General features: G+C 40.4%; 4 protein-coding genes and 1 pseudogene across 7 annotated transcripts in view; 2 read left to right on the top strand and 3 right to left on the bottom strand.

The window, feature by feature from the left end:
• LOC142850245 (membrane-spanning 4-domains subfamily A member 6B-like) overlaps positions 1-3005 on the top strand; it is a 10982-nt gene extending 7977 nt beyond the window's left edge. Inside the window, exons 6-7 of the mRNA XM_075973548.1 lie at positions 1490-1591; positions 2453-3005. Coding sequence (XP_075829663.1) covers positions 1490-1591; positions 2453-2536 — 186 coding nt within the window. The 3' untranslated portion in view covers positions 2537-3005. The remainder of the gene's footprint in view (positions 1-1489; positions 1592-2452) is intronic.
• Positions 3006-11954: 8949 nt separating this feature from the next.
• LOC142850243 (membrane-spanning 4-domains subfamily A member 6B-like) lies at positions 11955-23206 on the bottom strand. The gene is made up of 7 exons (XM_075973546.1): positions 23029-23206; positions 20846-21008; positions 19553-19687; positions 16898-16954; positions 14323-14520; positions 13329-13430; positions 11955-12523 (listed from the first exon to the last, which is right to left on the bottom strand). The coding sequence occupies exons 2-7, from the start codon at positions 20990-20992 to the stop codon at positions 12428-12430; spliced, it is 735 nt and encodes a 244-aa protein (XP_075829661.1). The 5' UTR covers positions 20993-21008; positions 23029-23206; the 3' UTR covers positions 11955-12427.
• Positions 18360-18951, top strand: LOC142850244 (large ribosomal subunit protein eL20 pseudogene; annotated as a pseudogene).
• Positions 23207-28953: 5747 nt separating the features above from the next.
• Positions 28954-42869, bottom strand: LOC142850241 (membrane-spanning 4-domains subfamily A member 4D-like). Of its 3 annotated transcripts, XM_075973544.1 has the most exons (8): positions 42777-42860; positions 41851-41928; positions 39547-39706; positions 37629-37751; positions 35591-35647; positions 33043-33159; positions 31024-31125; positions 28954-29370 (listed from the first exon to the last, which is right to left on the bottom strand). In XM_075973544.1, the coding sequence occupies exons 3-8, from the start codon at positions 39688-39690 to the stop codon at positions 29242-29244; spliced, it is 672 nt and encodes a 223-aa protein (XP_075829659.1). In that variant the 5' UTR covers positions 39691-39706; positions 41851-41928; positions 42777-42860; the 3' UTR covers positions 28954-29241. The 3 variants fall into 3 exon arrangements, with proteins under 3 accessions (XP_075829659.1, XP_075829660.1, XP_075829658.1); XM_075973545.1 differs by lacking the exon at positions 41851-41928 and having other exon boundaries at positions 42777-42869; XM_075973543.1 differs by lacking the exon at positions 42777-42860 and having other exon boundaries at positions 41851-42769.
• Positions 42870-46028: 3159 nt separating this feature from the next.
• LOC142850240 (membrane-spanning 4-domains subfamily A member 4A-like) lies at positions 46029-66553 on the bottom strand. 2 transcript variants are annotated; one of them, XM_075973542.1, is made up of 7 exons: positions 66476-66553; positions 59404-59566; positions 53874-54002; positions 52011-52067; positions 50512-50670; positions 48252-48353; positions 46029-46463 (listed from the first exon to the last, which is right to left on the bottom strand). In XM_075973542.1, the coding sequence occupies exons 2-7, from the start codon at positions 59548-59550 to the stop codon at positions 46401-46403; spliced, it is 657 nt and encodes a 218-aa protein (XP_075829657.1). In that variant the 5' UTR covers positions 59551-59566; positions 66476-66553; the 3' UTR covers positions 46029-46400. The 2 variants fall into 2 exon arrangements, with proteins under 2 accessions (XP_075829657.1, XP_075829656.1); XM_075973541.1 differs by lacking the exon at positions 66476-66553 and adding an exon at positions 65006-65163 and having other exon boundaries at positions 46030-46463.
• Between the last annotated feature and the right edge of the window lie 927 nt (positions 66554-67480).

Genomic DNA, 67480 nt, shown 5'->3' with positions numbered 1-67480 from the left:
GGTGAATTTAGATAGCAAAATATACCTGCAAGGCTCAGGTGGTGTGGAGACACAAACGAGGAAACCTGGTACGTGTGTGTGATACAGGGTGAAGTGGGCTGAGTAAACTTCAGCCAAGAACTGAGAGATGGAGAGTGGGAAGTGCAGCGTTACATGCCAGGGCCTCTACTCCAACCTGTGATCACAGTAACCAGGGTCACGCCTGTGTGGAGGCAAGCTCATTGCTGCTTTCAGTACAGTTTAAAGAGACGAGATTACTAGATGAGAATATAAGAAATTCAGAGAAAAGGAGAACAGTGACTGACAGAGATGTGAGGGAACTCCATTTTACTGGGTAAAGTAACGCAGTATAATAACAGGAATAACATGCCTGTAGTTCGAACATCCAAGGACATACATTTGACCCTCCTCGCATAGAGAGAAAATAGAGTAAGATAACAATGAAGATACTGAAAAATATTCATTTCCTTATGACAATAAAAATAAGATAGAAAAAACTGGAACATGACCAGAGAATCTCTGACCCTTATTGAGCTGGGTTCAGTGTATCTTCCCTAATTAAGAAACCACGAGAAGAAAAGGTATATGCAAATAAGATGCAGAACAATGGAAGTAAATTAATATCTGGAGCAACTAAGCCTGATTTAGAAACCTGAAGCATTGAAGAGGAATCTGCATGGACCACAAAGTACGAGGGCATGATGGGACAGTTTTACATTGTAATACAGAGAATGGGTTGAATATATTTGCTGGAACAGTGTCTAGATAACAGAGGCATGCTCCAACACATACCTGTGTGTGGACAAAGGAAAAGTTTACAGAATGGCATTCATCTTCCTTAAAGTCAAGCAGTCTTCATTAAGAACACCTCAGGACAGAAGTCATGGGCTGTGTGTTATTAACCTAGGCCCTTCTTCGATTGGTTTGTGATGTTACAGACTGTAGAAACTGGACTGTTTCTCTGCCTTTTCTCATCACGCAAAAGGCCAAGGAAACACACCCCAAGGAAGAAGGTTCTATCGATGCTGACTTTTACAAAGGTGTTGCATTGTCAGAACCTCAGTAACCCTCACAAGTCTCCTGGAGGAATTGTGACACACGTGTAAGAAGTGAGCAGACAGAAGACAGAGAAGCAGAGACTTGCCCAACCTAGGAGAGCCAAGAGCAGGAGCCCCTGACTCTGTCCTGGCTCTCACTACACCCCTCTGCCCCCTCGCTGAGTGAACAGTGTAGTCAGGGACCCTGCCCATGTCAGGCGAGAAGCAGTGGCTTGAAACAGCTTTGGTTTAGTTTGGCTTCCATCCACTTCCCCTCAGGGAAGGAAGAGCTCAGGCCTTGATCTAAGCCTGGGTTTGGAGGGATCCCTTTCCCTTCTTCATGGTGTCCTCTCTTCACTCTCTGACGGTGGAGATGGTTTCCTCTCTATAGTCACTTCCCACCAAGGCTTCTGCTGGCTCAGTCACCCCAACTTCTTCTCTCCTGAATTTAGGGAGTCCTTTCACTGATGCTGATCTTCAGTGTGTTGGAGCTTGGCCTGGCTATGCTCGCTGCCATGCTGTGGTGGAAAGAGGGTCACTCTGACTTCTCTCGGGTGAGTATGCTAGAGGCCTCCGGGAATCTTGTCTTTGTTCCTCTAGGATGTGCTGCCCTGTGCTGCCATGAATGACACAGGAAAATCAGTCACCATGACGTTAACGTCAGGGCATTTGGACAGTAAGATAGGGCAGTAAATGAAGGGGTAGAAGGCGATTGAGTAGCTGACGAGGATTATCTGGACATGAAAACAGGTGACCCTAACACATCACCTGCTTCTTTCCTTCCCGTTTGCAAAAAAGAAACTGAGGCTCTGAGAAGTTAAATGTATTTTCTGAAATTATGCTGAGTTTGCCTGTGTTCAGGATGCTGGAGCCTGGCTACCTCCCTTCTAAGTAGGCTACTTTCTCCTACAAAGACTAGTTTCATTACAAGCCTTGACTTGGTAAAGACCAATGACACACTTGAATGGATTCAGTCAGCATCTTAGCCTCTACTTCCTTCCTTCTGATCTTAAATTTTTCTTGCATCTCAGATGTTAAGCCAATGATGTTTAATAATTGCATATACCCCTTCTCAGCCAGCTCTGAATGCATGTCTTCAGTAATGAAACCAAAAGCTGTGCTCTGACCAAATCCTTAGTTAGAATGTTAAAATGAAGGTTAGATAATATACATCAAATATGTGCATAACTTAATAATGTGCTATTCTAATCCTGTAACATCTATAAATTCTATGTATGAATGAAATTCTGTCATATATATGTGTGTGTGTGTGTGTGTCTATGTATCTACCTTCCTATGTGCATATGTATATAAATGCTTGTGTGTGTATATATATATATGTGTGTGTGTGTGTATATGTGTGTGTGTGTGTATAATCATTTGTGTTCTGAAACTGAATATTTTCTTTATTCTAGAATGTGATTTTCCTGTCTCGTAACGCAAATAATGAATCCAGCATGGAATCAAAGTCACTTTGTAACCCTGTATATGAGCAATAATTAGTTTCTTGAGAATAAAAACAAATTTGGAAATATACAGCAGCATGATAATGCAGAAAATCAAACTATCAGAGGGCAGCAATGCTTATGCTTCCTAAAATATATTTGCTTAAAAACTGGATATTAGTAGTGCATTGAATAGGTGTGTTCAGTGACACGCTTGATTTTCATGGCTTTGCCTTCAGCCAAAGCTCAGACCTACAAACAGTGGCCTAAGAGCCCCAGATATTTCTTGGAAAATTAACAGAATGTTTTAGGAGATCTGGCGGAGCAAAGGGGCAACATTTTCTTGCCCCTTTAATTAACAAAAATAGGTACCATTTGATCCTTGTGTTCATAATTCCTGTGCTGGCATGGGTCTTTCATCATAAAAATTTTATTCTTAGTACATAGAGTCAAGTGACCTGCAATGAAGTCTGAAGAACTGTACATGTTATTTCTTTCTAAATAAAGTATTTTTCTGCTTTTATGACTATTTTTTAATGCTTTTTGTTGTTTTGTCTTTAAGCACAGATCAAGACCCCTGTGACAAAAACACATTATTTTTATATTCCTTTTATATTCCTAACCGACATGGGATAGGCAACTAGAAATAAATCTCTAGAGTGTGTGTGTGAGTGTGTGTGTTGTGTGTATGTTTTGTGTGTGTATGTGCGTGAGTGTGCATGTGTGTGTGTATTTAACTGAATGTGAAAGAACATTCAAAGTTAAGTGATTTATTTTGAGGTGACAGATAACATACTTATTTCTAGGATTACCAAGGAAAATAAGAGACATTTCTTCACTTCTTATAGGAGGCTCGACCGATGTCTGAGAAGTTAAGTGTATTGATTAGTCCTGTAGAAGATCTGAGTTCCACTACCAACACCCACATGTCAGCTCAGAAACATATGTAGCTTAAGGTTCAGGTGATTTGACATCCTCTTCTGACATTTGTGGGCACTAGACACGCATGTGGTACACAAACACACATCAACATAAAATATGCATGCAATATAAAAACTAATTAAATTAAATTTGTGGTAAACTATGGAAACGGAGAATGAGAATAAAATGAGGATCATATTGTCTAAGCCTTCAAGGTCTATTCGAGCCCACACTAGAGATTATTTAATCTTATTTTCTGCCTAAAAGCATTTGTAGAAGAAGACTGCCTTTCTTTGAGACATGTCCCCCTGCCCTTGCCTCCTGCCAGTCATGTGACTCATCTTGCTTCAGGAAAGGAAGGAAGGATGACCACCTAGAAATCAAAGTTGGTGTTTTCAGTGTTGCATCATTACATAGCTCAGTCGTCACTGTTAGCATCAAAATTTCCAAACCTCTTCTGAATAAGGAAAAATCATTACCAACTCTGCAGAAACTAAGAGGACTTAAGGTTACATAGTGAACACAGTTGTGCAAACAGTTTATACAAATAAGTGAAATGAGAACAAAAGTAGTAAGATAAAAATAATAAAAAGCAACCCAAAAATAATTACCATAAGAGAAATTAAACTATGAATGCTCATGTAAGAAGTGAAGGATGGGGTAAGAGTCACCAGAGAAACTCAGTCTCAGAGAGCTTCACAGGTGAATTAATTTCGATATTTAAGGAGAAATAAACCAATCATTTGCAAATGAATTTTAAAAGAGAGTGGGGTATTTCCATATTATTCTGTGGCTTTAGTATTCTGATATCAAAATCAGAAACAGTAGGTGAAATGATAGATATGGAAGAATTCACTCCTAGTGCTTACATCCATTCTGTGGTCCCGCTCTTGTCACAGTGACAATCACAACCTGGGCACAGATCACACCATGAGGGACCTCCTCTCTGCCTTCTCACAGTCAGCCCACACTGGCATTGACCGCATTCCTGTGACATCAGTAAGCTTTGAGCGTTAAGGTCTGTTTTTAAATTACTACTTCTTTCATAGCACTGTCAATAATTTATTAAGTTAGTGTTGGTTTAACTAACTTTTCTTGTTCATAAATAGTCTCATGTTTAAGACAAGCTGTAAAAATTTTTATACAAATTAAAATTTAAACATTTTCCTTCAAGTATTGTGCTTTGCCTTTTCTGTAAAAGTAAATTTTATTCTGCTATCATATTGTCTATTCTGTTGTTCTAATTTATATATTCGGACAGATGTGATGTGGTGAGATGTGTGTGTGTGTGTGTGTGTGTCATATTGTCTATTCTTGTGTCTAATTTATGTATTTAAAGAGTTTACACATTAGTAAATATCTGTCTATCTATCTAAATATCTATATATATCTGTAAAATATATACTCATTACCTGGGGGGTTTCTTTTAAAACTATGAGACTTCAACTCAGGTACACAAATGAATGCAATACTAGGAATCTGAGAAATCATATAAAAATCCCTCCAGTACAAGGAAAAAACAGTAGCTTCTTTTTTCTTTCTTTCTTTGTTTTTTAAAATTCTTCTTAGAAATGTGCCAAAAAATTTATCTATTTTTTTTAATTTTTTTATTGATAAACAAGAATAAAGAAAAAAAAACAAATTTCCACCTCCTCCCAGCCTCCCTTTTCCCTCCCCCTCCTCCCACTCTTCTCCCCCTCCTCCCGCTCTTCTCCCCCTCCTCCCACCCCTCTCCCCTTCCCCCCACTCCTCTCCCCCTCCCTCTCCAGTCTAAAGAGCAGTCAGGGTTCCCTGCCCTGTGGTAAGTCCTAGGTCCTCCCCCCTCCATCCATATCTAGGAAGGTGAACATCCAAACTGGCTAGGCTCCCACCAAGCCAGCAGATTGCGTAGGATCAAAACTGCGTGCCATTGTCCTTGGCGTCTCATCAGCCCTCATTGTTCGTCATGTTCAGAATCCAGTTTTATCCCATGCTTTTTTGGTAACAGTCCAGCTGGCCTTGGTGAGCTCCCAGTAGATCAGCTCCACTGTCTCAGTGGGTGGGTGCACCCCTTGTGGTCCCGACTTCTTTGCTCATGTTCTCCCTCCTTCTGCTCCTCATTGAGACCTTGGGAGCTCAGTCCATTGCTCCAGTGTGGGTCATTGTCTCTATCTCTATCCATCGCCAGATGAAAGTTCTAGGATGATATGCAAGATATTCGTCAGTATTGCGCTAGGATAGGGTCATTTCAGGTTCCCTATCCTCAGCTGCCCAAGGAACTAACTGGGGACCTCAGCTTGGGCACCTGGGAGCCCCTCTAGGGTCAATTCTCCTGCCCACCCTAAAGTGGGTCCCTTAACTAAGAATTGTGGTTCCGTGCTCCCCTATCCAACCTTCCTTTATCCCGATCCTCCTGTTTCCCCAAGTCCCCCCTCCTTCCCTTCTACCTTTTCTCTCCCCATCTCCCCTTACCCCCATCCCACCCCACCCCCAAGATCCCTTCTTAGGTATAACCCCAGAAGCACAGGCATTAAGGGCAACATTGAATAAATGGGACCTACTAAAACTGAGAAGCTTCTGTAAAGCAAAGGACACTGTCACTAAGACACAAAGGCAACCTACTGACTGGGAGAAGATCTTCACCAACCCCGCAACAGACAAAGGTCTGATCTCCAAAATATATAGAGAATTCAAGAAACTAGACTTTAAAATGCTAATTAACCCAATTAAAAAATGGGGCACTGAACTGAACAGAGAATTCTCAACAGAAGAAGTTCAAATGGCCAAAAGATACTTAAGGTCGTGCTCAATTTCCTCAGCAATCAGGGAAATGCAAATCAAAACAACTTTGAGATATCATCTTATACCTGTCAGATTGGCTAAAGTCAAAAACACCAAGGATAGCCTTTGCTGGAGAGGCTGTGGAGGAAGGGGTACCCTCATCCATTGCTGGTGGGAATGCAATCTTGTGCAACCACTGTGGAAGTCAGTGTTTCGGTTTCTCAGGAAATTCGGGATCAACCTACCCCTGGATCCAGCAATACCACTCTTGGGAATTTACCCAAGAGATGCTCTATCACATGTCAAAAGCATTTTTTCAACTATATTCATAGCAGTATTATTTGTAATAGCCAGAACCTGGAAACAACCTAGATGCCCTTCAATGGAAGAATGGATGAAGAAAGTATGGAATATATACACACTAGAGTACTACGCTGCGGTAAAAAACAATGACTTCTCGAATTTTGCATGCAAATGGATGGAAATAGAAAACACTATCCTGAGTGAGGTATCCCAGACCCAAAAAGACAAAATTGCCGGGGAGAAAAATTTATTTTTTGAGCAGAGAACATTTATAACTAAAGTGTTTGACTATATTTTGTGTGTGTGTGTGTGTGTGTTTACCCAGACTTGCATGTGTTCTAAGATGTACTCCACCACAGGACAATGTGTGTCCCTAAGATATTATGGGTGTTAAATGAGTTCTTAGGACAGATGTGATGCGATGTGGTGGTGGTGCTGGTGTGTGTGTGTAGGTGTGTGTGTGTGTGTGTAGGTGTGTGTGTGTGTGTGTAGGTGTGTGTGTGTGTGTGTACGTGCACACACACACATGGACCCCATTTGGAATTTTACCAAGGTCCCTAAAAATGACTGAACAAGTCAAGCTTGACAAGTACTTGAATGTATGAGGTGTGCATTCACTGGAAGTCTCCAACACCTCACTTACTAAGCTGTTATTTCAGATGACGCTAAGAATGCAGTAAAATTAATGCAAACCTTAATATAGAGTGACACCTAGTGTCAAAAGGGCAGAAGTGTCCATATCTAAGAAACAAAGTGCAAAGAGAAATAGGCTTGGGGACAACTACCATGCTTTACAGACTGAGCAGTGAAGTTATACTGCTGGGTTTGCCATCTGAAAACAAATTGGTTCTGATGGACCTCACAGACAGATATGGAGAAAAACACACTTACCTCATCAGTTGCTACATGCAGTACCAGGAGATAAATAATCTGGAAGAAAATACAAAAGAAATCACACTGTACAACAGAAGCAGCAATTTAACCCACCCACCACGGAATGAGACGTAACTGTCATGCTCTAAGGTCTGTCTGTCCTCTGCACAAGTCAAACAGGAAAGACAAAGAGGTGTTGTTGAAACAATCACCCCACATCTTTCACATTATTGGAGTGCTCTTTCTGTAACTATTCCAAGGATATGATTACTGACATCAACTCACGAGTTTCCCAAGGAAACACACATATAATAGCTTCTACTGGCCCTCTAACCACGATATACCTCACTCTACAGGTCGGGAAACTAATGTGGAGATCCTACCAACTCCTTAGACTATATATTCCAATTATGCATAGCAGCTGAGGAAATAACCACCGGGTTCATTTACAAACACACTCACTACTCTAGAAACAAAGCCAGGTTGTGGACGATCAGCATTGTCTTGCTTAGATCTCCTTCAGGAACATTTACTGTTACTTCTGCAAACAATGGTTGTCTAATTCTTTAACTGGTGTGGGAGGTTCTTCTGTCTATGTTTTTATTTTATTGGTTAATTAATAAAGAACTGCTTTGAGCCTATGGCAGGGAAGAACAGAACTAGGCAGAGAAAGCTAGGCTGTATGCTGGGAGAAAGAAGGGTGGAGTCAGAGAAATGCCATGGAGCCTCCGCCAGAGTCAGACATACTGAAACTTTGCAAGTAAGCCACTGCCAATTGGCAATACACAGATTAATGGAGATGGGTTAAATTAATATGTAAGACTTAGCCAATAAGAAGCTTGAGCTAATGAGCCAAGCAGTGATTTATTAATACAGTTTCTGTGTGATTATTTCGGGACTAAGCTAGCTGGGCAGGTGGGAATCAACAAGCAGGCTCCCTTCTCCAATATTAACACAGGGGTAGAGGGCACAGTAGGACTCCAGTCAGGCTGGGAATGCATCTGCCACTAATGGTGAAAAGGCAGTTCCTCAGGCAGAATAGATCCATCAGAATCTGAGAGTTCAATGTCCTAAGTGAGTCGCAACATTTCATCAGGACCCTCTCAAGTATTTTTGTACCAATTTATAGGATATCACCCTTTTTCAATCAGTTCCTTCACTATGACTGCAGACACCTTTCAAGGCTGAGACACAGCCAACCATATAATAAGGGCTTATTAGGTCAGTATAGGACAAATCAGTGATGTAGAGAACTAAAATTACCTGCAACCATAGTTCGGTCAGGAAGTGCTGTGGGATAATGCTTTTGTACACTATAAAAGTGTGTTACTCTTATTGGTTTAATAAAGCATTGATTGGCCAGTGGCCAGGCAGGAAGTATAGGCAGGGAGACCAGACCAGGAGAGTTTTGGGAAGAGGAAAGGCAGAGAGAGTCAGACACAGAAGAAACAAGATGAGAATGCCTCACTGAAAAAGGTTGCCAAACCACGTGGCTAGAATAGACAAGAATTATGGGTTAATTTAAGTTGTAAGAGCTAGTTAATGAGGCTAAAGAGTTTATTGTTGTTATAAGCCTCTTTGTGGTTCTTTGGGACTGAATGACTGTGGGACTAGGTAGTATAGAAACAAGAAAGCAGTCTTTCCTCAGTCTTAGGCAGTTTTCTCATGCTCACTCCCCCACCCCCATGACCTGGGTTTACCTCTTCAGAAAGATTGGCAGCTTCTTCTGCGGCTGGGAGGTCAAGACCCAATCACTGATTGGGCTAGTTGGAAATCCTTCTCACACCTTGGGAAGTTCACAGTCAGTAGTATTTTCTGTGTAGTCTTTGCATGTCCAGCTACTACTTTTGTTACCAGAATAAAGCAATTATGCATGCAAACTACTTTCAAATCTCTTTTACCATCAATGCTAATATCAAGTCACAAGGAAATCAAGGTTTCTGAGATTATATAAAATCATAATCATATCTAATTTCTGCCTGTGTTAACTAAGATGTGCTGTAGTACTCCTTAGAGTCTAATTCCCTTGCTCTTCCAATAAATCAGCTCAAATAAATCATGAGTGATTATATGTGTGACCTTGGCAATATGAACAGTGTAATGATGCTAAAGCAATGATCCTCAACCTAATAAAACTGGGTGATTTCCTCTCAGATTAAAAAGAAAAATGCTAATTGCTAACTCACAGCAAGACTCTAGGTCTGCTGTTTCCCACTCCTTCCTTTCCTTGAGTTTTATGTACCCCGACCTTCCTGTAGCCCAGGCACTCTTCCCCACTGGGCTCCTTCTCAGAGACAAAAGAAGAAGCTAGGATGCGGTATGGTTTCTTCTTACCTTTGCATGATTTTAAAGAGCAATAGGTACTGTCCTTTCTGCTACAGACTCAAAAAGTCTGAGTTGCAGTCTGAGGAGAAAGACCGTGGACATATCCAGACACTGTATGTTGTCTAGGACTGCCGTGTTGTTGTTTGTTAACTCGAGCTAGAGTTATCTGGTAAGAGAAACCTCAACTGAGAAAATGTCCCTATTGGCTTGGACCGTGGGCAAGCCTGTGGAGCATGCTCTTGATCAACAGTTGATGTAGAAGGGCCTATCTCACCGTGGGCAGTGCCACCCTTGGACAGGTAGGCCTGGATAGAATAAGAAAGCAGGTTGAGCAAGTCATGGGGAACAAACCAGCAAGCTGCCTTCCTCCACGGCCTCTGCTTCAGTTTCTGTTTTATTTTCCCACCTTGACTTAACTTGAGGATGGACCGCAACTGTACGTTAAAATAAACGCTTTGCTCCTCGAGATGCTTCCGGTAATGACAGCACAGCAACAGAAACATAAGCAGGACACTATCAATCCACTCTTCTGTCCTCATTTCTCTTTCCCCAAGCCTCCCCATTCCCAGTCTCTAATTGTTTCACCCCATTTCATATCCTTGGGTCCTTTTTGAATAGACAATATGACACACACACACACACACACACATCTCACCACATCACATCTGTCCGAATACATAAATTAGAACAACAGAATAGACAATATGATAGCAGAATAAAATTTACTTTTACAGAAAAGGCAAAGCACAATACTTGAAGGAAAATGTTTAAATTTTAATTTGTATAAAAATTTTTACAGCTTGTCTTAAACATGAGACTATTTATGAACAAGAAAAGTTAGTTAAACCAACACTAACTTAATAAATTATTGACAGTGCTATGAAAGAAGTAGTAATTTAAAAACATAGACTGTGATGTTCAAAGCTTACTGATGCCACAGGAATGTGGCCAGTGCCAGTGTGGGCTGGCTGTGAGAAAACAGAGAGGAGGTCCCTCATGGTGAGATCTGTGCCCAGGTTGTGATTGTCACTGTGACAAGAGCGGGACCACAGAATGGATGTAAGCACTAGGAGTGAATTCTTCCATATCTATCATTTCACCTAATGTTTCTGCCTTTGATATCAGAATACTAAAGCCACAGAAAAATATGGAAATACCCCACTCTCTTTTAAAATTCATTTGCAAATGATTGGTTTATTTCTCCTTAAATATCGAAATTAATTCACCTGTGAAGCACTCTGGGCCTGAGTTTCTCTGGTGACTCTTACCCCATCCTTCACTTCTTACATGAGCATTCATAGTTTAATTTCTCTATGGTAATTATTTTTGGGTTGCTTTTTATTATTTTTATCTTACTACTATTTGTTCTCATTTCACTTATTTGTATAAACTGTTTGCACAACTGTGTTCACTATGTAACCTTAAGTCCTCTTAGTTTCTGCAGAGTTGGTAATGATTTTTCCTTGTTCAGAAGAGGTTTGGAAATTTTGATGCTAACAGTGACAACTGAGCTATGCAATGATGCAATGCTGAAAACACCAACTTTGATTTCTAGGTGGTCATCTTTCCTCCCTTTCCTGAAGCAAGATGAGTCACATGACTGCCAGAGGCAAGGGTTGGGGGATGTGTCTCAAAGAAAGGCAGTCTTCTTCTACAAATGCTTTTAGGGAGAAAGTAAGATTAAATAATCTTTAGTGTGGACTCAAATAGACCTTAATGGCTTAGACAATATGATCCTCATTTTATCCTCATTCTTCACTTTTTGTATTTTACTACAAACTTCTTTTTTAATAAGTTTTTATGTTGCATGCATATTTTACATGGATGTATGTTTGTGCACCACATGCATGTCTAGTGCCCACAAATATCAGAAGAGGGTGTCAAATCACCTGAACCTTAAGCTACATATGTTTCTGAGCTGACACATGGGTGTTGGGAGTGGAACTCTGGTCTTCTACATGACTTAACTTAACCTCTCAGGCATCTGTCAAGCCTCCTATAAGAAGTGAAGAAATGTCTCTTACTTGCCTTGGTAATCCTAGAAATAAGTATGTTATCTGTCACCTCAAAATAAATCGCTGAACTTGAATATTCATTCACATTCAGTTAAATACACACACACACACACACACACACACACACACACACACACACCAGAGGTTTATTTCTAGTTGCCTTTCCCATGCCTCTTTTTTTGATTGAAAGGTAACAAAGGAATATCAAAATAATGTGTTTATGTATCACAGGGGTCTTGATCTGTGCTTAAAGAAAAAAAACCCTTACAAATAGATCACAAAATCAGAAAAATGTTTTATTTAGAAAGAAATAACATGTACAGTTCTTGAGACTTCATTGTAGGTCACTTGATTCTATGTACTAATGAATAAAATTTTTATGATGAAAAACCCATGCCAGCACAGGAATTTTCAACTCAAAGATCATGTGGTAGCTATTGTAGTTAATTGAAGGGAACAAGAAAATGTTGCCCCTTTGCTCCGCCAGATCTCCTAAAACATTCTGTTAATTTTCCAAGAAATATCTGGGGCTCTTTGGCCACTATTTGTAGGCCTGAGCTTTGTCTGAAGCCAAAGCCATGAAAATCAAGCGTGTCACTGAACACACCTGTTCAACACATTATTGATAATCAATTTTTAAGCAACTAAATTTAGGACGCTTAAGCATTGCTGCTTTGTGATGGTTTGATTTTCTGCATTGTCTTGGAGATCAACTCTCTGCTTTGTATTTCCAACTTTGCTTTTATTCTCAAGAAACTAATCTTTGCTCATATACAGGGTTACAAAGTGACTTTGATTCCATGCCGGATTCATTATTTGCGTTACGAGACAGGAAAATCACATTCTAGAATAAAGAAAATATTCAGTTTCAGAACACAAATGAATATATATGATACACACACAAGCATTTATATACATATGCACATAGGAAGGTAGATACATAGATGCATTTACATATAAAACAATTTTATAGATACATAGAACTTATAGCTGTTCCAAGATGAGAATAGCACGTTATTAAGTTATGCACATATTTGATGTATATTATCTAACCTTCATTTTAACATTCTAACTAAGGATTTGGTCAGAGCATAGCTATTGGCTCCATTACTGAAGACATGCATTCAGAGCTGGCTGAGAAGGGGGACATGCAATTATTAAACATCATTGACTTAACATCTTTGATGCAAGAAAAATTTAAGATCAGAAGGAAGGAAGTAGAGGCTAAGATGCTGATTGAATCCCTTCAAGTGTGTCATTGGTCTTTACCAAGTCAAGGCTTGTAATGAGACTAGTGTTTGTAGGAGAAAGTAGCCCTACTTAGAAGGGAGGTAGCCAGGCTCCAGCATCCTGAACACAGGCATAATTTCAGGAAATACATTTAACTTCTCAGAGCCTCAGTTCCTTTGTTTGCAAATGGGAAGGAAAGAAGCTGGTGATGTGTTAGGGTCACCTGTTTTCATGTCCAGATAATCCTCGTCAGCTACTTAATCGCCTTCTACCCCTTCATTTACTGCACTATCTTACTGTCCAAACGCCCTGACGTTAACGTCATGGTGATAGATTTTCCTGTGTCATTCATGGCAGCATAGATCAGCACATCCTAGAGGAACAAAGACAAGATTCCTAGAGGCCTCTAGCATACTCACCCGAGAGAAGTCAGAGTGACCCTCTTTCCACCACAGCATGGCAGCGAGCATAGCCAGGCCAAGCTCCAACACACTGAAGATCAGCATCAGTGAAAGGACTCCCTAAATTCAGGAGAGGAGAAGTTGGGGTGACTGAGCCAGCAGAAGCCTTGGTGGGAAGTGACTATAGAGAGGAAACCATCTCCACCGTCAGAGAGTGAAGAGAGGACACCATGAAGAAGGGAAAGGCATCCCTCCAAACCCAGGCTTAGATCAAGGCCTGAGCCTTTCATTCCCTGAGGGGAAGTGGATGGAAGCCAAACTAAACCAAAGCTGTTTCAAGCCACTGCTTCTCGCCTGACATGGGCAGGGTCCCTGACTACACTGTTCACTCAGCGAGGGGGCAGAGGGGTGTAGTGAGAGCCAGGACAGAGTCAGGGGCTCCTGCTCTTGGCTCTCCTAGGTTGGGCAAGTCTCTGCTTCTCTGTCTTCTGTCTGCTCACTTCTTACACGTGTGTCACAATTCCTCCAGGAGACTTGTGAGGGTTACTGAGGTTCTGACAATGCAACACCTTTGTAAAAGTCAGCATCGATAGAACCTTCTTCCTTGGGGTGTGTTTCCTTGGCCTTTTGCATGATGAGAAAAGGCAGAGAAACAGTCCAGTTTCTACAGTCTGTAATGTCACAAACCAATTGGAAGAAGGGCCTAGGTTAATAACACACAGCCCATGACTTTTGTCCTAAGGTTCATGAAGCCTGCTTGATAGGAAAAAATGCCATTCTGTAAACTTTTCCATTGTTCATACACAGGTCGAGATGTGTTAGAGCATGCCTCCACTATCTTGACACTGTCCCAGAAAATATATTCAACCCTCTCTTTGTTTATTTATACATTTATTTTATTCAACCCTGTCCTTTCCCCTAGGGTCTCAAACCAGATAGGGTGAGAGGATTTCAAAAACTAGGGGAAGACCGCTCTTTTCCAAGAGCTACGTGAGCCTTGAGGAATACTTACAGTCAGAACATTCTTGGTGCTAGGGCAGTCGTTGTAGAGGGGATGGCGGTAGAAATAACGCTCGGTTGGTCTAAGAAGTTTGCTCTGCTCACACTGCTCTGAGGCAGGATGCAAACCAGCCAGGCTGACAGAGATGATAATGATGCCCATGAAAGCAAATAAAATACTCAGGATGTTCGTAATCAGGCTGCCCTCTACCTGAAATGAGCAACAGGATTCGTTTATACCTTTTTCCCACAAAGTTGCGCCTGTTCTCTTAATTTGTCTTCCTTAGCCTTTAAGGATTAATGATTTGTTTCTCCATCTCCCTAACTCATAGTTGTTTTCACTAGAAAGAGGAGAGGCCCTAGTTTTCCTTCCTTATTTTTCCTAGGCTCCATTTCTTAGATGATATTTGATCAGATCACTTTAACCAGCCTCTATCATGTGTATTGGCCCTGCCAATACATAAAACACAAAATATAAGTGGTAATTGTGTGGATAAATAGGATTACAATGAAAAGAAATAAAATATTCCCCTGGCAAAATCACTCATCACCCATGACTTTTAATGGAACCCCATAATGCAAAATTGGAAAATTCTCAAGACACTGGGAGCAAAGGAGGAGGTGCAGATACCAGGTGTGTTCCCTGTCCCTCAACATTGTCTGCACTGTAGTTTGGATTTGATATGGCCTGAGACACGCATATTAAAGACCTGATCCCCAGGCAGATGATGCTGTGAGATCTCAGAACCTCTAAGAAAGGTGATTATGGGGACTCTTTCTCAGTGTCAGGTAGACTTTGCAGTCTGAAAAGGCTTAGGATTGGCTGTAACTGGGGCCACGTTGGGATGGCTGTAGGCAGAAATCTAGACATGTGACAAAGGATGTTGTCACTTGTAGAAACAGTGGGGCAGAGAGAAGCAGAATGAAACTAGATGTTGGTAAACTGAGGCCATGGTGCCAGAGTTCCTTTACTTTCATTGTTCTTGAGTACTCAGTTCCAAAGCTCACTTTGGATTCATCTCTACATTTATAGTGTCAGCAAAATAAATAAACTTTTCTCAATAATGACTTCTTTTCTTCCTCAACATAGAGAAAGTGAAAATTGAGCTAAGATCTGTCTAAAGGGTATAATTAGAGGTAAGAATTTCCAGGGTGTACCCGGATGTCTTACACTGGTGTGTGACTTAATTTCAGCACACTTATATTTTAGATCAATTGTATAAGCCATCAAAATTTGGCATTTTGGGTGCTACTTCACACAAACAGTGACTAAAGTCAAACTCTTGGACTCCTCTAACAACAGCTGCAATCAGGATATTGCTTGTGTGTTCTAGAACAGACTAGGTGTATTCTAGTTGGTTATCTTCTTTAGGCTCCACACACAGGTTGACAAGATCATTCTTGAGCATAGGTAAGTGTCTTTCATTCTTATTCTATCTAGAGACTACCTATGTCCTTGGTTGCTTCTACCCCTGGAATTTGACCATGGCAACAGAAAAGTAATCAATACTCTGTGTATTGGAGAGATTGGTTTAGTCAGATCTTAACAATTAAGTCCCTAAGCTGTTGAATGCATCACATGCATTCTGTCCCATGACTTCCTGAGTCAACTCCTTGAGGAACGTGCGTTGACTGATGGCTAGGTGAATCTTTACATATCTCAAAAGTTTCTTCCTAGAGTCCATCTTTCTTCTCCCAGTGACTTCAGTATTCCTCAGGAATAAGTTAAAAGTAGGTAAAGCTGAATTCTTAGCCAAAACAAATAACTATTGAGCCTTTCATGATTCAACTATTCTGCTTCTAGGTTCAAAAATGCTTACTCAAGCCCAGCAAAAGCATTACCTTTATGGAGATCTAGATAAAAGATGATTCTCATGTGAACATTTTGTCTGAGGTTTTCCAAGCATTTGAAGTGGTGAGGTTATATAGTATACCCACAACAAACACAACATTTAAAAATAAGGACCATAACTTAACTACCAAAGAGAAAAATTTTAAAGTTTTTGTGTTAGACTTTTCATTGTTATGACAAAATACTCCACATAAACCACTTTAGCAACAAAATGTATTTCACGGATTCAGTGCCTCGACCCAAGAGAGTGGCATGGCAGAACAGAGCAGCTCACAGCACGGTGGTCCTGGAGGTCATGGAACCAGAACGAGAGGACATCTGTGCTAAGCACATTTTACCTTCTCCCGTCTATTGCACCTGAGTCTTTATCCTAAGTGATGACCCTATCACATTTTGGAAAAGAACAACCTCAGATATGCATTTTAATCTCCAAGCTGCTTACTGTCAGGTCAAGTTGATGATCAAGATTAATCATTGTAGCCTGTTGCCTACTCAATGGGATCATAAGAACATAGTTTTACATGACCTTCGTTGGCGGTGGTCTCAGATATAAGGCACACTGTAATTTTGGTCACAGTGATAGGAAGAATGTGCTCTATACAGGGATATGGAGAACCCAGAATCAGCCCACAAACAGAGCAAGATCTTATTTGTAACTTCAGTGTGAAAAGCAGGGCCCTGACGGGTGCTCCCCAGGTTCATCCTCATCAGGTCAGGGTTAGGCTCTTGTACTCACCAAAAACTTCGTTAACTTTGTCTCCCCGATGACTGACAGAATTCCAGAGATGATAAACTGCTCAGACAAGAGAAAAATTCTGTCAGGTCAATTTCTATGTACAAAGTGATGACAGTGTCACTCTCTGGGGTTTATGACAAACCTCCATGGGAAAAGCCTCAAGGACCAAATGACCAATGATACACTTGGCCTCTCAGAGGAGTGCCTTTGCTCACATACTATTTAGAAAACACAAGAAAGGTAGATAAGAGTAGAATTATATACCATTAAAATCAATAAAGACTTAAGAGGAAATAAAAACATATTTCGTTGATTGGAAAGGGACATTTTGGAATTCGATGATTTTTAGATCCTGAGGCATTGCTCTCCAGGGAGAGACTGGAAAATAGCCATGGGGTTTGTCCCCTCTTTCATTCACTGTGCCACTCTGGTTTTCTTATTTAAACCATGCAATCTTCTCTCAGTGACTCTCACTTGAACATATTAAAGTAGCTTTTTAACGTGCAATTTTCAGTCTGGCAGTATGTTAGGGAGGAGTTTTCAGCTACCTTCTGTTAGGATGTTGGCCCATACTTTCCATTTCTTGTCATGCTCATGCCTGACATCATACCATCATCCTGTTGTCTAGGTGATGGTGGTGTACTGAATGAATTTATTTCTCTCAGATTTTTTTTTTTTGGTTTTTTGAGACAGGATTTCTCTGTGGTTTTGGAGCCTGTCCTGGAACTAGCTCTTGTAGACCAGGCTGGTCTCGAACTCACAGAGATCCACCTGCCTCTGCCTCCCAAGTGCTGGGATTAAAGGCATGCACCACCACTGCCAGGCTCTCTCAGATTTTTTAATACTTTGAGAGAAAATTGCACTACTTTTAGTTCTTTAAATAAGGGATAATATTAACAAACACAGAAGACAAGATATAGCACTCTCAGTGGCTGGTCCTACAGACTAAGGTAAATGAGAACAAAGAAAGCATAAAGTTGAATGGTGAGAAGTGCTTACCATGGTTCATAAAATCAAAATTACTTTCTCTCATCCAATAAATCAAAGAAATTCAAGAAGCAAACATGTTTTAGAAATTTAAGATGGTAGAGATTTTGTAATTTCTGTTCTCGAAAGTTAAGTAGCCTATTCACATAAATAAATGCCGAGTCTTCATCTCTGTGCTCCTAGGGCCTGTGCATCCCATGCATGTAGTTGACTGCCGAGAAAAGCACTAAGAGTCTCTTCTAATGCAAGGGATGCTTAGTGATATGTAAAGAACACAATATGGAAAGAAGAGAAAAATAAAGTCACAGCCCTGACCTAGAAATCACCACATCAGCCCCTGGTAAGGGGTTAAGTCAGCCATGAAGTGATGTAAATAGTATGGACCTTCAAGGACCCTGAGAGTCTGGCAAAACACTGCTGTCACCTGAACCATTCGGTGCTCAGTGAAAGATTAAGAAAATATTTGACAGACTTCCTTTTGTGACTGGCGGAGGACGAGGACGGACCGCCATGAAGGCCTCAGGCACACTCCGGGAGTACAAGGTGGTGGGGCGCTGCTTGCCCACCCCGAAGTGCCACACACCACCGCTGTACCGAATGCGCATCTTCGCCCCCAACCATGTGGTGGCTAAGTCCCACTTCTGGTACTTCGTGTCACAGCTGAAGAAGATGAAGAAGTCATCCGGGGAGATCGTGTACTGTGGGCAGGTATTCGAGAAGTCCCCCCTGCGCGTGAAGAATTTCGGCATCTGGCTGCGCTATGACTCCCGCAGTGGGACACACAACATGTACCGCGAGTATCGCGACCTGACCACTGCTGGGGCTGTCACACAGTGCTACCGAGACATGGGTGCCCGGCATCGTGCCCGTGCACACTCCATCCAGATCATGAAGGTGGAAGAAATTGCCGCCGGCAAATGTCGCAGGTCAGCTGTCAAGCAGTTCCATGACTCCAAGATCAAGTTCCCGCTGCCCCACCGTGTTCTGTGGCGTCAGCACAAGCCTCGCTTCACTACCAAGAGGCCTAACACCTTCTTCTAGACCCAGAGACCCACTGAATAAAACTTCAGAGTTCAAAAAAAAAAAAAAAGAAAATATTTGACAAGTTGAAACTTAGGATTTTTCATTAAAAAAAAAATCCTGACCAGCCTTATTGAGAAACCATCAAAGTTACCAAGGACAAGAAAGGTCTGGGACAATCCAAATGAGGAAGTCAAGTGGAGGCTCTGGAGGCAAAACAGCTGGTGGAATGCAGGGTCTTTGAATGAAACCCGGGACAAAGGACACTCATGAAAAACTGGTGAAATCAGACAGTGTCTTGGCGTGAGATGGCTAAAGCAGAAGTCATTGGAACAAAATGAGGAAAAGGTGGAGCTGTGGAGGCATCGGAAAATAAAAAGAGGAAGGAAGGATTGTTACTGAGCTGTAGTAGGCAGACAGGAAGTCACAGTGACAGGAAACCTCACCTGTGCACGAGACTCTTCTACCTATCTAGAGGGGAGCTGTGCTCTGAGAGAAGGACTTTCATGTCCTCCTGACCCCAGAAATGGAGCAGCTTCTGAGAAATTTCCAGTCTATCACCCTTAGTGCCTTCAACAAGCCAGAGCCTAAAAGTGGAAGCCTTGCTGCCTGCATCCTCTGTTCTTGTGCCCACAGAACTCTACTTACACACGCAGCTCCTACAAATGGGTAGGCAGAATTTAACAGGACAGAAATCACTGCGGTAAAGTGTGCGGTGTGTGGAGCAGATGCCAAGATGATGCCCAGACTCAGCACCATCACACCACACATGATCTGGATCGCCTGTTGAAAGAAAAGAGATGGAAGATTAAAACCAGCAATGACAAGTGGGACCTCTCCACTGCTCCCATGGTACTCATGAATTGTCACCTTCTACACCGTCACTGTAAGCACACAGACACTGAAATAGCTGAGAGGTGAGGAAAGTTCCTTCTGGAGGAGATGTGGCCCTGCCACAGCCTCAGGCCATCCTCAACTACTTTTGTTCATGAACCCCTTTCGTGTTCATGGAATTTCCCAGCATCTCCTGGCTGGTGCTAAGTTGTAAGCCCTTAGTTAACAAGTCTCCTGCTCCTTCTTGTGGGAAGAAGAGTAATCTGAAATTCCTTCCACTCTGAGCACATTCTAATGGGAACCTCTGGGTGCCACATCTCCCAGAACCCACAGAACACCACACCGAGCTAGCCTCTCTGCCCAGCTCCACAGCCGCTTCCGCCCAGCTGTCCCTTCTAGGAATCCCTAGCCTCTGTAGGAGAAGGATACTTTTGTCTTCCTGACCTCCTTCAGCTCACAGACTCACGGTACTTTTACATTTGGTCAAGCAATCTTAAAATTTTTGTTGCATGTACTTTAAAGAAATCCAGATGATGGTATGCCCAAGGCAAGGACAACGGTTTCTTTAAATTCTAAAACTGGGTAACTCAGAGGCCCATGCAGATAGTGTTAGAACAGACAACACTGAGAAACAGCCTTATCTTTCCTCACAGCACAAATATATGTTCTTTCTCATACTCTCCCTTTACCCTTGAAGAGTGCCTCTAGTAAATCTGGGATGAGCACATAGAGGAAATCCAGTGGTCTTTTTATGCTGCCTCCTCTCCCTAAAGGGGAGAAAAGTATTTCATACTCAGTGAGTATCCAAGGATGTATCTACAATATTTTCAAAAATAAATACTACCAGGTACTCTATAAAAATAAAAAATAATTAAACAACAAAATCTCAATAACTCGTATTTGCAATAAGGAGAAATACTTGTTAATTTGGGGAAAGTCTTAGAGATATATACATCTTGCCAAGGGTTTTCTACTGGTCTACAGACTACTCTGTGATCGCTTTGTCAAAATGAAGGCTTTCCATTCCCCGAATCTATTTCTAGTCCTCAGACACACTGTTTCCTGCTCTGCCCTCCACCCACTCCAAGTGTTCTGAGTTGGATTTACCGCAATCACTTTGATCTCTGCCTTTAGATATTTCTTCAGGTTGTCTTGCATCTGGTGGGTTGGCTGGGGTTTGTCTGTTTGGGGAAAGTTAACTCCATTTGGTGAAATCACTGTGACAGTCTCATTGGTCACTACTTGTGGGATCATGATGGAGCTTCCAGGGCTGGAAGAGAAAATGCACTTTGCTCTTAAAAAGAATTCTGCTCACTGTACTATTTTGTTGTCATTGTTGATCTGTTTTTTTGTTTGATTGGTTTTGTTTTTGGTTGTTTGTTTGTATTTGCCTATTTGCTTGAGAGAGAGAGAGAGAGAGAGAGAGAGAGAGAGAGAGAGAGAGAGAGAGAGAGAGAGATGAGAGAGAGAGAATGAGAGAGAGAGAGAGGGGGGAGAGAGAGGGAGAGAAGGTACAAAGTTAAATGGGAGGGGAGGATTAGACTATATTTTATACATTTTCAATTAAAAACTAAATTCTTTACTGTGAATACAATAAAATCCAAACAAACAAACAAAACAAACTATGCTCCCAGGGTCTGCTGCCACCTCCAGACTGTGAACCTTCCTGTATTCTTGGCCTGTCTTCTGCCAGACAAAACTGGTGGTTCCAAGAAATAAAAGACAAAACACATCAATTCCTGAGGTCTTTCCCCATGATGTTAGGCCCACCCACAAAATTTTGATAATAAGCACATCATACGGAGAGACAGCATGAATCCTCAAGGTTCCTGGGTCCACACGTAAACATTCACACAACATTTGTAAAATGGAGCTCCAGCTCTTTCCTCAGTTCTGCCTAGTTTAAGTGAATTTTCTTTATCTGATAACTTTCATCCTCAGGTTACTCTCTGGTCATGAGATATTAAACTTCAGCCTTCATAAAGTTTTCCAATTCTTGCTACATACCACTCAAAATACTTAATTCCATTTGTTGGTTTTGTGAGTCTAATAGTACCACGTTTAGAATTAGCCTTTTATATTTTGTCATATTTTAGAAGAAGTGATCGTGTAGTGTTTTTAATCCTTGAAAAAAATCGTTTCTGCTAATTAATAAAATCATAATCAGAAAGAAAATCCAGAGTCCAAAGTTAGAAGTACATGTGAAAGTAATCCACGCTTTGTTCAGTGGCATAAAATCAATGTTAAATAATATTTAAAGTACTTATTGTTAATCAGTCACCTATACACAGTTGGGTACTGCACCCCAGCTCTCTCTGGCTCTCCCTGTTTTCCCCTCTGCCAATGGCAGCCTGTGTCTGAGTCTCTTCAGCATGGAGAAGCAGCTGAATGTAGCAGTATGAGAAGTCCTGAAGTCATGCCCTGAGGTTCAAGGTCAGACCCATGTCCTTGTCAGTTGGAAGGACCAAGTTGTCTGTGGAATTGTTTTTTGAGCTCAGGTTGACGTTGTACAATACTTTGATTGCACTCTGACACTCCAAATTCTGCCCAATAGAGTTATGCCTTGAAACTGTGAGCAGTCAATGACTAGTCGGCTGGAATTGGCCATAGAGAAGACAGCAACTTGGAGAGAGATGACACGCAGGAAGGAAAGGGTGTGAACTTGGTTCTGCCAGGAGGGAAGGGACTGTTCTCTTGCAATGTTTCTGACCAAAAGAAAGGTCAGCTAGCTGCTACTCGGCCTCTGTGTGCTAGCAGGTTTTCACCCCAGTCTCTGACTTCTGAGTCTCATTGTTTAACAGAACGATAGAGATACTTAATTCAAACCTATGTGGAAGTGGCAGAGCCTGGCTATGGAACTGGAAACCCTGACAGGTCATGGCCTGAGTGGTCAGCAGGGTGGTGATTGAGGGCTTGTGGGGTGGCAGATGATGATTAAAATATCAATAGATTAATAAGTAGCAGCTAAGCCAAGAGGAAAACATGAGCTTGGCTCTCTTTTCTCTGTGCTGTTCTCAGCCCTTAGGCTGCCCAGTTAGTGAATGGCCTGAGAGCCTTTGCAGGTGCAAGAGTTCTGCTCCCAATAGTCACATGGCCATAGGTTGGTGACCACCAAGATCATGCAACTAGAAAGAACAGGGAGAGAGGTAAGCCAGATGCCTCTCCCCTTCTCCCATTGAGTTCTGAAGTGCTCCAGTGTCTCCAGTGCTTTTTTGAGCATTAGCAGTTCCCCTTATCAATGTCCCAGAAAGAAAGTACTGCACAGGCAGAGTCTCTTCAGGATTGCCTACCTGTGCGTGTGTCTCCCAGTCCTCCCAAGCTGGGCCCTCAGGATCCGAAGAGCTTTTAATGCTGGGTTCTCTCAGTCTGAATCTTGGTTCCTGTTGGTGAAGTTCTGACTGTCCCCAGCCCTTCTTCCTCTTTCAGTGTTCACCACCACGCAGGATGGAATGCGTACACACTGTGACCATGTCAGTGCAGCCGTACTTCCTATTTCAGTAACTTCCAGAAACTCAGAAAAATCATGACTAGAACCAGTGCTGGGAGCCTGTGGGGTGTGATCACTAACACCCACCAGCTCCAAGTAATGCCCAAGTCCATGTTCTGGAACCTTACTTGTCAAAGTGTTAAACAGAGAACAGCAACAAGCTGGGGAAGCCCGTGAAGATGAAAAAAAGTGACTTTGCAAGGCCTGCTTTGATTTTAAGTAGTATTTAATGAACTATCTTCATTGCTAATGGTATTTCCCGTCATAGTAATATTGATGCTAAAACATTTCACCATATATAAAAAAGTTTGATGATAATAGTAATCATAATTTTCCCTTTTGAGGGACTATTTAATAATATATAATAAATTGTAATAATTGAACATATTATAATACTTATAGAATTTGTTTATTTATACTTTTTTTAAACTAATTTCACAGCCTCTGAAAAGGCTGCAAGCAGCCGTTCCTACCCACTGATTCATTGCTACAACTTTAGAACTCTTCTTAATGTTCTCCTTCTAACCTACGTCCAGACCCCTGGGCTTCTCAACAACAGAGGTGCCCTGAGAATGCCTGGACACTACTAGGAAAGTAACCTACAGCAGAGGGAGAAGTGGGAAAGATTCAACACACCATGAATGACTTTGACAGTCGCTCACTCAGGATGCTGTCATGAAGACAGATGTCCTTGTGGCTTTCAGTTCACAGTTCAGAAGTTGATTTTGATGATAATTAATAGCACAGGGGAACCAGAACCAGATGCAGCAACTGCACAGCCACACTCTGGAAACTTCCTTCTTCCTTTGCTTGAAAGGTCTAGATGTAGGTTAGAAGGAAAAATTAGTAGAGTCCTGCTTCAATTCAAGATTCGAAGAAATCCAAGAAAGGGTCTTTCCTGATCTGGAGTTGGCTCTCCTTTCCCGGGATGCCTATTCTCACTCTCCTTTTCCCATCATGTCCTGTGGGCTCATCACTGTCCTTCCCATCACGTCCTGTGGGCTCATCACTGTCCTTCCCATCACGTCCTGTGGGCTCATCACTGTCCTTCCCATCATGTCCTGTGGGCTCATCACTGTCCTTCCCATAATGTCCTGTGGGCTCATCACTGTCCTTTTCCCATCATGTCCTGTGGGCTCATCACTGTCCCAGGACCCAGTGAATTAGTGAAGCGCAGCTATTCTGAGCTTTGACAAAGCAGAAGTGTGGCCTCTTGAGAGCAACCACACCCACTTTTGACTCCAGGAAAATTTGCTAATAAGCAAGTTAAATCTGTCTATCTTAGATTCCCTCTCCAGTCTCTTTTTCATCTGCACACTCTCACAATTTTAAATGTACCTAAAGACATTAATAGAGTACTTGAGATAATGCCTGTAAGATCACCATCACCAAGGCCCCCATAGTGACCTAAGAGTGGTATTTTTGTGGCACTTCCCCATCTCTTCCCCATCCATCCATTCCCACCATCAACCTTCTCTTCTCCCCAACCTTGGGTTTGTGTGCTTTGTTTGGAGAGGGGACTTCTACACTCCAAGCAAAAGGCTGCTCTCCCTAGTCTCAGCGTAGTTCCATCCTGCCCGTTCACCCTGAGTTGTTTCAGAGTTTGAGTCAGTGCCTGTACCAGTTGACAAAAGACTGTTAACAATAACACACTCTGCTCACAATCTCCTGTTCTCTCTAAGCACCCTCGCAAATGCTCTGCCCCTCTGCCCAGTCCAATGGGAAATGCCTCTTCATAGTTTGCATTCATTTAGGATTGCTGTTTTAGCAAATTTATGGTAGATATTTATCTACATGTGTTATACATGATCGTTTCTTGTCATTTCCATTGGCCACCTTTCTACTCATCTTTATCAGTTCATTCACCATCAGTTTATTATTCGTTCATCACAAATGTCTTACTGAACTACATGCACTCATCGTGCCCCTGATTTACCTATGCATTTCACTAGACTGCATGACCTATTCCCTACTACTCACCAATTGTGAGCATCATTGTACAATCACTGTGTTAGTGAATGTATTGATGAATCAAACAATATGCATCTTTTTTTAAACTTTGAAAAACCATTATCATTAGGATGCAAAATATTCCCACATAGAAAATTATATATCATGTTAAAATATGTATATACAGAGAGGTGGATTTTGTGGATGTATATAATGCCCAACTATAGCTGTTGACGATTATAAAAAGAACTATGAGCCAAGTATTGCCTGATTAAGGTTGGTTAAATTTACAGGCTACTTTCTCATTTTCCTTTTGTTCATTGTTGTAGACATACAATAATGCTAACTTATTCCTCGATGTCTTCCCAGAAGGAGTATATGTGAGACTGACCCAAAACAAGAAAATGGGAGTGGATTCTGGAACTATTCAGAAACATTTTCGAGATGTCTCCTCTCTGGGCTTGTGTGTGTAACTTCCAAGTTAAACCAGTTCACTGTTTATCCTTTATAATTCAGCATCTCTTCAGTTTCGGTCGCTGTAGAACTGCTGTTGCACCAGTAAGGAAACAGTAGGGTTCCAACACGAGATGGAAGCTGTGTTCTCTGTCTCCTGTCATCTTTCTGTGTCAGATGAGATAGAAAACAGTCCTGTAGATCACCTAACTATGGGCCACTCTTTTGTCCCTTTCAAGAGAGAAGCTCAGAATTGTGTGTTCTCCAAACACACTCACTTCCCAGAATGGAAAGAACAAGGAATTGACACAAAAAACCAAAAAAGAAACACTTGACAGGAAACAGAACTGAGCAAAGCCTGGGATTCTTTGTGAGTGTGACACATTATGGTTCAGAAACACATCTGCAGTTTTGTCTGACTCTCTGCATTTGAGCAAACCGAGTACAGGAAAGGTCTCATTTTTCTTACTTGAAACAACTTCAGATCATACATTTTCTAATAGGTACTCGTCTTGAATCAATTGCTTTGCATTTTTGTCCCTCATATTTTTCTTTTCGAGACAGGGTTTCTCTGTATCTTTGGAACCTGTCCTGGAACTAGCTCTTGTAGACCAGACTGGCCTCAAATTCACAGAGATCCACCTGCCTCTGCCTCTCCTGAGTGATGGGATTAAAGGCGTGCGCCACCACCATCTGGCCCCACATATTATTTTTTATAGATCTATTTATTTAATTCTTTATGTTTTGTGTGGTGTGTGTATGTGTACCACATATATTCCTGGTGCCTGCTGAAGTCAGAAGAGGGCACTGGATCCCCTGGAACCTGAGTTACAATGGTTGTGAACAACTACGTGGGTGCTGAGAACTGAAAGCAGGTCCTCTCCAAGAAGAAAAAGAGCTCTTAACTGCTGAACTGTCTCTCCAATCCCTATGTTTTTAGTGTGTTTTCCTGAGAACTGTCTTGATGTATCTTTACTAAAAGTTAATTTAAGGTCATAAGTAAAGAAATAGCAACAGGTTTGTGGTTGGATAAGGTATTGGATCCTGGAACACATCAGTACCTGAGGTTTGTATCCTGGCTGTTTGGAAATAAGCAAGCCATTTAAGTCATGCTATGTCAAACTTACACAGAATCTACACTATTCCAAAATGAACAGCAAATATTGATACATACTTAGAATCAGTTTGTCCAAGAATTTACTTACACTTATCTCTTTCTTAGAAATTTAGCTTGATAGCAGAGACTTTGTACTGTGCTTCTAACCAGAAAGATAACACAATGATTCAACAAATATTAACTGAACTAAGATTACCTTAGAAATTCTTAAGGATGCTAACACCATTCAGTAAAACTTGTTAGGGAACATAATATTCACCTTGACCCAAAGAGTATGTCTACTGATACCTTCTCAGCAATGCATGTGAAAATACATCTTTATAATGACGGCAGCCAGTAGACAACACTTTTCTTACATGGAACTTTTCTTTCTCATGATTCTGGAGTCTGGAACTTCAGAATCAAGACACTGACACAGTCTCATGTACAACAAGAATGTTCTTTTAATGTACAGACAACTGCCTTTTAATCTGTAGATTATTAGGAAGATAATTCCTCCCTAAGTTGTACTACTTGATAATAAATGTGCTGGTTTTTACAAAGTATTGATGAATAAAAACAAACACAAAAAATGTTACACAGCAAGGCCCTATGAGTTTCACTTAAAGACTGCAAAGATGTAGCTCAAGTTAATGATTAAGAAAAACATTTGAGTCCCTGGACCAGACCGGCTCAAGTTCCTTAAGTCTTAATCTTGAAAGATACAGTCACAGGTATCTATGTGCATCATTCCTTGAAACAAAACTTTAAAATAATTTCAAATTAGATCAGATGCTTTGATAATAGTTTTGAGATGAAGAAGCCCAGGAAACAATCTAAAGTTCACAAATACACAAAGCCAAGTTATAGATTCATTAAGTTAGGGTCAAAAACGCACCAACCCAACTGTTGCTAACTGATCATACTTTCCTGGGTAGGTTTGGTTGGTGATCAGAGGTGATGATTAATTCCTTGTGTTCATTCCTGCCCTCAATCTCCTGATATAAGAAACTATCAATGGGTGAGTATGCACCCTAAAGACTTAAAGTACAGCTGACTGGTTGGTTTTCATGTGTAAAAGATTAGGTTTGTGATTCCTTTAAGATTCCTTATAAGATTAACTGTCAAGATGAATACTAAAATGATTGATTCTTTCTTTGTACCCACAATATGCAGCCTGCCAACAAATGAGTTGTCTGTGAAAAAATACTTTTCTGCTTGCTCATGATCTGTTAATCTACAAGTTGTTTAAAAGTAAATGTATATGGGTTGTTAGAGTGACTTTGTTTTAATCATATAAAGGAGATGAGAAACCCATTTTTACCTGTGTTCATTATAATAATTCTTCTGAAAAATATGGTGTAAACACACTATGATTCATACATTGCCTGAAAAACTTCGGTGGGATATATAAGCTGTAGAAAGAAGTACACAAGTACACTGAGGAATAAAAGAAGGATACCATTAAGAAGGAGTGTAAATCAGGTAGAAAACTCTAGTATACATTGATACTGTGGATTTCTTTTGAGTCCTGTGCTGTCTGGAGGCTGCCACCCCAGGAAGTGATAAGTGTTACCTTTAGAGTTACCCTTCAGTGACTTACTTTCACAAGTTTGACCTCATATTGGGAAGATTCAGCAACCACTCTAAAGAGTGGCATCACTTGAATACCGAGTGTTCAAACATGTGAGCCAGTAGAGGACACTGTAGATTCAATCCACAACAATAAGAGACTGCTTTTTATGTTATATATAATACATACATATATGTGTGTGTTCTCTCTGAATCTACACTATACGTATACTATGTATACTCACATATATATATAATACATATATAGTGAGAGACGCACTGTGTGTGTGTGTGTGTGTGTGTGTGTATTTAGGGATCAGGTATTCTGATTTCACTTATCTTCACTGTAATTTTTCACTATACACTCTGGTATTATGTGATGCACATGCACACAGAGAATAAAATTGATTGCTGATTGCTATAATTAGTGATTATTGTTGTCTTGTCTTGCATGTTGTCTTGCATACTTCATGTGTCTTTACATGATCATGAGTAGTCAAATCTACTTATTTAGCAAAAACCCCAAATAAAATGTGGACTGTAGTCTTCACTTCTTGGAGATTTCATTTCACTAACAATTTTTTTTCAGTCCACATTGAAAACATCTTTGCCAATTCAATACCCTTGTACCTACAAAGAATGAAAGATATTCAGGTATTGTTAGCCTAGTAAATGCTTGGGTTTATTTATTTATAGCAGGTCTGATACTCCAACATCCAGTGCAATGAATTGTTAAATTCATAGAGAAACAAACAATGAGAACTTGATTTTGAAATCACATACATGCAGGAGCATGTGCATTTTGTCTGTCTATCTGTCTGTCTGTCTGTCTGTCTCTCTCTCTCTCTCTCCGTCTCTCTCTCTCTCTCTCTCTCTCTCTCTCTCTCTCTCTCTCTCTCTCTCTCTCTCTCAGACACACACACACACATAGTCTAAACTAGACTCTTAAGTATAGTTCTTATATATATTTTCTGGAACATTTCTTTCTTGGTATACTGGTGGTGCCAATGGTTGAAGTAACATGGGAGTTGTCGCTGCAGACACAGCAGGATTTTGTGGTAGAATTACAACAACCTGTGAAATGAATCAAAATGTCATTGAGTCATCCAGTATACCCAGAGCTTCCTATTCCTCACACCATAAAGTCCGCCTTACCAGTATCTACATTGTCACTACTGAACTGAATCACACCTCACCCTGCTTGGTGTCTTAGGTACCATTTGGATCAAGTGTTGTACACATAGGACACTCATTCTATTGCAGAGGTGGACCAGAGAACTTGATATTTGCAGCTGCATCTTGGAGCATTGATTTTTCCATTCCATTTTAAATGGCTTAACGAAACAAGGTGTTATGGAAAATGACAATGGCGTTCTTCCAAAGTGGTTTACCCCTGCTGACAGCATCACATCCAGACTTTGGTGTGACAGCCGTGAACAAAGTTCTGCACACATGACAGTGGCCCAGAATGGCAGAAGCATCATGAGACTTGGGAAAATTCTGTCCTTCACAAGCTCAAGTGATGTGGGGCAGTGGCAGCATGAAGAAGATGTGCTACTTAAGCATCACATGCCCTAGGCCACTGCTGGGGTGGATAAACAGGAAATCATCATGAACAGCATTACTCGGCTCTAGGGAACAATTGCTGGGTTTCACTGACTACTTTCTCTACTTGAAAATTTGAGTCTTTGAGGCCTCTCCTGGCATATCATCCTCATGGTCTACTTCTGGTCTTTTTTTCCTCCTAAACCTGTCACTTTCTTATCCCTATGTGACCTTCTTCCTCCTCAGTCCTCAAGAACATCTGCAGCAGTCCTTGGGGAAAGACATTGGCCAGATGTGCACCAGCTGGAAGTTACTGATAAACAACGGCCCAGTCAGCTCCCTGAACACACATTATGCAGGACAATGGGGCCTTGAAAGGAGGAATCAGAGTGGAGAAAATGGGGCTGGATTTGATCAAAGCATATAAGAAGCAGTTATGGTATTTTCAAACAACAAAAAACATTAGCATGTGAAAGAAGTCTGAACACAGAAGAAGACTAGAAACCCTTTTTCAGCTGGGTTTCATCTTAGGAACAGAGCACGCTAGGTGGGACTGATTGGCAATAGATCATTGGGATACAAACAAAAAGGCAGGGTCTAAAACAGTCCTGTAATGCATGCTACATTCTGTGGCTGGATACCTTTCAGGTTCTTTCTACAGCTCACAAATGCACTTCCATCCTTAGATATTCTTTTCTTAGTAAATGGACTCTATTTCAGTTTCTAAGAATGAGTCCCTGGAACAGTCCTTTGCTTTGTAAAACAAGGATCTGGAATTGGGTAACCTCTGAACTCAGATCTGTATCTTGGCAATCCTTAACATGTTTTCCTAGACTCCCTGGTTCTTTTCAGTCTTTCTCTCCATCTCCCTCTCTCTGAAGGCTGTAGGAATTTCCACCTTGTCTGTCCCTCAAACTGTCAAGAACGTGCTCTTAAGCTTCCTTCCTAGTCTGGGTTTAAACTCTTTTATTAATGAAACTAAGAACCCCAAAGGCTGCCTCAGATCCCTGGTAACAGAGACTTTTAAGTCTGAGCAGAGGACCTAGGTGACCTGTGGATGGTCTGGACTTGCGGGAGCTAAGAGCAATGAAGATGTGTCTTTGTAAGCTATTAGAATTGTGAGACTGATTACTAGAGCGATAGAGACCTACTAAACACCATCCAACAAGGACTGCTACTCACCTCACTGGTGTTACAACAGGTTGCTTTACATCCAAAGGCAGATGTGGACACAGCGATGCAGAATTCTAGCACATTTAAAATGAGTATCAAAGCATCTATACCCTAAAAACAGATTTATATGAAGTAATGTAAATAGCGAGTAGAGATTATATATTTGAAATATGCTCCCCACTACCATGCCAAAAAGGAAAGACCCTGGCCAGGGGGTTGGAAATCTAGCTTTTGATATGGCCCAAGTCTTAGACAATTTTCCGGCCTCTTGAATACCATTTCTTCTCTCCCTTTTTTACTAACAAAAATTATCAGAAACCCCAAAGCCTGCCTAACTCCGGTGCTAGAAATTTCACACAGAGAAAAAAATAATATTATTTTACTTTTGAAGAGAAGAGGCTTGCAGGTTGGCTTTCTAACAAAATTCTGAATGGGGAGATCCTAGTTTGCAATGGGAACAGAGGTTATTTATTAGATAATATAGGCTGACTATCCTGGCCTCTGCGGGCTGTCCAAGTTACCATAATGTCTTCACAAGTAGAAGCAAGATGCTGAATAATCAAAGTCTAAGAGACTGTGGTACTTGCCTTGAAAACAGAGGACAGAATGATGAGCCAAGGGATGCAGACAGAAGGTGGAAACATAAAAGACAAGAAAATTACCTTTCCCTATGTCTCCCAGGAAGGACAACAGCCCTGCCAACATTTTGATTGTATGCAATTGAGATTCATTTTGAACTTCTGTCATCCTGGAATACATCTGGATTATGTGCTAATTTGGTAGCAATTGTCGCAAGTATGGTAAATAATTGGAGTGTTAAATACCACATCGTTAGTATTCAGTGCACTTGGCTTTGTCTGATTCTTCACCAAGCCACAGGATCAAATTGGAGGAAAAAGGAAGCAGCACATTTGTTCTGAATTCTCTTGCCTTGAACTGGTTTTGAATTTCTCTTCCTGCAATTGTTGGGTTTGAATATTCTGTCTCTTTCTCTCATTGATGAGAAATGCTCCCTCTACTGTAGATTAGTCAACAGATTAGAACCTTGGCATGTGAGAGATACTGATTCAGCAGGCTCTGAGAAGATTTGCATGTTTTGTGATGAGATATTCCTTGCTCCTGCCTCAACAGATCCAGTAGCCTCTGTGTCTCAGGCACTGTGACAGGCACAGTGGAGAATAACAAGTAGAAGGGATGGTAGCCTTGTCCTCAGAAATGTGACCATCTAGATAAGAGTTTCTTTGAGCATCAGAGAGTACCGAAGTCCTGTCTATATGCCTCATATCCTTCCTTACAATTTAATCACTTTCATATAATTTATAAACAGTCTCACATAACATAATTTAATTTACATAAACAAGTAGAGCCTGGGCCTGGTTGCTCACAGCTAGAATCCCAACACTGAGAAGAGATGGTGATTTTTAATCTGTGGGAATCCCAGGTTATATAGAGATATTCACATCTCCAGAAATATCAAACAAACACAGACTGAAAACAGCAACATAAACAAAAGGAAGACTTTCAACAGAAGTAGCACATGTATATAAGTTTATAATATACAACTTTAAGCTGTAGGGATTTTTTTAGATCACCTTGAATGATCACTGATAATTCCATATGGCTTTTTCTTTTGTACAAAGAACTCACTCTTTTAAACCTGTTTATTAAAATCGTAAGCTAAACAATATATCTTTTCTCCTTAGAGGTTTGGAACCTCCCACTCTTAGAAACTTGGTTTTATTTTGGGCCTCTCTGGGATGCCAACTCAAGATGACAGGACATATGGGCCCTATGTCTCTGCACTAGCCACATTTGTGGGTTTTTTTTTTATTTACTTGGTTATAGACAGAAGGGAAGTAATCCACTGTCACCTGACCCCTAAATAGATAACCGTTCTACTTCCCAGTCATTCACGGTTCCCTAAAGAAGATTTGACAGTTACATTTTACAGCGTTTATTGTTACCTTTGCAAGAGTAAAAAAGCCCTTGTCTCCACAGTGGAAGCCCACTATCAAAGGAAATACTCACCACAATAATTGCATGTTTAAATTCGACTGCACTTATAATCACACTGAGTATACTGATTATAATTGTTGCTGCAGCCACCACAGAGCTAATGGTGTTAAAACTTAGACTGGTGGTAACCTAGAAAGGAATGGGAACCAGTTAATTCAATAGCATCTTTGGTGTAGCGCCATCAATATTTGAAATGCAGCATGTAATTTTATTAATACAATTCATCCTATTTCTGCCAAAAGTACAATCTGTGTCTTTCCTTAAGGTATCTTTACTTCCAATCCTTTGACAATGTAAAAGCATTATGCCATTTTCCTAAGAGGAAATCCCCTGTCCTCCTGAGATGACACTCAAGGGCACAACATGCTCTTCAAATTTTGTAGTGAAAACATAGTGATCTTGACACATTATCTGGAAGGCCCTGCCTGTCATTACCCACCACATTCTTCAAACGTCTGACTGTTTTCCTTGTATAAATGTTGATAATCACTCACGGCATGGCCCTCTGGCATATTTCCCCCTATGCTGTAGATTTGGTTTCACACTTCTTTTCTCAAGGTTCAATAAAACAAACTTTATTATGAGAAGTAAAACTACCAGGAAACTGAAACTGTGCAGTGTCTCTAACATGAGAATCGAAAGAGAACAGAACCAGATCTGCAGGCTTTCTAGCGGGGTTTAGGTAGGATGTCTCAGTATAGCGAGAGGGACTTAGACAATTGTTAGTCTGAGAGGTAAGGGAATGAACTCACACACGTGCTGTCTGAGTTCCTCTGCCATCACAAAATCAAAACCTTATATAAATCCATTCATTAACAACTTGTTAGTAATAAAAATACTGCAAGGAATATTCTCAGGGACAGAGGCATTCTTTGAAGATATGCAGCAAAACTTATCTAGTTTGTAGCTGACCACAGCTGCAGCTATGAGGAGGTTCCAGCCTTCTCTTATTAAGGCTGCTACAGCTTACAAAATGCAGAAAACTAAACCACTGTGAGATCTAAGGAAAGGGCAAAGAATACATGCATTATTTTACATTTCTCAAGTGTGATTAATAATATTTGTTCATTCTTAGTCAATAACCAGCATTTTATTTACCTAAATTATAAGACATAAACAGAAACAGTTATTCTATTGCATCAAAAGCTAGTACAAAGTGTTAATTGCTGTTTTGAATGACAGCAGAGAGATGCTGGTCAAGAGAACTTCGGACCACATAGGTCCTATTGCTCTCTCAAAGGACTATGATATAACAAGGACAGACACCTGCAATACCAACCTAATTTTTCATAAATCTTTAAAGGACTATGCTCTATCACCTGCAAATCTGTTCTGTAAAAGTTCCTCCTGTGATCACCCCATAAGGACTTCCATCTGACCAAATCATACTGCCAGGGAGTTAATTACAAAGAACAGGCTTCTATTTTTTTTTTAAATAGCAGTGTGGGACAAAAGGTTTGACTGTCATATTTTATTTGCCAGAATTACAGTTTGAGGAAAAAGTCATCCTACTAACAACACAGGAAGATTGTGCTCAACATATGAGGCATGCACTGCTTGAAAGTCCCCAAGTTGAGTTAGAGGGGAGCGTCTTATCACACAAGAGAATCTGCAATTAGAGACAGCAGCTACTCAAAGGTAATATTTTTCACAGGCCATGCCTGTAGGAATTTAACCTCCATTAGATGTGTAAATCTCTGGTGGGGTTGTCTTCTAAATATTAGCTGATCTTCTGTGTAACCTTGCAGATCTCATGACATGAGGTACATGTTATGGTCAAAGCTGGTTAAAGATGCTAAGGAGGTAGACAAGAGCACAGGTATAGAAGGGTCACTTGGTCATGGTGCAAAAGTTGATGTTTACCTGCTGCAGGAAGGGAAATTCAACTGCAGCTTTTAGCAAGTGAGTGAAATAATTGCTGAACTCTTGGTTGTTGCCTTTTATCAGTTTTTGACAGAAATCCCATTGTTACCATCTTTTTAAAATCATTTATTATTTTATGTGTTTTGTCTACATGTATTTACAGGCCTGGTAGCCACGAAAATCAGAAGAAGGGTCTATATTCCTTGAAATTGAATAACTGAGAGTCATTATATGAAACTTTGAATCAAATCTGGGTCCTCTGCAAGAGCAATAAGTGCTCTTAATCACTTAGCTATCTCTATCGCCTCTGTGATAATTTTTTTAAAAAAAATGTTATTTTAGATACATTTGTAGAAACCATTTTAACCTGTCAGTTAATGATGTTATTGCCACTGCAAATATTTGGTGTCATTGTCATGGGCATGATCTGAAGCTTCAAGGTTCACGTTTCTAACTTCACTTCTCTGGTTTCACCAGGACCAAGATTCTCTCCGCAACTCCCTGGACACACCATCCACTCAAATATGATGAGACCTTTTATGAACAAGTAGCTCAGCTACACTTTTAAAAGTCAGATCTTTTTAAAATGCAGAGCCTTGGCCTTAGGAAAATAGAACCAACCTCTTTTACATATTAGCAGAATGTATACTTGATGAAATCATTCTCATGTAATGGCAAAATAAGAGAAAATAGTTACCAGGACCTCTGTAGTTCTCATTCCTGCTGCAATTGACAAGGATCCTGAGATTATGAACTGATAATAAGAGGAAAATTTCAAGTTAACATTTTGAAATAGCTTTTATAAATCATAGCATACTAAAACTCACTTCTATGTCAGTTGGGTCTACTGAAGTGGCCAGTTGTCACATACCTCCCCTACCAGAAGAACAGGGGGAAAGGGAGTCCGTGGAAGAATCATCAAGGTTTTGTAAAATTATGAAACTGTCATCCCAACAAAATTGTTTAAGATCAATGAAGGATAAAACTCCTCAATTCTTATAATTAGATTTTTGCACACATGGCCTGAAACTGAAGAAGATAGCCACACAAAATCAGACCAGAAATTATTCTTGTTGAAGATATATCAAAAGCTGTAAATAAAATAATGACAAAAATTATACTAGAATGCTGTAGCTCATTTGAGTCCTGCAATTTGGCAATTATTTTCAATTTCTTCTAAATGACTGCTGTCAACCTGACTCAAGTGACTTTAAACTATTATACGGATGTCTGCATTTGCTTTCCATACTTGGCTTAGAAGATTTAAAAGTTATAGCAGCATCAGCACTATCACAACATTAAAATGAAAATCAACATATACATATAAGTTTGGGGAGATAGCTCTCAGCCAATTGCTTCCCATGCAGGGCTGAGCCCTTAGGTTCAATTCTCCATCAAAAACTATAGGAGTTGGTTTCCAGGATAGTACTTAATAGAAAATAAAGATGGAAGAAGAAAGCAGTGGTGGGGAGATATGAGAGATTCTGAGTCCTCATTCATGGGCTGAGTATATCTTGGGTATATTAACCTTTCCTAGTCTCATTTTCTTCATTTATACAATGGAAATGAAAGCAAATCTCTCAGAAGTTGTGGTGATTGATTGAAGTGGAGGAACATTACATACAAAACAACAATATTCTTAGATTACAGTGCAATGAAAACTATTACTGGTGTTATGGGTGCTATTACTACTATTATCATAATCATTGATACTATTATTGATATGTCAAATGTCATGTAACTTTGAAAAGTATTGGAGCCTGTGGCATTTCTCAAATCTTAAACATCTATTGTAAATAGGAAGGGAAAATTAAGGTACCAGGTCTACAACATCACTAAATTTTCTCATTGTCAAGTTTATCAATAAATGGAGCCCTCATTTTTCAATGGAATTCTCACTTGTAAAATAACCAAGTTTGCATTTTACTTTCCACTTGTCAGCTCATAATATATAGGTAAGAAAATGTTTGCTATTTTATACTTAATTGACACTCTTTTCTCTACAAAACTCTCTTAAATTTTATTATAGAGGAAATTTTTTAATTTTTAAAATTTCTTTTTCAATTTTTTAATAGTTACTTTCTTTAAAATTTGGAACAGAATTTACCTAGGTTTTCTATTCTCTTAAGCATTGACTGAGAGTTGATTAGCCAGGCACTGCTAACCACCTGCTGAGCTTTGCCTCCTCTGCATTGCTAACAAGTCCCTCATTTCCTTCATTCTTTCATGAGCTTCAGAGTTCAGTGATCCCTTCCCACCTAGAGAAGTGAATCTCAATTTCCTCAAGTTAAAGATGCAAGCTCGTTTTCCTTGGCTTAAGAATAGACTTGTAAACTCTTTGTGAACAGTGAAAGAGCTCCATCAATATATCAGATTACTCTGTCATCAAGATGTGATGATATTTTGTACCACCGAATAACCACCACTAGGAATGACTAGCCTCTGGACTCCTGAGGAAATTAGTTGTGACAATGCTTAAGTAACCCTTGTGGGAGTACATGAGTACATGCTGACACAGTATCCTAAATGCCATATTAAATAAACAACCCACCTAGTTTATGTGAAGGGTATATTGGTATTGCAACATGAACAAGGAAAAAACTGAAAAAAAACTGATATACTGTTCTCAAACTTATGGACTACTTGAAAGAGTAAAGAGAGGATTCCCCCTAAGGTTAGTGGAGTCACAACAGAGTGTTATTATCTCCAGTTACATAAGATGGTATGCTACTCACCATGATTGAACCCCAAATTGGGGCATATACGAATGCTGAAAATACTCGGCGGGGGAACTGGTTTTCATTCATCATTATTATACCCAAAATGAGATTTATGAGAGCAATCAGAACTTGGACAACCTAGACACAGAAAAGTGAAACGTTATCACCACAAAAATGATGTCTGTACTAAGTGCTATCAAACCACTAAGTTGCCTTCATCCACACGTTTAATATACACAGATGAATTTTGAAATATTCTTCTGACAATAGTTTTCATATACAGATGGGATGTACTAATATATATATTTCCCTTGTAATCTCTCTCTCTCTCTTTCTCTCTCTCTCTCTCTCTCTCTCTCTCACACACACACACACACACACACTCTCACACACACACATTTATTTGTATCAGTAACTTCAAATTTAGAGGGAATTTGTGGAGGTAGGTACTCGGCTTGTAATCAGGTAGACTAAGGGGATATTTGAGTTAAGGGCAGGGAATCATTGGGAAGGTGCACAGGAGTGCAAGACAATAATCTACAATCCTGTATCATCAAACTGCTCACATTAAAGCATGATTTGTTTCCAGAGCCAAAGCTGGGGACCTAAGGCTGTGGTTCTCAACCTGTGGGTCTTAATTACTTTGGGGGTTCAATGACCCTTTCACAGGGATCACCTAAGACCATTGGAAATATAAGACATTGACATTATAATTTATAATAGTAGCAAAGTCACAGGTATGAAGTAGCAACCAGATACTTTTATGGTTGGGATCACCACAACATGAGGAAGTGAATTAAAGGCCACAGCATTAGGAAGGTTGAGAAGCACTGAGCTCTGGGCTAAGCTCTCAGAGGAGGTAGGATTATGGAGGTGTTGTGGAAGATAGGGACAATGTGATCACTGGAAATCCGAAAAGCCCCAAACAGAATAAAACTCAACGCTTTTTAAATTTAATTTTGTGTCTTAACCATTGGTATACTAGTCTCATTCAAAACTTGGACTCTCTTAAAGTGATACATTTTTGAATATACCATAATTAAATATTTGGAGAGCATGTGAAAGAAAAGCATTATTATTTGCCAAAATTGTGTGATATTCTGAAATGTAATTAAAAATTAGAAACGCCAGCTTCTGACTGATCTGTGTTGCTTTAGTTTGATCCCATTTCTATGGATTCTTGGGCTTCTTCAGCTAGTCGTGATTTGGAGCCTAGTTAGCAAGCAGAGGGACTCATAATAAACAGTACTTCAGCAGCAAAAAGAATCTTGACATATTTAAGATATACAAATTCCACATGGACATAAAAGATATGTCATGAAAAAAATGTTCATTTTTCAATATTTATAAGAACTAGAACAGTGAAGTAGAAAAGAAACTGCCTGCGGCAACTGCGGGGAGTGGCAAGGTTGTGCCAGTGAATACCTTCTGCATTTAGTGACCTTTAACCTGCTTAGCATGTAATTCCTTGTAATTCCCTAATTTTTTTTCTGGCACAGTCTTCTGCAGACAGAAGAATGCAGAAAATAGGGGATTTCTCATCATCTAACCAGCAGAGGAAGGAAAAGCACTAGAAATGCCTGAGAACAATATGGGTCTCCCTGCTGCTGGGCAGGCCTGGGACTGGAGGGCAGCAGCAGCTTGCCTAGGTTTCTGTCTGCACTGAAATGGATGGGGTCATCTTGGATAACACACAACCTAGAATGTACCTGAAGTTTCTCTATTTGAAACATAATTAAATTGAAAATCTGATGTGGCAGAATAACATATCCATTTTCAAATGATAGATTTGAAAATCAAATGCTAGTGACCATAGGAAGTGTTGAGAGACCATGAGGTTAGTGGGACAGAGTACTTGCGTTAGATTTTTTTATTTGTTAATCCTTTAGATATTTACAAAATCATTCTCCCCTCAGATCCAGAAATGTCTTACCCCGAGGTCTTTGGGTTCCCCCTTCAAGAATTTCTCTGCGTTCTCTTTCCACAGTTGTGACTTTACAACAGACCTCTCTGAAGGCAGAGCACCTCCAGGGGCCACCTCTATGGTGGTCTGTTCTAGTCCTTGCATGGTTGCCATGGCAACAGAAACAGTGCTGAAATAAAATTGAAATTCTGGATGAACCCCTGGAAATGACTCAATGCCAGGTTCCTGCTTATGGGTAAATTCTGAACTAAATCCTCCCATGTTAACACAAAAAGTTTAGCATAGATAACTACAAAAATAGCTTTAATCTCTTGGTAAGAGACGCTCTCCTGTTTCTATTTTCTTAGCCTTATTTTTGAGTGCTCATAATTTTTTTTAGGTAGCCATGGCTGTTTTGGACATCATTTTCAAATAGATTATTGGAGCCTTTGTACAAGCTGAATTTATTTCCATTGACAGCAAAGAAACCCATCACTCTTCTCACATGGTCTCCGGCTGTCATCAGATACAACTCCCCCCTGCTGTATACTACTCACCCTGCAATGCAAGAGAGGATTCACCTGCCTTTGGTACTTCCTTTTCGTGCTCCAAAGGCAAAGGTGTTCCTAAGGAAACCTAAGCTGTAGAATAGTCCTCTCCAATGCAGTTTATTCTCTGTTTACAAAGGGCTTCTGCCGTGCCTCTCAGAAATGCCTTCAGACTTCTGCAGTTTGCTGAGTTCTTGGATGTCTATTAATATTCTCCTCATGAGCCAATTACTAATGAGGAAGAATAGAGGAACCTAAAGGGTGAGCCTCTCTTTTGTCAAATAGAAAACACACACAGACACAGCCTAAATCTCAAGTTTGTTGGTAATTGATGGTTGTCGAGAAATGAAATATGAGCAGGGAAAAGCCTGGCCTAAGACCCGATAATCTGGAGTCTACTTCTAGCTCTTTCATTAAGATGTGAATTTCTGGCTACCGTCTCTGGGTTACCGTGACTGTGCCTGTAAAGAGCGCATTGGGCACAATTGGTCCAAGCTTCTTTCTGATCTTTATACTGCTAAAAGTTTGCCCTGTGTCTTCCACTGATAAACATCTGCATCAGCAACTTCAGCTCATGGCCTATGTGTCCCCTAAATGAAGCCAGAGATGCCTGGAGACCTAGTCCAGGTCACAGTCCATCTCGGGAGCAGACTAAGCAAATCTGGTTGGTAGCTCAGGATCCATCATTCTCTGCATCTCCACTAAGTCTGCATGGAATAGATATTGTTAACTGATGGATTATCAAGATAATATTTAGGAGACAGAGATGAATATAATGGTAGAAGATTATTAAACGTGTGCAAAATTCGCAGCCAACATTTTAAGGTGTGGCCTTTGTCTTTCTTTTATATTCCTTTTTAAATGTTATTTTATTTTTGAGAATGTCATAACTGAGTATTGTATTTACATCATTTACACCCCACCCTCTCTACCATTCAACTTTTTCCCATGTTCCCCACAGTCTTAAATATTTATGACCTTGCAGGGAGGTGGTGTAGCACACCTTTAATCCCAGCACTTGTAGGCAGAGGCAGGTGGATCTCTGTGAATTCGAGGCCAGCCTGGTCTACAAGAGCTAGTTCCAGGACAGGCTCCAAAGCTACAGAGAAATCATGTCTCGAAAAACCAAATAGAAATGTTTATGATCTCTTCTTCTTTATTATTGTTATATATGCATGTGATTATATAGAATATATCAATATACAATATGAATATATATTCATATATATATTATATATATGTAAACATACAACCTGTGAGGTCCATTTAGTGTTTCTCAAATGTATATTGTTTAGGGATAAACTCCTGGGAGTGGATAACCCATCTGGGAGTTCACTGTTAGAGAAGACAGATTCTGCCTCTCTCAACAGTCAGTATTTGTCTATAGTTCTTCATCTAGGGGTGAATATGACAAGCTATCCTCAAGGGTACAAAAGTGGCACTTATATCTTAGGGGTAGCCAAGCACTGTGTAAATGGCCTCACAGAATATTCAATAGGAGGAAATTAATGTCTGCTACTATTAAACCTAGCCACCTGCCTGGTGAGGTCATAGACCCTGGAGGAGAAAATATTGCTGCCAATTTACCAAGCATTTGTCTTTTCATTTTCCTTATTCTTTCTATCAAAAACTGCCTCCCACTCAACTCAAGATGTGCACTCAACTCAAGTTCAAAATACTAGTGTGTGTGTAGTGATCTCATCTTTCCATCTAGATGTCCTACATTCATCCAGTACATTAAAAGCCATCATGCCAAAAACCTAAGAAGACAAATGTCTGCACCTACCTTCTTCCAGCCTGCAATGCCTGCTGTCTGTGTCTGATGAAGGCCAGGCTCTGGGAGAGCACCTCAGTCTGTCCAGACCTGGGACCCACCCCACACTCAACCTCAGTCTGTCCAGACCCGGGACCCACGACACACTCAGACTCAGTCTGTCCAGACCCAGGACCAAACCCACACTCAACCTCAGTCTGTCCAGACCTGGGACCCACCTCACACTCAACCTCAGTCTGTCCAGACCCGGGACACATCCCACACCCAGTCTCAGTCTGTCCAGACCCGGGACCCATCCCACACCCAGTCTCAGTCTGTCCAGACCCGGGACCCATCCCACACCCAGTCTCAGTCTGTCCAGACCCGGGACCCATCCCACACCCAGTCTCAGTCTGTCCAATCCCAGGACCGAACCCACATCCAGCCTCAGTCTGTTCAGATCCAGGACCCATCCCACACCCAGTCTCAGTCTGTCCAGTCCCAGGACCGAACCCACACCCAGCCTCAGTCTGTTCAGATCCAGGACCCATCCCACACCCAGTCTCAGTCTGTCCAGTCCCAGGACCCATCCCACACCCAGCCTCAGTTTCTTTAGACTCAGGACCGAACCCACACCCAGTCTCAGTCTGTCCAGACCCAGGACCCATCCCACACCCAGCCTCAGTCTGTCCAGAACCGGGACCCATCCCACACCCAGTCTCAGTCTGTCCAGACCCAGGACCCATCCCACACCCAGCTTCAGTCTGTCCAGAACCGGGACCCATCCCACACCCAGCCTCAGTCTGTCCAGACCCGGGACCCATCCCACACCCAGCCTCAGTCTGTCCAGAACCGGGACCCATCCCACACCCAGCCTCAGTCTCTTCAGACTCAGGACCGAACCCACACCCAGCCTCAGTCTCTTCAGACTCAGGACCGAACCCACACCCAGGACTCACCCCACACCCAGCCTCAATCTGTCCAGATCCAGGACTCGTCCCACACCCAGCCTCAGTCTGCTCAGACCCAGGACCCACCCCACACTCGGGACCCACCCCACACCCACTTCACTCTCAGTTGAAATTTGCATGTTTCTTCTATCACCTTTCTGGATCATAAAGGGTGTGGTGTGAATTTCTGAAAATATCAAACTTCCTCTTTTTTTTTTCTATAAAACCGTTAACTGAGTTTTGATTTCTCAGCTAGAGTGTGTATATTTATTACGAGATATACTAAAAAAGAATGACTTACAGGGTTTTTCCACAAGAAAAAAGAATGTTTATTGTGGTGATAAGTAAAGATTTACTGTTTGTAAAACTTTGCCAAGGGAATATAAGCAAAATGCTATGATATATGAAAATTTTGTATCACCCATTATGTTGTGTATTTAAATTAATAAAGAGCAAAATCAAAACTAAGTAAAGAAGAAATACAAAAATATAGCAAATATACAATTCTAAAGACTTAGCATGCATGGACTAATGTAATTTAGATGACTTTTCAAAAATCTATTTGCAAAAATTTACGCATTGCTATTACTGTGTTTTTCTAGAGAGCTGTGTGTACAGCATCTAAATATGCTAAGTGTGCATGAAACTCCACTTCCATTGTCAAATAAAGATATTTCAAAGTAGATCTGTATATAGGTATATTGCCAAAGATATGTCCTTTGTAGGGATGACAGAACATCTGGATAATTTTTTCTCTTAGCTAAATAATAACACAGGTATTAAGAACACAAATTTGCAATCTCAGCTCACATGGAAATCCCTAATATTATATCTTTATGAGTGTTTTACTACTACAATCAGATTGTCAAGGATTCCATGACCATTTTTGACTGTTTTGTTTTTTTAATCCACATTCATTCTTCTCACTTCATACATCAGTACTGAATTTACATTATTTCCCCCCCTTTCCCAGTTCTCTCATGTCCCTGCCATGCCCGATCAAATTGTGACTTCTTTAATTATTGTGAAACACACAGTTATATATCCAAACTCACATATAATGTGAGTGTGTATGTGTATAGAGACATATATATGTTCTACTCAGTTCATAGTGAGGGTTTCTCACTTAGATCTGGCACTTCAAGTCAGATACTTTTATAGTTGTTTATCTGCTAGGGCATAAAGAGAGTGACTAGTATAGATGTCTTTAGTTTTCACTAGAGCACTCTTCACTCTTCCTTCCTTCCTTCCTTCCTTCCTTCCTTCCTTCCTTCCTTCCTTCCTTCTTTGTGCAGAATATATACTTTTTGTTTGCTTGCTTGTTTGTCTGTTTGTTTGAGGCAAAAATTTTCTGTGTTGCCCTAGAACTTGCTCTGTAGACCAGGTTGGTTTCAAACTCACAGAGATTATCCTGTCTCTGCTTCCTGAGTGCTGGGATTGAAGACGTGCACCACCACCGCCTGGCAAGATATATGGTTTTTGTTCCTGATTTGATTTTCCACATCAGAGAATATTATTTACTCATTTGTATGTATATTGTAATCAAAATATAATTACATTATTTTTTCCTTCTCTCCTCCTAACCCCTCGAATGTTCCCTCTCTCCAATCCTCTTGCTGCTCCCCTCATTCTATCTCTCATTCATGGTCTCTTTTTCTTTGATAATTGTTTTTGTAACAATATAGCATAAATACATAAACATAATGTGTCAACTCCATTTAGTGTTGCTTGTATATATATGATTTCAGAGTTGACCGCTTAGTATTGGATAGCCAATTAGAGACTCATCCCTGGGGGAAAATAATTCTCCCTCTGCAGTCAGTCATGAGTTGCTAACAAGAGCTTTGTTATGGGTGGTGGATTGAGTGCCTCTTCCCAATATGTGCTGGAGTGCTGACAGGCTTGATCTCATGCAGGTCTCTTAGCTCTTGTGAGCTCATGAGTGCTACAGCCTGGCCATGTCTAGAAGACTCTATTTTGCCTTAGTCCTTCAAGACTTCTGGCCCTCATAGTCTCCTGCTCCTACTTCCATGGTGTTTCCTGAGCCTTGGTGGAAAGGAGTGTGATACAGATGTTCTATTTATGACTGAGAAGTTTGTTTCATGCACTTTGACCAGTTGGGAGTCTCCATAGTAATCACCATCCACTGCACAAAGATGGGGAGAGGGTAATAGAAGAGATGTGATACGAAAGCAGAATAGGAGCTACTGAGGGAGAAAACAAGGGAAGGGGAGGATCAGGGAAAGGGAGGGGAGTGGGGAGAAAGATGAATAGGAGCCAAGTATGTACGAAAGTGCCACAACAAAGCCTATTACCTTGTATGCTAACTGTTAAAATGCATAAAATAAACCTTTGAGTCACAGTATGTGACAGCCAATGCACGAGCTATTTTACCTGCGTTCTACCAAATAATTACTACAGGTGAGTGGGTTAGGTTCTTAGTTATCTCCTGAAGAAATGTGAGCTACAGGAAGATTTTTGCTGTATTTCTGGGGTTTTCAGGGTAGAAATGAGAAAGAGGGGGCTCTCAAGATGAAAACTCTTGGTGTAATGTACCAGAAATACCCCATTGTATCCCATGTTTCTATATTTCCTAGCTTTTTAGATTAGATTGTTTTCTTTAATAGCACATGTGAATGTAGTAGGTGGCACATGGATGCAAGGCTTTCTAACTTAAGTTTGTTCTGCAATCAAGAATAAAACATGTTTACTGCATACCTAATAAATATACCTAGTCATATCCTGACATACCTGACACCAGATAGGAGTTTAATTAGGTATCTTCCTGCTTAGCAGGAAGAGGAGGGAGGAGGGATAAAAATCAGTTAAATCTTATCCGTATGTCTGGACAGACACTCACTTGGACATGAGATACATTGACTGTGCTATTCTGTGGAACATTTTTAGTGGCTTACAAAAGAAGTAGGTAAAAAAGAAAAAGCAAAAATGTTTTTGCACTTCTTTAAGGAAAAAATACAACCCTCAATCTTGTTTCTTTCTTTAAAAACAAAAAACCAAAGTTAGACGGTCAAGAAAAACATTAGACAAAGTAGTAGAACTATGTAGTCAGTGTGAAAATACCATGTGATTAAAATCATCTCACCCGTTGACTTTTTTTTTTTTTTGGATTTTTCGAGACAGGGTTTCTCTGTAGCTTTTGGTTCCTGTCCTGGAACTAGCTCTTGTAGACCAGGCTGACCTCGAATTCACAGAGATCCGCCTGCCTCTGCCTCCCGAGTGCTGGGATTAAAGGCGTGCGCCACCACCGCCCGGCTCACCCGTTGACTTTTAAACCTACTTTGCTCCTTTAAATCACTTTTAGATTATCTAAAGTATGAACAATGTTCAAATGATATTTAGCTAGTAAATGGGTGGTTTATTTATTCCATTCTGATAATCTTATGAAGAGTCAGTGGAATGATTTGCCACATTCCTGAGGAAACCTGAGAATGTCATTAGAAATTTACACATACACAAACATGCATGCACCCACACTCATGCATGCATGCACAAGTATGGCATTGACATCAGAGCTGGAGTCTTGTGCTTCCCCATGTATGGTTCTTGAGTAAAAAATCAATGCAGATTTCCTGGTACATTTTTCTCTTGGTGAGCTGGTGGTACCAAACCTTCTTAAAGTGATATAGGATATGTTGTTTCTTTCGTGGGAGGACTTGACGGCATAATTATTACGACCTGTAAAGTCAATCATATAAATGTTGTTATATTTTTACAGACCCTCAGGGATTCCTTCTTTACTCTCATATTGCCACCAGCACATCAATCTGATGGACTTCTAAGGCACCACTTAGATCAGGCTATATCTAAGACATCCCTTAGATCAGGTTATACCTAGAACACACATTCACTTGTAGAATTTTACCCTTTAGAAGCTTCTGGCTGCTGTTGAGTCTTAGAGTTGAACAGTATGAGGTGTGTGTGAGTTTGCCTAGAGTGATGTTTCATAGAAAATACAGAGCTCTTTTCCCAAACTAATTTGCTAGGGCTGGTGGCAGCAGGATACACAAATCATGACTTAGTTGTCATAAGTAAAACACTGTGATAACCGGACTGGCCTAGAGTGGCAGGAAGCACCCTTAAAGCATGAACCATTCTCATCCTTGTTCTGAAAAGTCATGTGACATAGAGTTTGACAGGAATAGCTGAAGATCCTGGAGATTATTAGCCTTGCATTGTATGACATGTCCCATAGCAACTCTGGACTCAGAGCATTGGAGGCAACACTTCTCAGATTTACTAGTATTCTAGAGTTCACAAGAAACACTGATTTCCATATACTAAGCACTAAGGTCTGAAAGGCTTGAAGGAATTCACCTATCCCAAAACGCTTCATCACTCGGTGAAATCACAAAAACTTCAGTGATACCCAATAAACTTCCAATTCTAGAGCCTTTAATTACAAAATTACAAACCCATGATAAGCTTTTCTATGAAGTAGTCCAATGCTCTTTTTTAGGTTGAGCCTGTGGTGTTGATGTGGTGTTTCCTGGGAGCTCCCAGAAAGAGCAACAGAAGGATATAGATGAACACTTAGTGATCTCATCATTTTATTATCACTTTATTATTGGCTGTGAGTCCTGTCCATCACTGGTCCCATAGACAATGAAACTATAGCAGTTGTGGGATTTTACTAGCTATTAGCCCAATCTAGAGCCCTCAATACTTAAAGAACACAACGATCATACTCTTGTCCTTGCCTACTTCTGTCTCCATTCTCATTCCCCACTCTGTGAGATCATCTTTATGAACAGAAGCCAGAAGGCTCTGCTGTAAGTATTAGGGTAAGACAATGCCCAAGTGGGTACAGTGACAGAGAGGTCTTATCCTCAGTGTTTCTCTATAGCCAGGGAAGGCTGCTATGATAAGAGAGTGGAGTAAATCTGGTGCCCTCTGTGGACTTCTAAGATGTGAACTGTTCTCTGGTCTGGACTGTAAGGGGGTGTCACTTGCAAGAAAAAGAGTGGTAAGACTTTATTACTTTGACCATAATAAAAACAAAAATCCTGGATGTCTCTCGGTGACCCTCTCCTTGTGAGTAGATGAGACATAAGAACAGAATAGCATAGCATTCCTGTGAGTAGGCCATATGTCAGTTGACTTTGAGTCAATTGGCAATATTCTAGATGAATCTGTTCAACTTGTGTAAACCAAAAGAACTCAAGACATCAGTTCTTCTGGTATCTTCAAAGAAATGTCCTAAATTCTGTACTAAAGATGATATGAATTGTGCCACATGACTATGTAAGATAAGATTGAAGCTTTTACTGGTTCCACAGATGATCCAACTGCACAAACAGGACCTTGTGAATCGTTGAACAGAGTATGAGAAGCTATACTCCAACTTCACCCATGGGAGCTAAGAGGTGATGAGTGAGAACTGTGTTCAGTTTCCAGGTTTGTGTGACTTATTACAGAGTGACAGAAAACATGGAAAGACATGCTCAAATGAAAACCAAAACTTACCCCACCAGGGTTACAACACATTACTCTGCATCCAAAGGCAGAGAGAGAGACACCAATGCAGAACTCCAGCGCACTTAGAATGACTAACACAATATCCAGACCCTGTCAACAAATCATAATACAAACATGTGAGGAGTGGGAGTCACACATTCCAAACACTTCTATGTAACACAAGAGGGCCTGATAGTTGGGGTTTCTGTCCCGCCTGGTACCCCACAGCTGGCAAGCCCCAAAGAAAATCACACAGAGATCTCTGTAAGTTATAAAGCTGATTGGCCCATTAGCTCAGGCTACTTATTAGCTCTTGTAGCTTATATTAACCCATTATTCTGATCTATTTTTGCCATATGGCTTGGTACCTTTTTCAGTTAGCAGGTCACATCCTGCTTCCTTGGTGGTCTATGCAGGACTGGGATGAATGAACTTCCTCCTTCCCAGAATTCTCCTGTTCTCATTGCATCATTTCTACTTCTTGTCTGTTTTTCCTGCCTATACTTCCTGTCTACTTCCTGTCAGCATTTATTTAAAACATGATTGACAGAATACAGACAATTCTCCCGCACCACTACACTGAAAGAGTGGAGGCATTGGCCAAGAGGTTAGGAACATGGCTCCTGGTACAGCCTGACCCTTAGCCAGTTCTAAATGTTGCATATTCTGTCATTTTTGAAGCACATATATTAGTTTAAACACTACAAAACTATGGCCTTTCAAGGACACATGTAACTGATTCTTGTGAATTTCATGTGGTACAATCCAGTTATTTCACACAGTAGATCTCTACCTGTTCTTCTCTTACAAAGAACTTGCTTTATCTGGCTTCTTGGTTTATAATTCCATGTGTCATAATGTATTTCCTCACCCCAAGAAGATGAGAGCTTCTTGAACTAAGAGAGCTATTTCTTAACTGTTCTAGTACTCATCCTGAGATCTTTCATGAACTGTGTGCTCCAGAGACTTGGGAGATGGCTTAGCTGTTAAAACACTTTCTATGCAAACATGATGACCAGAGGCCAGATCCAGAGCACCCCATAAATGCCGGTTGGGCATGATGGCCTGCATTCACTCCACACATGCATCCAGGGGATCCTTGAAACAAAATGCATAGCTAGATGAGTTGAATCTGAGAGCTGTGGGTTAAAGTGAGAGATCCTGCCTCAAAGTGGAGAGCTCTCAAGAAAGACACCTAAGGACGACCTTTAGCCTACACACAGATGCACACACACACACACACACACACAGACACTGATGCATGCAGAGACACTCGTGAGAACATGCACACATATTTTTAAACACAGCACACAAAACACAAACATGGGGGGGGGAAGTGTGTGTGCTTCAAGGTCTGTGAAATAATTTCACTGGTTCCCAGATACGAACATACTGGACACTTCAAGCTGAATGAGTCCCTTCCTAATAGAGGTCCTCTGACATAAGATGAAGTAGGAATAACAAAAAAGACTCACACAATTCAGAAGACTTTGTGAACTTAACAAAGAGAGGGCTGATTGAGATGAATGAATGATTCCATCATATACAGTGAAGAGAGCAGCTGCAGAGCTCACAGCAAACACAGAGCTCTTTTAAGCCTGAAGCATTGTGTGAGGTCACAGGCCCCATGGGCAAGAAAGCTGCCTGACACAGCTTTCAGTTCTACAGCTGTGCTCCTATCATTGCACCCTGGATGGCTGCGAGGTAACAGGCCTTCAGAAATACCAAGCAAGGTTCTTAATGAGGAAAACTACACAGAATAGGTAAATTACAGGCATGAAATTCCAGAACTTATCTTTGCCAAGTTCTGAGTGACTTTGGAAAACTGTTTCATCCACTAAACATTTGTATCTCATTTTTGGTTGTGTGTCTAGAAATTGAATTGCTCGCCATAAAGACTTATAGAATATTCAAGAGGAGATAGTTAGCTATCGATGCTCCTCATGCAATTGTTTTGATATAAATAAACAGGGTCCAATATTCATGAGCTTTAACTTAGAAAGAAATAAAGACAATGCAGTTTATTCTGCATAAGGAGTGAGAATCTTGATTACCTATATTTACCTGTATTTTCTTCTTTTTTGGTCTCATTGTATCCAGGAATGTGAGATATAACTCTCATTCCTAACTAAAGGCTTGATCTATTTCTTCATGGCTTCTAACCTCTCAAGGCAAGTCTACAGTTGAGGAGTGTTACTCTTGATTTTGTTGAGTCAGTTTGCCCCAGCCTTGCCCCAACCATAATTCCTTGAAAACAGAAACCACTCACCATTAAAATGGATATGGTCATGTGACAGCTTTCTGAATAGTCTCCATACATACAGTAATAAAAGTGGTAAGAATAAATGCTTGGGCTCACTGAGTGGATAATGATCCCCGTGAAGGCAAACACAGAACTGGTGATGTTCAAGCCTAGGCTACTTCGAACCTAGAAAGGAGTAAAATTGATTAATCCAATATTCTTCAATATCCTCAAGTCTATCTCCACCCATCACCTCAAACTCTTCAATTATCCCCTTATATCTTTCATCCTCTTTGTTTTGACTAACTCAGAAATATCCCAATTTGTCTCTATCATTGTTTGCAACTCAAAGCTCTTCTCAAAAAAAAATGTGAATGTCATTTCCACAATTAAATCTTTCATATTATCTCTATAGATACATGACACATACTCCAAATTTCTCCTATTGGGAATTTCAAAACTATTATACTTTTAAAATAAGTTTATTTATTTATCTTGATGTGTGTGCCTGTAGGGCTCACAGAACTTTTGGGAGCTAGCTCTCTCCTCCCTCCATGTTGGGGTAGGATGTCTTTTCTTATTTCTGAAGCTGCAGAGACCAGCTGGCCTCCTGTGTGTCCTGAGGCTCAAACTCAGGTTGTCGGGATTGACATCTTCACCTGCTGAGTCATCTCCCTTGACTTTCCATTATACTCCAGCAGAAGTAGGAGCTCTCTATGTGCTGGTCTCTTACCATTACCGGCTACAAGATTCCCTGACTTCTTCTGCTTGGATAAATGCTGCTGGCCTCTCATCACCCCGCTCCCTTTGCACATTTCCTTCTCTACTTCCTGCAGTTCTCTTCTAGTATTGAAAGTATATCAGCTTTTTATAAGAAGTCAGAAAAGTCTGCATGATTTGGTAAGGATGTAGCATGGTCAGTAAACACTAACAGTCCCAGCTAGGGTCCATGCTGGGGCACAGATTTGGAAACGTTGTACTAAACATGTGTCTCTTTTGAGTAAGGATAATGTAAATATTGTCCTAGACAGTGTCAAGTTTGTTGAGATCTTGGTTTGGGGCCTTTCTCTTGGCTTTGTGACAGATATCCTGGCATGTTTCATTTTATACTTGTCTGTTCCTGAGAAATAACTCATTGTGAATTTGTTTTATTGACTGCTCAAAATCTTTTCTGGATACAATTAAAACACACATTTCAATCAAACAGTCAATAAATGCTATGTCACTCAAGTGCTTAGTGCTTTGGTCATGAATGTAGATAGCAAAGTTCAAGGTAGATTTGATTCATCATCCTTGACTTTTCTTCTCCTGAATTCTCCACATCTGTACCAAGATTCTCTCTGAAAATCACTGCCACAGTATTCAACCTCGTGTCAGGACTGAGATGAAATACAAACTCTCTTCCTTTGTTTCTTAGAGGTTAAGATTACTTTTTTTTTACATCCTGGCAGAACAGATACTTGAATCATATCCCTCCTCTTTTGACACTAATAACACACACACACACACACACACAAAAACCTCACCAAGCCTTTTGTAGTTCTTCTTCCTGCTACAATTGAGAATGAGCCTGAAATAATAAACTAGAAATAAGAGATAAAATCCAGGTTAAATAAAATACTTTATACATTATTAAAAATTACAACATATTGACACCTATTCCTAAATTTGACAATATATGTGAAACAGATTGACTATCTTAAAAGAACCACAAAAGTTAAGGAAGTTTCCCCCTTTTCAACTATAAACATACACACACGCACGCATACCCCAAAATTGCTATTAAGACTCTTTTAGAGCTCTGGGACATAAATTTCGAAAGTGAATTATTGTTTACAATGGAGACAAAATTTAGGGATTTATTAAATCAAGGAAGAAACTAAATATTATTCTTATTTTAAATAGCTACTTTAATCCAGTTGGCTTGGTCTGTCATCTAGCCAGAGGAACACCTCTCAGGAGTCTAGACTCAACTTGAATCATGCTAAAGAGGGAGAAGAAAGAGCTATACCTTTAATGGCATACTGTGTGCTTTTCCTTCCCAGAATCCTGACCCTTCAGGTGCTCTTCCTAGGGACCAGCATATAGTTCAGCTAGGTCTGTCCACCTGTCTGTGTCCTGACTTAGAAAAGACTTAACCATTACTTTTTTTTTAATTTGGTACATTGAGCTTCATTGCTTTTTCTCTAAAACATCTCTCCCCAGGTGGCTGCTCGGCACTACATGGCTGACACTCATGCTAACTTAACTTGAGCGGCATGGCTTGTTATTGCCTCCTCTGTTATCCTCTCAGCAACTTCTGGGATCTACAGCTTGCCTTTCCTGGGGTTATTCTTCTAAACTGCTAAAATCGTCCTTGAGTTTCAAAAATATAATGCAGAATAGTTACTAAATACTATAAACAAAAAGTGGCAGAGAAAAAAAATAGCTGTTTTGGGGATGATGACGAGCCTATTTTGGGCTCATTGGGTTCTTTCAACTTAGCAAGTGTTTCAGTTTGCCTGAAAATGGCCATTGTCAATACATTTGGACTCACCTACTTTCACTTTTTTTCTCAGAGTTGCAGAAATAGTAGATAGGACAGGATTCCTTGGGTTGTTGGCCAAGGAGTCCACAGAAGCTTCCAAAGTAATGCAGGCTATAGTCATTGCTTTTGGATACCCACCGGAACTAAACAGTAAGAGTCTATTGTCAAAGACACCACACATTATAGATGCAATGTCAGAGTAAACAATCTGTTAAAGTTGTCGTTCCTGATCATAGAAACTTCTTTCCCCAGTGCAGAACAGTCAAGGAAAGTACTTGAACTGACCAAAATGCTGAGAACAAGTGACTGTTTAATGCTGGGTTCCCAAAATGGACAACTATGTGATACATACATGCGCACACGCACACACACATAGAGACAGAGAAAGAGTCAAAGACACAGACGGGGAGGGAGCAAGCAAGAGCCCAGTGAACACCACAGAAGACTGAATGGAAGGACTGCAGGAGCTAATGGATGGGAAGGAATGTGATGGGGATAGTCTTCTGGATAGAGCATAGACATTGCAACCATGAACACATGGAAGCTGTGAAATCCTACACAGGCCCTAGAAAGAAGGAAGAAAGGGAGGGAGGAAGAATGAGACAGAGGACATAAGGTGGGAGGAAGAATAGTTAGGGGATGGTGGTTGGTAGTGATGGGAGAGGAAGGAAAGAGGGTAGTCAGAGGGCAGATATAAGTATAGTATATACAACATACAAATATTTTATCAACTATTTTTAAAAATAATTAAAAGAAATAAATAAAAAGAAATAAGAGCCCAATAATAAATTAATAAATAAATCCAGAATCTTAAAAACAGTCTTATGTTAGACCCATTTATAACATAAGATATCCAACCTACCATGAGAGACCCCCAAACTGGGTACCCTATGTACGCTGAAACAGGGGGCATTTCACCGGATGTCACAGTGGCACTTATCATCATAATTCCTATGGTGAGGTTCATGAGGGCAATCACAATCTGCACAACCTAGATGCGACAGTAAAGAAATAAGAACAAATCACTTACCACAAATATGTGCCTGTGTCACCACCCATACAATCACTAAGTTACTCTCACTCTTCATCTCTGATACATTAAGATGAAGTTCTAGATAATCTATTGGTTTGCTTTGTCCATGGAGCTGTGGACATAATAACTTACCAAAATTGCCCCAGAGAAAGTCCGTCACTATGCTAGTAATTTTAAAGCTACAAGGAACATTCCAAAACCTTTTCCAAGATGCATTTTCTAATACTCAAGATGCCACTTTCACAGCTGCTCTCCTTAGTCCTATGCTCAGACAAGAGTCACCCAGGAATTAGTAAATAATTACTTTAAGAAGAAGATGTAACTTGAAGAAGCACAGCTAGTGACGGTGTGAAGAAAAAGAAGAGTAAATAGAGCATTGTCTTAAGATCTGGGACCACAGATTATTAATAAAGAGTCCTGAAAATGGAGGAATACAGGCCTGGAGAGTTGGTTCAGCAGGTAAGTGTACACACTGCTCTTGCAGAGAACCAGAGTTCTGTTCCCAGCACCTATATCTGAAGGTTTGTAACTTTCAGTAACTCGAGTTCATGGGAACATAATGTTCTCTTCTGAATTCCATAAGCAACACACACACACATACACTTACAAAACAAATAAATCCATTTTAAAAGTATGGGTATTATATTACAAATATACTAGGATACAAAAGAAATGGAATATTATAAAAACTTGAAAGATTCAAGAAAGAAAATATTTCCATAATACATGTGCTTTTATAAGATGACAGATCTAACGTTAACTACCTAAGTGTTCATATTTGGAAACTCAAGAAACAAAAATGAATCAAAAAGGAAAAATGAATTTTAGAATGGAAATCAGGCATTTGATAGAATTCACTTCAGATATATTCTGCATTCACCGTTTTCTAGTTTAGAATTAATGTGGGAATGCTGTGAATACCATTTGTTAATAAAAGACTGTCTTGGGCTTGCACAGGGAATAGAGGTAGGCAGGGAAAAGTAAACTAAATGCTGGGAGGAAGAAGGTAGTGTCAGAGAGAAGCCATGGAGCCTCCCACCCCCCAGATCTAGATGGAACTTTACCCAGTAAGCCACAGCCATGTGGTGATACACAAATTACTAGAAATGGGTTAAATTTAGACGTAAGACTTAGCCAATAAGAAGCTAGAGCTAATGGGCCAAGGAATGATTTAATTAATACAATTTTTGTGTGATTATTTCAGAGCTCAGCAGCGGGGAACAAATAAGCGGCCTATTACAACATAGAATATTACCAATTTTTAATTTATTTTATCTGATGACATCAGCCCCTTTATATTTTCTAGGATTTTTGTTTGTTTGATTTTGAGTTTTGGCAAATAGTGTTTTCAAAGAGCTTTTACTTCATCTGTATTACCTACTTTACAGACTTGGGAAGTAATGATAAAAGACCAATGAACTAAGACAAAATCTATAGTTATGTTTTTCACTGAAGAGATACAATAAATCTGTTATCTGTTAACCAGACTAGGTAAGAAAAAAAAAGACTGAGATCACTCATTAGTAATATCAGGCCATATGTGTAAGTCAGATGACCCTGCTTAAACAGAATGGGTACCAGAAGACACAACCCTGAGAAGCGGATTGGATTGGTAAGATGGGAGATGGAGTTAAAAGGGGAAGGGGAAATAGTGGGAAAGAGATTTGTATAAAACTATTAAATAACAAAATAATCAAGAGATGCCCAAATCATACTGTAAAAGCATTTGTTCAACTATGTTCATAGCAGCATTATTTGCAATAGCCAGAACCTGGAAACAACCTAGGTGCCCCTCAATGGAAGAATGGATAAAGAAAGTGTGGCACATCTACACATTAGAGTACCACTCAGCAGTAAAAAAAAAAAAATGACATCTTGAATTTTGCATGCAAATGGATGGAAATAGAAAACACTATCCTGTGTGAAATAGCTTAGTCCCAACAAGATAAATATGGTATGTACTCACTCATTAGTGGATTCTAGCCATAAACAAAGGACATTGAGCCTATAGTTCGTGATCCTAGAGAAGCTATATAATAAGGTGAACCCAAAGGAAAACAGATATAGATCCTCTTGGAAATTGGAAGCAGACAAAATCGCTGGGCAAAAGTTGGGATCATAGGGGTGGGGAGGGGTGAGGGAAGGGGGGAAAGGGAGAAGGGGAGTATTGGAGAGATCTTGGGGGAGTGGGGTGGTTGAGATGTAGAAAGGGTGGATATGGGAGCAGGGAAGAAGATATCCTAATTAAGGGAGCCATTTTAGGGTTGGCAAGAGACTTGGCTCTAGTGGGGTTCCCAGGTGTCCAAAGGGATGTCTCCAGCTAGGTCCTTGGGCAGTAGAGGAGAGGGTGCCTGAACTGACCTTGTCCCATAGCCACTCTGAGGAATATCTTGAATATCACCATAGAACCTCTGTCCAACAATGGATGGAGATAGAGACAGAGACCCACATTGGAGCACTGGACTGAGCTCCCAAGGTCCAGTGAAAGAGCAGAAAGAGGGAGAAGATGAGCAAGGAAGTCAGGATTGTAAGGGGTTCGTCCACCCACTGAGATGGTATGACTGATCTAATGGGAGCTCACCAAGGCCAGCTGGACTGGGACTGAATGAGCATGTGATCAAACCGGATTCTCTGAATGTGGCTGACAATGAGGGCTGACTGAGAAACCAAGGACAATGGCACTGGGATTTGATTCTACTGCATGTACTGGTTTTGTGGGATCCTAGTTTGTTTGGATGGTCACCTTCCTAGGCCTGGATGGAGGGGGGAGGGCCTTGGACTTTCCACAGGGCAGGGTACCCTGCCTTCTCTTAGGACTGGAGGGTGAGGGGGGAAGGTGAGTGGGGAAGTGGGAGGGCAATGGGAGGAGGGAAGGAGGTGGAAATTCTGAATGGTATTATTTATAAAGCAAAAAATAAAATAAAATGTTTGAATTAAAAAAATAAAATAAAAAAATAAAAATGTGGGGGTGGGATTGTTGAAGGATTGTTATTACAGAATCAATTGATATGAAAAGAAAAATTGTCTTCCCCAGGGAGGAATACACTAATTGGTTATCTAATACCAAATGGTCAACCCTGAGAACATACATGTAAGCATTCAGATTGAGCAGCTTATATATTAGGAACATATATTTATATACATACATATATGTAACAACAATCAATGAAAAAGAGGTCATGAATTTGGAAAAGAGCAAGGAGGGGTATATGGGAGGATTTGGAGGGGGAAAGGGAAGGAGAACGAGGTAATTATAATCTTAAAAAATAAAGAAAACATGAAAATGGCTAAAATTTATCATATAAATGTATAAAGATGTCAAATGACAAAAAATACAGACTCACAAACTTAAGTATTATTATTTGGTATTTGTTAAGTGTAAATATGACAAAGTATATAGACAAATCTATACAGAAAATTGTAAATCTCTGATGACCTAAGTTACCAAACAGTGAGACTGTTAATGGATAATAAGACAATATCATAAAAAAGCAATAACAATTCTCCTCATCTTCACATACAAATTTAATGAAACTCAAAACTCCAGTAATTTGTGTTATAGGTCTCTAAAACCGGTACTCAGCATGGGCTACTTCATAGTGAGTTCCAGGTCAGCATGGGGCCCATGGCAGCTGTGGAGCCGCAGTAACTCTCGGGTCTTCTGTTTGAAGTACTCAAGATGGCACAATCACATGCCGGGTGAGCAATCAGGCATCTCCTTTGGAAACCAAGTTTTGCAAAATGCCAGGGTTCAGATTAAGCTAGTAACACAGAGGTTCAGCCACAGGAAGCTTACCCCCGCCCCCTGCATGACAATGAGAGGAAATGGAAAGCTTAAAGGCAAGTGTGGTGGCTAGATTTACGTCATCTTGATGCAAACTATAGATATCAGAGAGAAGAAAACCTCAATTGAGGGCACATGCCTTTAATCCCAGCACTCGGGAGGGAGGCAGAGGCAAGTGGATCTCTGTGAGTTCAAGGCCAAGCTGGTCTACAAGAGCTAGTTCCAGGACAAGCTCCAAAGCGACAGAGAAACTCTGTCTCAAAAAACCAAAACGAAGGAAGGAAGGAAGGAAGGAAGGAAGGAAGGAAGGAAGGAAGGAAGGAAGGAAGGAAGGAAGGAAGGAAGGAAGGAAGGAAGGAAGCCTTAACTGAGGAAATGCCTCCATAAAATTGGATTGTAGGCAAACCTGCAGAGCATTTTCTTAATTAGTGATTGATGGGGGAGGTCCTAGATCATTGTGGTGGTATCATCCCTGGGATGGATATACTGGGTTCTATAAGAAAGCAGGCTAAGCAAGCTATGGGGAACAAGCCAGTAAGTAGCACTCCTCCATGGCCTCTGCATCAGCTCCTACCTTTGGGTTCCTGCCCTGTTTGTGTTCCTGTCCTGGCTTCCTTTAGTGATAGACTAGAGTGTGGAAGTGTAAAGCCAAATAAACCTCCCCAACTTGCTTTTTGGTCATGGTGCTTTGCTGCGGCAATAGAAACCCTGGCTAAGACAGTGCTGGAACTATGGATTGAATATGAAATGTTTCCCACAACCTTGTGTGTTGAATTCCCCAGATTGGGAGCGTACTGTTGTGGGAAGTTCTGGAATTTTTATAGAGGAGGTTTACTTGGAAAAGTGGCTCACTCACTGATGGGTGGTCTAATTGATTGAGGGTAGAAATCCTCCTTTGCACTTACCTGTGTCTCTGTAATATTCTTGTACACCATTAGGCAAACAAGCTCTTCTGTCATATGCTCCTGCTGCCATGATGTTTGAGTCAAGCAGGTGGAGTGTCACAACCATGGACTGAGGCTCAGGAACCATGATCAAAGCAAATCTTTTACCCTTGACGTTGCTTTTTCTAGTGACACATGCCATCGTGATGCAAAAATCATGCACAAAATTGATACCAGAGAAGTGATTAAACCTGGCCATGGTAGTACTTTCCCTTTGGAACTGGCTTATAGGAGAAATTTGGAAAAGTTTTGAAAGCTTTAACTGATGCTACTGATAGGAATGTAAAAGACACGTGTGCTATATGTTGCGGGGAAAATGTATCTACAATTTCTCTATGTTCTAAGATTTTGAATGAGGCTAGGTACAAAAGCAATAGGGTAATTAACTTGGCATAGAAAAGACAACATACATTCAGAATATGACATGGATATTGCTTGCTGACTTTTGGACAGATTTACAATGAGAATATAAGTTAATGAAATATAACGTTATTTTTTGAGAAGCTAAGTTCTACAAATTAAACACCAATAACTCCATTTGATGCATTAAAAGGCTAGCAGGACACGGTGGTTGGTATCACATTGATCATCTGAGGATTTATAGCACAGCTGTTCCCTCAAAATCACATACCCCAAGGATTTTGGGTTCTCCCTTTAAGAACTTCTCTCTCATCCTTTTCCACGCATGTGAATTCACATGTAAAGACTGTTGTCCCAGCTGCTGAGCGTCATAGGCAGCTCCCGATGCAGTCTGTCCTATTCCTTGTATGGTTATCATGGCGGCAGAAACAGTACTAGAAGAAGAAATGTATCTTAAGGTGACTTCCTGGAAACCACGGACAGCGAGTCTAAATACAATATGACACATATATACCAAATGGGTCAAATATGCCAGGACATAAAAATTAAGAAAATTCCATGCTACCATTCTAGTTAATGCCATATTAATGCACACTCTGTTTTCTATAGTGGTTATGAATACTTACATCTACTTGTGAATTCTTGCATTTATATTCCTCATAATTATTATTACTTAGTTTATGCCAGGATATCTCCATCTAATATTTTCAGTAAAGTTAGTCCATAGTCATAGGCCTTTTCCTTTTTTAGGTTGCGTTTGTCTGGCGAAATCATTTTAATTTTCCTATATTCTGAAAGATACATAGTCAGGTGCTCTTTCTTTCAGCACTTTGAGTATATCAACTTAGTGTCTCCTGGACCACAGCGTAATTTGCTGGAAAACAAAAATCCACTGCAAAACTGATCGTGACTGATCATGATTCCCTTGTATGTGAGACATTTTTCTCTTGATGGTTTGAGAGTTCTCTTGTCTCTGATTTTGTCTACAATTTCATTATAGTAGGAGAAAATACATTTGGAACTCTTGCGCTTATAGGACCTAGATTTTCACATCTTCCCTCCTGGTTCTCACCAACTGTTTTACTAAATAAACCTTCCATTCTTACTTTTTTAAATAATTTCTCCTTCTAGTTTTATAATAAGAAAGTTTATTTGTTATTGACATCCTACCAGCATCTTAGGGTCTTTTCACACTTTTCAAATTCCTTTCTTACTTTTTTTTCTGCTATAGAAAATTTCAAAAGAATCATTTTTTAAGTTCTCAGATTTTTTTAAAATCTCTGCTCGATGTAGTCTGCTGTTGAAACTATTGTGTCTTAATTCTATTTATTGAGGTATTCAAACTTCGTTTTTTTGTGATATGAATCTTTGTCAAACATTTTATTCTTATCATGAATTTCCTTGTTGCATTGAATTGTACAACTGTGCTCTTTTGTATTTTACTGAATTCATTGGGATAATATGGTACTGTAGGGCTATATAATATAGGCCCATATTTCTACATTGTATGGTGACCAGAATTTTAAGCCACAATTTTCACCTGTCACACAGAAGATGGTCACCTAGCCTTTACAAACAAACTGATGCCATCCAAAACAAAGAGTCAGGATATGCTAGTTCTGCTTCTTCTTTGTAATTTGGGAGGTCACCTGGGAAGAGGCATTGATTCAGTCTACATGACGGAGCATGTGTACAGAGCAGGAAGACAGATAGGAAGATGTGACAAAATGGACATAGAAAGGTGTGGACGTGACCACAGTCATTCTCCCCACTGCCTAGGAAACAGAATGCTAATGAATTTCTCTTTCAGCTTATGTTTTGGTATAAAAGCTGTGTGGAGAATAAAGGTGAGGAATTTTCAGGATTTCATGAGGGATCCCTGAAAACTCCCTCTTGATAAAGTCATGTGAGTTGTGTCTTTATTCCCACACCTCCCCTCTGGTTTCATAAATAATTTAGGTCTGGGCTGGCCCTGGACCATAACATAGTGACGCCCAATGTGGGGCTGATTGGTGAACCTCAACATGGTATGAATTCATTGTTAAGCAATTCATGTATTTCTAGTCCTGTAGAGTCTGTTATTGAAGAGTAAATGTATGCTCTTGGTGGACTCATATTTTCTTGATTCTCAGTTTCTCTAACATCCTTACATTTGTGTCTGTGTATCTGGTGGAGGCTGTTGGAACTGTGGGGTTGTGAAGTAGTGTCTTATATATTATTGAATAGGGATATTTCAGCCTATCTATAAACTTTATCATCCCCTGAGCAGAATACAAAGTCTAAATTTGTAAAAGTTAGAATAGTCTAAAATCTAACATACAGCATTGAGGGTTTTTTGCTTGTGAAAATTTAACTTCTGTGGCATTAATTTAAATCCTACTAAAACTCAGACAACTTCACTCATATGCATGCAACCATTCATGCACATGCACACAATTTGCATACTCACACTTTGAATAAATCTGCTGGTTTCACTTGCTTCAGGTTGATTTTGGAAACCACTGTATTTGCAGTGTCCCCAAAAATAAAGTAACAAGAGACAGAGGTATCAAGAACCCTAAAAGTGCTGTGGCAATCTATATACATGTCCTTCCTTCATGGAATGCCCAGCAATTAACTCAGTCAACCATGTTAGAAAACTGATTTTTTTTATGTTCAATAAATCATTGTTCCCAAATCTACATTTCTTCTACTTTAGCATAGAAATTTGTCATCCTATATGATAACTTCTAAGCATTCCCTTTAGTCAATTTGATCCTTGTAAATTTAATCTTACCCCACTTAATAACCACATTGGTCATTCTAAAATACAAAAATTTAATTTAATTTCTTATAAAGAGAAACTCATATTTTATCCCCCTTCCTTTTTTTTTGTTTCTTCAAGATAGAGTTTCTCTGTGTAGCAACTTTGGTTGCCCTAGAACTCACTCTGTAGACCAGGCTGGCCTCAACCTCAGAGATTTATCTGCCTCTGCCTCCCAAGTGATGGGATTAAAGGTGTGTGCCACATTTTAACCCCAATCTGTATTTCTAACATTATTTTTACTTTTTCCCTTTTTGATTTTTGGAGGCTCAAATATACTGGATATATTTCAGTTTTCCTACATCAACAATTTTATGCCTGCACGGTCAGCCACCTTGCAGTATTTTTCTCCCACATCCCCTTTCTGCTCTACCACAACAAAAGTCCCTTCTCATTTCTTCTTATGCACTGATAGTATCACGTGTGCCCTGCTTTCCTTCAGGGACAACGCCCCGCCACACATGAGTTACTCAGACAACAAGAGCATAGACGTGTTTGAAAACTCCGTGTGACTTTCTTCATAAACAACAGAAGACAAAGGTGCTGTGAAAGCAACAGATATTTCTTTTCATCCCAATTTAATGTGTACTTTGGTTTATTTGTTTTTGGTAATTATTTTTGTGCTTATTTTTCCACACATATGTTTGGAGGTTATAAAAAATGAAGATTCTATCCAACTGTAACCAGTAAAGCCTAAGCAGGTCTAGGGAGAGAGCTCCATCCATAACATGCTTGCCTGGCAAGCAGGAGAACCTTCACTTGATCCCCAGCACCCACACTCAAAAGTTAAAAAGCCATGTGACATGGGTTTGTAATCTCTGTGCTGGGAAGGCAGAGACAGGCAGATCATGGGGCTTGCTAACCTACTAGCCTACTTTAATTGGCAAGTTCCAGACCAGAACAAAACCCTGTATCAAGAAAACAATTATACATACCAGAGAAATGATGCCCAAGGTTGATTGCTGACTTCCATATTTATGCATACACACATTTACCTGCATACACATCATCAATCATACACACGTGCATGCGCACACATGTCCACACACACTACATAAATACTGTAGTGCCCATTTGCTTCAGGTTGATTTTGGAAATCACTGTGTTTGAAGCCAAGCCATTGAGCAGCGCAGTACCAGTCTCCTACGATCTTTGCAGTAGTTGCCACCTCTTTCTAACAGCTGCTCCCGGGTGAATATTGCCAATTCTTTGCTTCCCCGGATTTTGGGGGAATGCTGCCTTTTACTACCTTTCCAGTTTCTGATGAGAGATTTTTTTTTAACCCTAATAATTCATTATAAGATTAGTTATTTGGGGAACCTAAAATGACACGACCATAGACGCTTAACCTTCAGTATATTTTCTTTACATTTCCAAAGCCCAGCACGTTGGACAACTTCAGGCAAGAGCTGCAGAGCCCTCCAGAGTCGCCCGCATATGTTATACATCTAAACAGATCCCCTATGTAAGTCTGTGTGAGCAAGCCATAAGAAGATGGCCTGGTTGATAACAGTGACCATCTTCCTTGAGCTGCCAAAAATCAGTCTCTGTTTTTTGCTCTAACAACTGATCTTCCAAGCCCTGACCTTTTCAAGTGTCTGACGATGCACTTAGGCATGGCAACAGGGCCAAACAGCCCTGGGGAGTCTTCTGAGTTTTTGGCTTCCTTTCTAGTTAGACTGGAAGTTTCTCCAGGACAGACTCTGTATCAACAGTGCCCCCTATCGTGTTTCCATAATTCTCTGGTAAAACGGGTCATGTTCTGGATATTTGAGGCTGATGTTAGCTGTCTAAGTAAATTCATGCCACTGGTCCCTACATTCATACCACAAAAATATACTTTTTGACACAAGATAAATACATTTCTCAAAGACAAAAAAAAATGTGTGTTTATGACCTAGAGCTCAGTGCTCCAACTTTCATATAAAACAAAGAATATTACGTGAACTTAAGGGTAGTTCTCCAGGCTAGGGAGAGATATGCCAATGTTTTACATTATCTATGACATTTATGAGATTTTTGGTAAATATAGTGTCTTTATTTTTTTATCCATGGTACAGAGATGAAGAAATACAGGCAGCCCCAGTCCTAATAACACCAAACTCCTCGTGGATAAGAACCAAAACTAGTCATGCTTCCTCACTTTTAAATGAACATCTCTCTCATCAGTCAGAATGATCTAGAAGGAATCGTAAAGAATGTGGTCTAAAGGGCCAGCCTCTCCTAGGACAAAATTATACAATAGTGTGGAGATTCAACAGGATGTCTGAACCTAGATGGTTCTTTGTACAAGACAGCGATGGTAATGTGGGAAGGTGACCGGGGCTGGGACAGTAAGTGTGGGATTGTAGTTCAAGCTCATGGAAGTTTCTAGTCATTATTTCCTTCTGGGTATGCTCCATCTCATCTGAGAAAAAGTTTCATTCAATTTCCTCTGACCCTTCACCAATAACCACACGCTCGATCCTCAAGGCCTCTTCCAGTTCTAGATTTCCTATGGGAAGCTTAAGTTTATGGCCATGAGTGCCCGGTGCATGAATTGTGCCAAAGATTAGTGGGGACGTGCATCAGGCCACAGTCTATCTCAAGACTGGGCTAAGAATGTTCGACTTGGGTCTCGACTTTCTCCTACACCATCCCCACCACATTCTGCATGTGGCAGGCAGTTTCTTAACTGATGAACTGCAAAAATAACTCATATGAGAAAGAACAAACGTGGTAGAAAAAGGGACATTCAGAATGCATGAAGTGGTCAGAGGCAAAGGAACTGCTTTCTATTTTTAAGAACAAAAGCAGCTAAAATCTCATACAGAACCCACTCTCTTGGCTTTTAGTAGGCCTTTATTTTTTTCTTGCCCCCCCAGCATTGCAGCACAGATTGCTCCTCAAATGCCCCCAAAGTACATGTCAAAGTGCACTCTTTCCTCTTTTCATCCAGAACAGCGGCTTCTGCCATAGAACAGGACCTCTTTTTGGTTTGTTTGTTTCCTTATTCTACTCCTACGTGTCCTAGAACATGACATGGAAAACCATCCTCACAAAAGGCTGTGGAAGGCAAGTGTGCACTTACCTTTCTTCTCAGCTGGAAAGTCTGCTCTGTGTCAGACGAAGAGCAGTCTGTAGGCTCGTGCCTCAGGTTCAGATGTGATGACTTGCCCACAGCCCATGTGCCATAAGTTCAGTCCTTTTTCTAAATCCTAAAGGTTTCTGAGGAGGATCTCTAAAAAATTCAACTAGTTCCCCTTTTATTAGCAGAAGTATCCACTGGCTCTGCTTCCTTGATATGTGCGTGCTGTTTTTTTTGAAATACCCCGAAAAAAAGTGTCTGTCACAATCTTTCGGATGAAAACGACAGCACAGCAGTGTGTGTCCTAAACAGGCCACAGTTATCACCCATTTCAGACAAGGCTGCTGGTGTATGCCTGTTACGCAGGAGTCTGAGACTGAGGATTGTGACTTGTAGCCAGCCTGAGCCTCAGAAAGAGAGCCTCTCTCAAAATAGCAAAAACTACCAAATGCCTGTTTATGACAGTGTCGCATATTTCATGTCATTTTCTTTTCCTAGAAAGCTATCTAAGCATACTTTTCATGTGAGATTTTTTTAACGAAATTCCACTGTTTGGGACTCACTATAAATGTCCGTCAAGTGGCAGTATAAATAACACTTTGCAATTATTAAGTAAATAACCCCTTTTCCAAGCCAAAGAAACATTTACGACAAATTCAGTTGCAATAATTTACTACATGATCTTGTCATCCTCCAGAATCTAGGATTGCCCACTGACAAAATAATCCTCGACTTAATGTAAGAAGTATTAGTCTGTTTTCCGTTACTGCAACAAAATATTTGGTGTTGTATACTTTATATAACAGATGCATTTCCTTCTCTCATAGTTTTGGAGTCTCAGAAGCATAGGCTTGGCACTTGCTGGTTTTAGTTAGGGCTCTCTGGGTACAACACAAGAAAGATGGGGTTAAATGGTGGAAAAGTGGCTCAGAGGTGACAATCGCCCAAAAAGATAAGGATCTGTTGACTCACCTCTGGGCCACACCTCATAAAACTTCCCTCCCTCCACACTTCACTACTGAAGATCACAGTTTCAGCTCATGAACCCTTTGAAAGGCAGATGCATCCAAATCACAGCAGAAAGAGAGGAAAGAGGTTGCCAATATTCACTCATTCAAAAATTTCTTAAAGACCATTTTCCATGTCTTAGCAATGTGCCATGGATAAGATGGCGTAGAAGGATATAAATAAACTTTGCCGCTGGGGAGTTTATTAGCTACCAGAAAATTCAGACAAATCAACACACAGAAAAGCTTGTTAAAATCCTGGATTATCAGGTCTCCACAAGGTAATGTAGAACAGAGTCCTCATAGGACGCCAGCCTTGGAAATACAGAGGAGTCTTTCCAGAGGCAACAACATCCAGAAGGTGTCAAGTGAGATAACCAGATGTAAGAGAGTTGGGGATGGAGGGAAATCTTGTGTACTGATTCAGTAGCCATTCTTTCAAACTTAAACTGAGCAAAACTCTCACCAACAGATGGACTGGAGAGGATGTGGCGATTCTCTGGTTCCAGGCCTACTGGAGCTGGAGAGCAAGCTCGGTGTGGCTTCTTCAGTTGTGATGAATGTCATCCATGGCTGAGGATACCTCCATAGTTAAGGCTCTAGAAGTTACTGGCAAGGTTTGGGGCAGGGGAACAAAGGTTTCCTTAGGAGCAGTGGTTGGACGGATATTCTATTCTCATTTTCTCCACACTGGTGAGAATAAGCTGTAATGGCCTCTCTAAGGGATGAATCTGACCCAACCCAGATGCAGTCACAGCAGGGGTAGAATACAAAGCAGGTATTCTCAGAGTCCAGTGGGTCCTGGACCTTGGGCTTAGTGACATGTAAAACTCTAATTAGTACTAGAGTCATTAGGGCTAGAGCCCACGTGGTCTTAATAATCTAGACACACGATTGATTTTCAGTGGGCCAATTAAAGACACAACTAATAGTAAAAACTTGGGGAAGGAGATTTATTCCATGTAGCTGCATTGAGAAAACAAGAGGTCCGATGAGCTCCCCTGCTACTAAGTGCTTTGTCAGGATCTCCACATGAGATTTAAGTTGAAATAAAGGAAAACACATATTTAAACAGTCCCGGCCCAGGTGTGTGGTTCCTGCCCTGACTCCTCGCTGTTTGATTCCATTCTCTCCTGCAAGGTGATTTGACAAGTTGCCCGAGTTGAAAGATACCTCTTTCCAGGAGACAGACTCCTCTTCTGTTTGTGCCAGGGCTTCACTTCTTCTTTTGACCAGCAGAAAATTCATGGGAAAATTTTCAATTCTGAGGACCACTATTTCAAATGTCCAACTGCCAATGAAAGAGCACAAGTGTCTCTTTAAAACATTTTCCTTTCTTTCAGGACAGCCGTGCTTCCACCTGAAACTGGGGCATATGTTCAGTTTCTTATCATGGTGGCCATCAACCACACACAGAGTTAGGATCTGTGGCTCTGAAGCATGCTGGAAGCTCAGAAAACAGGTTAACTAT

The sequence above is a fragment of the Microtus pennsylvanicus genome, chromosome 5 (assembly GCF_037038515.1).
Source record: "Microtus pennsylvanicus isolate mMicPen1 chromosome 5, mMicPen1.hap1, whole genome shotgun sequence".
Classification (NCBI taxonomy): Eukaryota; Metazoa; Chordata; class Mammalia; order Rodentia; family Cricetidae; genus Microtus; species Microtus pennsylvanicus.
Note: the sequence above shows the minus strand (reverse complement) of the source record. Positions and strands in the feature narration are given on the sequence as shown.

Bases quoted from the DNA above. Each gene is read 5' to 3' on its own strand.
- LOC142850240 (XM_075973542.1), bottom strand. From the start codon at position 59,550: ATGATAACCATACAAGGAATAGGACAGACTGCATCGGGAGCTGCCTAT. The intron at 50,671-52,010 runs GTGAGGTTTTTG...ACTCCTTTCTAG, and splicing joins GAAGAACTACAAAAGGCTTG to GTTCGAAGTAGCCTAGGCTT. The intron at 46,464-48,251 runs GTAAGTTTTGGT...TTGACTTTACAG, and splicing joins TGTGTTGTAACCCTGGTGGG to GTCGTAATAATTATGCCGTC.
- LOC142850241 (XM_075973543.1), bottom strand. From the start codon at position 42,680: ATGGGTCCCGGTTCTGGACAGACTGAGGCTGGGTGTGGGATGGGTCCC. The intron at 39,707-41,850 runs GTAGGTGCAGAC...ATTTTATTTCAG, and splicing joins GCATTGCAGGCTGGAAGAAG to CACTGTTTCTGTTGCCATGG. The intron at 31,126-33,042 runs GTGAGTATTTCC...ATCTGTTTTTAG, and splicing joins TTAAACATGCAATTATTGTG to GGTATAGATGCTTTGATACT.
- LOC142850243 (XM_075973546.1), bottom strand. From the start codon at position 20,992: ATGATCCCACAAGTAGTGACCAATGAGACTGTCACAGTGATTTCACCA. The intron at 14,521-16,897 runs GTGAGTACAAGA...TGCTCATTTCAG, and splicing joins CAAAGTTAACGAAGTTTTTG to GTAGAGGGCAGCCTGATTAC. The intron at 12,524-13,328 runs GTGAGTATGCTA...TCTTTATTCTAG, and splicing joins GTCACTCTGACTTCTCTCGG to AATGTGATTTTCCTGTCTCG.